The sequence below is a fragment of the Theobroma cacao genome, chromosome 2 (assembly GCF_053813885.1).
Source record: "Theobroma cacao isolate CCN51 chromosome 2, ASM5381388v1, whole genome shotgun sequence".
Classification (NCBI taxonomy): Eukaryota; Viridiplantae; Streptophyta; class Magnoliopsida; order Malvales; family Malvaceae; genus Theobroma; species Theobroma cacao.
In genome coordinates, this window is record NC_142640.1 from 15,764,605 (window position 1) to 15,836,693 (window position 72,089).

At 32.6% G+C, this 72,089-nt stretch overlaps 2 protein-coding genes and 1 pseudogene across 2 annotated transcripts; 1 reads left to right on the forward strand and 2 right to left on the reverse strand.

The window, feature by feature from the left end:
- Positions 1 to 5,474: 5,474 nt before the first annotated feature.
- On the reverse strand, positions 5,475 to 11,683 carry DPL1 (dihydrosphingosine phosphate lyase). Its single transcript, XM_007043860.3, has 15 exons — positions 11,331 to 11,683; positions 11,181 to 11,226; positions 9,921 to 10,072; positions 9,738 to 9,797; positions 9,207 to 9,431; positions 8,972 to 9,113; positions 8,834 to 8,884; positions 8,628 to 8,719; positions 7,669 to 7,795; positions 7,264 to 7,279; positions 6,767 to 6,874; positions 6,592 to 6,646; positions 6,369 to 6,515; positions 5,984 to 6,062; positions 5,475 to 5,767 (listed from the first exon to the last, which is right to left on the reverse strand). Exons 1-15 carry the CDS (start codon positions 11,537 to 11,539, stop codon positions 5,645 to 5,647), a joined length of 1,632 nt encoding a protein of 543 aa, XP_007043922.2. The 5' UTR covers positions 11,540 to 11,683; the 3' UTR covers positions 5,475 to 5,644.
- Positions 11,684 to 16,882: 5,199 nt separating this feature from the next.
- Positions 16,883 to 18,103, reverse strand: LOC148764101 (uncharacterized; annotated as a pseudogene).
- Positions 18,104 to 44,376: 26,273 nt separating this feature from the next.
- Positions 44,377 to 47,903, forward strand: LOC18608942 (putative WRKY transcription factor 75). Its single transcript, XM_007043867.3, has 2 exons — positions 44,377 to 44,882; positions 47,450 to 47,903. Exons 1-2 carry the CDS (start codon positions 44,503 to 44,505, stop codon positions 47,625 to 47,627), a joined length of 558 nt encoding a protein of 185 aa, XP_007043929.1. The 5' UTR covers positions 44,377 to 44,502; the 3' UTR covers positions 47,628 to 47,903.
- The last annotated feature ends 24,186 nt before the right edge of the window (positions 47,904 to 72,089 follow it).

Sequence of the window (72,089 nt, forward strand, 5' to 3'; positions counted from 1 at the left end):
TCTACCTTTTGCATGAAAGTATAACCAATAAAATAGTGGATTCTCAAGAAGTACAAACTTAAAACCTTTATAAAGGCTGATAGGATGTTTAGGCTCAAAAAGATGAGAGCTTTCTCTAGAGAGATGAATAATGAAAGGAAGTTTTGGCTCGAAGAATAATAGCTGAATGATAAAAATAGGATCTTAGGTTCTACTATGCTCAAAGATAGGATTTTTTTTCTGGTCTTTGCTCTTTTGCTTGTTTTCCCTCTTTTTGACATTTCAAAATCTTTCAAATAATTTCTTTCAGAGGCTTTTTCAATAGGTATTTATAGGCATTGAAGAATGTAACTATTAAAGCAAATTGGAAATGAATTCTCATACGTTCTGCCTAACTTGCATATTTCTATTGCACATGGAGAATCGATTCTTTGATCATGAGTTGTCAATTTTTCATAAAGTCTGGAACTTCTTATTTTTGGAGAATCGATTCTTTTTTCCTTAGATGCCCGTTCTTCATAAAGTCTGGAACTTTCTATATCTAAAGAATCGATTCTTCTTTCTTAAGATGTTGGTTCTTCCTCAACTTGTTTCAAAGGTGACACCTTTGCATTTTTGGAGAATCGATTCATTTTCCTCAAGATGCCGGTTCTTCATTGTTAACTAGTGCCAAAATTTGAATTTCAACTTGACTTTTAATGCTCTAATCTTATCCATTCACACCATCTCTTTTTTATTCACCAAGTTTCTGATTCTTGCTTTTGGTACTTCAAGAACCAATATCTTTTACATGTAGAATCGATTCTTTATCTCTAGACTTGTGCTCTTTAATTCATTCTTCACTCAAAACCAACTTTTGCTATATGGAGAATCAATTCTTCCTTTTTGCATTTCTGCTTTCTGCATTCTATTTTCCCAAAATAGATTCTTACTCTTTGAGGTATCAGTTTTTTTCAATTCTAATAGCTTCTGTTTTCCAAGAACCGACTTCTTCTTTTCTTAGAACCGATTCTTCCATGTTTCTATCTGCTAAGAACTACTTCTTCTTTTCTCAGAACTAATTCTTCACTATTTGTGTTTGCTAAGAACTTGCAAGACCTTGACCTTTATAGACTCGTAAAGGGAAGTATACTCGATATCTCTAATTTGGGGTAATTTCGTCATTTTCTTATCAAACTCATAAAAGTAAGATTTTAAATAATATTATGGCCTAAGTAGGCCTAAGGCATAAATGAATGATGAAAATATGGGTAAAATGACAAGGAAACAAAAATTTTGATGATTTTCACAATAGGCGCAAAATGGTCATTTTTCACCTCAGGTTAGAATTTTTAAGTTTTCATGAACCCGAGCATTTTCAGACCATTATGGACCTTGTCCCAGGGTTAAAAGAGCAAAAAGATTGCATAAAAGATTGAAGGAGAATAAGCTAATTTGTGGATGGGCATTTTCATAATTTTTAAGGGAGTGGATAAGCTTGGGCTATAAATATCTCTTTCTTCCAGCAGCTTCTTGAATTTCCAGTAGCTTCTTCTTCTTCTCCTTTTCTCATCTCACGTTGCTTCCATCCTCTATGGAAGCTTGATATGGAACTTGCATAATTTTCTCTCTCTAGCTCTAGTTTTCATACCTTTGAGCCCTTTTGACTAGAATCCTTGTATTCTTTCACTCTCTCACTTTAAAACCCTTGAAAAATCCTACTTCCATACTTTCTCTCACTAGTTGGGCATTCTAGAGAGAGAAAGAGAGAATTACATCATTTGTTTGGAAGCTATTGGAAGAGAATTCAACTACAAAGAAACCCTAGGGTGAGTGATGAACTAAGCTTGATTTTTAGCTGTGAATAATGGCTAGTAATTGGGATTATGAGCTGTTTTATTGTTGAGCATGTTCATTCATTTTATAGTGATTAAGATAGTGAACATAGATAGTCATTTAAAGTGACAATTGAAAGCTAGTTAAGAGATAGCTTTTAGGGTTTATAGTATGTGAGTTAACATAATGGTGATGTTAATGTGATGGTAGGTTTCAAGGAAGCCCCATCATCCCATTTGGACAATTAGGGGAATTAAAGTCAGCGAAAGGCTTAACAATATACCGATGAGTGGACTTGCATTTCAAACTTGTTTTGGGGAATATGAATGCTTTTATCCAACTTGTCTTTGAAAATGTACCTTGGGAACAAGCCTTTGGTGTAGTGATTTTATATTGTGAAAATGTACAATACAACATTTTATGTGTTATCACAATATGATAATATGCATGATATGCATTGGGTGCTTATTTGTATGTTGATGTGGACCCGACTATGTGCGAGTAGGAGTGCACATAAGCCGTTACTGACCCGGCTATGTGCGAGTGAGAGTGCGCATAAGCCGTTGCTGACCTGACTATGTGCGAGTGGGAGTGCGCATAAGCCATTGCATATGAGATGATGATGATGGGAGTGTGTACATGATGATTGATATATATATATACATATATGGTATATGGTTGTAATGCAAAAATGTGAACATTTGATTTGTTGAAATTTGAGAGTTTACATGTGTTACATGTTACTTTTGTTATTTGGTAGGATGGCTTTGTTTTAAGGGAAAAGGAAACCTTTTTCTTGATGTTTTGATTCTCGCTGCAGCGAGAAACTCTTGGGTTTTGAAGGGGTTGGCTGGCCAGAAATTCGCTGCAGCGAAAATCGATTCTCGCTACAACGAGAAAGGTACTGTAGCTTCTCGTTGTAGCGAGAAACTTTCTGTTTTATGACCAAAATCTCGCTGTAGCAAAAAACTTTCTGTTTTTCACCTCATTTTGATCAATTGTTGCCCTATTTTCCACTTCTTTGCTACCATATTTGAGCATGGATTTCCAACATTAAGGAATAAATGAATTAAGCTTAATATGAGGAGGTTTGGTGAGAAACCCTCGGTTAGTTGATAATTTAAATCAAGTGTCGTTGCAGCGAGAATGCCTTTCTACTGTAGCGAAGAACCGTCGTTTATTTGACCTGATTCGCATGAATGCTATTAAAGTTTTCACTCCCCAAATTCTTTGTTGAATATGGACCCTTTCATAAAGTGATTTACTTATGTGGGGTTTACATGAGGGGTTTTAATAAGAACAAAAACAAATTGCATTGTTTTGAAAAAGAATGCATCATGATTTCGTTAAACATTCCTTATGGTATGCTTGTTCCCTTTCTTGTTCACTCACTAGGTTTATACTCACTGTTTTCAACTTCATGTTTTCAGATCACAAGGCAGCTGGTAACTAGGACGAGGTGTCCTCGTAGACTTGAATCCATCTTTTGAAAGGTGTCTCGGCATTCAGTAGCTGTACATTCATCCGAGTCTCTCCGCTGGAAGTCGAGTATTCTTTTGTTTTGTATAGACAAACCTAATGTAAATTATTAAGATATATGTTGTAGATAATGTATATACACCTGTTTAGTATGCTAGTATGAGGTGGCAAATGTTTGATATTATTTTGATCCTAAGTTATGAAATGTGACTTAGCAGTTTATGATGGAATGATGAACATGTCAGATTAATAGGTTTGCTTGGGCTTAGTGGACTATGTCCATTGGGCCCATCGTCGGTCATGACCCGAAATTTGGGTCGTGACAGAATTGACTTTTCCCGTTTTCAGAATTGATTCTTCTTGTGATAAAGAAATAAATTTTGCTTTCTTCTCATTTAAAAATCAAGTCTTTACATTTGAGAATTCGATTTGTAAACTGACACTTTAAGTTTGAAAACAAAAACTCTTTGAGAAAACTTAAAAGCATATCTTTAAGTTTCAGAGCATTATCATTCACTTTCAAAACATATTCAATTAATCTCAGCATTTCAAGATATCTTTCTTTGTAAGATCGGCTTCAAAACATCCTTGAGGTTTTTTTTTTAAAATTCAAAAACATCTTCCATTCGTTTTCAAAGCATATTTAACTCAATCAATTTTGTCATTTCAAAACTAGAATAAAGCTAGCAATTATCTTCTAGGACCTTAAGCACTACCACTTCACTTAAAACCAATTGGTGATAAAGAAGGCGTATACCCTAGCCTCATAGTGTACTCAACACACACAGTGTTCGATTGTGAATCAGCCAACACTTAAACCTTCTCCACGAGACAATTGTTGCCAACACCTTGGCCAACACATTTCTTTAGATGCCAAAACACAAATTATAGGAAAGCAACATTCCCTCTATGTGCAATGGTTTAATGATGCATTTTTCACATAGTCAAGGCTTTCTTATTATTCCCATTTTTTGAAAGTAATCTCACCTTATTCTCCCCCACTATCTCGACCACTATTTTTCTCCACGTGTTGTCCAACTCATTAGCATATCTCCACAACCATTTATTAAGGAGCATCCTATTTTTAAGGCCTAAATCAATTACCCCCAAACCCCCAAAATCTATGTAGTTACACACCGATTCCCAACTAACATGGTAGAGTTTCTTTTCCAAGTTTGGACAGCCCCAAGACCCCCAAGCCCTTCGTTACTTTTATGTTTTAGATTTTCAACATTTATTCAAACTAATTATCATTATTATTACTTTTAATAATTTTAAATATTAAAATAAAAACATAGTTTATTAATAACTCTTTGGATATTGTGCTGTTGATATTTATTTTATTTATTAATCATAATCACAAAATCAAATTGCATTCACATTAATGTGAACATGTATTACACTACGAAATGGTTTTATTTTTTGTTTAAATAAAAAAATCCCTAAATTATGTCAATATATAAAATTTAGCTCAATTTTTTTAATGTATTCAAAAAGTCATTTATCTTTAGAATCATACTAAAAAAGATCTTTATTTTTTTAGGTATAACATCTAAAAAAGTTTCTAAACTATTTAAGAAAATACAAATAAATCTTTAATAGTTTATGGTGTTCATTGAAGCCCTTGAATATTTATTTTGAATCAAATAAGTTCTTATACTTTTTTTAAAATCAAATAAACCCTGACCACTAATGGTTGATATACTTCAAATATCATTTGTCATTTTATATCACTTGATATTTTTCAAAAAACAAAAACATTACCATGTGATATTTTTCACTCTCCACATGAGTAAGACGTGTAGATATAAAATAGAAAGTGACAATTTTTACTAAAAACAATTAATCAACTATTAATCATAAAAACTTATTTAACTCAAAATAAAAATACATGAACTTGATTAAACGTAATAAAAAATTTAAATAATTTAAAACATTTTTTGAACATTATACTTTTTTTTCATTATTATATGAATAGATAAGTGTACCTTATAACTATAAAAATTTAATTGATTTGCGTTTAAAAAAGAAAAAATTACCTAAAATATATAAAAACGGAAATGTTACTGAAATATTAAAAAATGATTAATTTATATGACAAATTTTGTCCCCACAATATGCTCGGGTACTGATCTAATAATTCAAAGAAAAAGGTTTCATGAGGTTCGGCAAATGCTCTTGAATATCTTTAATAAAAGTAATTATTGAAAAGGGAATCAATTCAGTGAATGAGATATATAGAACCATAAGGAACATCACTCAAATGAGCATTTATTTCCATCATAAATTAACCACAATTCTTATACAAACTAATAGCATGTGAAGAAGCAAAACAATCAGAGCTGATGAAGGGCGATGGCAATAGCATGTACTAGCATGTACCGTCCATGTAATTTACCAACAATTCTTCGACCATGCCTCTATCCGGCATCCTTCCTGCTGCCCCGTATATGGGCGCTAAACCTCCGCTTATAGGCCCGGGATTTTCTTTCACCTGAAACAAACATAGTTGAACAAACCAGCTAATTAAACAAGTACTCAGCATCGTATCAAGCGCCAATAGAACCAAAAGTTGTCCGCAAGACCAGCAAACATGCTTATGTAGCTGATGAAGTATTATAAGTTATAAACGAAACCATGGTCCAGCACACTATTGGGCAGTGAATGAATGGCAAATATAACTTGGTATTTTCAAGTGACAAAAGCTTACGGTTTGTACAGCTTCACTCAGGTCCTGGATGAAGAAATCAACAACTGGCACATGTTGAAGAGTGATGCAGATATGAATGCTGATTCAACCACATGGAAGAAAAGAATCAGTCCAAGAATACAAAACTTTACCAAGGTTAAAGTATAAAATAGATTCTAACTTTAATACAACTTGAATGAAGAATGATACACTATAACCACCCAAAAAAAAAAAAAAAGTATTTATGATGGAGGCTAAAATTCACGATCAAAGAAACATCTAATCAATCAAATCAAAGGCCAACCATTTTGTATAATTCATTTCAAATGACTAACTACTCCAATCGCTGTTGAAGGGCAAACAATCCAATGAGAAATTAAAGAAACAATTGGGCAGAAAGGCTCACCTGTTGGGTCTCTGCAATGCATTCAAATGCCACCCTTTGCAAGACATGATATCATTTACCTCAAATATGTCCAGAACAGCAGAACCAAATGCCACAATTGTCATGTCTGGCCTTCCAATTATAAACAACTCGGGAATCTCTTTTATCCTGTATTTAAAGAGGCCGTTATTCTCCTCATCTCAAAATTAGAGAATTCAGTAGAAAATGTGAAATGAATTCGAACCCATTCTGTATCATCTTTGATGCTTCCATGATATTTCTTGTATTCTCCAAATAACCTATGGGTTGTTAAGGAACAATAATCAGCCCAGAAACAGAGCACTTGAATAAATCTAACAATAACGTAGGTGACTATTTCGTAGCTTCAAGCATTGCAGACTAAAAAGGCATTTTGCTACCTTCTTGTCCCAGAGACATCATTGCAGCCCAAGCTCCTGCAATCAATCCTCCAGGCCTGCTTCCTGCTATGGTTGGAGACACATAAAGCCCTCCCGACCACTCAGTAACTGTACAACCAATAAAACGAAAACATAATTAAGCACAATCATAAGGCAGAGAACTGATGAGACATTTCTTAGATGAAACTTAAAAATAAATTCACCATCCAGAGAATCATTTCTATGCAGTATCTACTCCCTTTAAAAGTTATCCTCCCAGTGATACTAAACTAATGCCTTTCAGTCTCAAAACAGTCTCATTTTACCAAATGATCAAAATGGCCCCAGTTGATCAGAAATACTATAAATAGTGTAAAATCATTCAAGACCCCTAGAAACAATCTGGCGCCTAAATTTAAATGTTTGAAACAACCCTAAGCATTTCCCGTCCACCTTCTTTTCCACCTCAAGTTTACTTCTCTTTTTTCTTTTTCCTTTATAACAGAGATTCTACTTACCAGCAACAAATTGATGCTGTTGGAGAATAGTAGGCCAAGAAATCCAGCATAATATTTAGTAGCCACCAACCAAGATGCCATGACAAGAAAAGCATATCATAAAGAACTTGATCAGAAGTGTTAAAAAAATATATTAGACAAATATTTTAAATTAAATCTACAACTTATGCAATGTTATCAGAGTCAGAAAATTAATCTTGGCATTACACATTTAGTTTTTGAGAATGCAATATGCACAGCCAAAAGGTAAAACCAAAGCTAACAGAAAGAGACAATATGCATTATATAACTTGTACACAATATTTACAGTTGTCAGTGGAGACATACGCCTTGAAATCTCCAATTTTAGATTTTACTTCTGCAACTACTTATAATCAATGTTGTTCAAGGATAACTGATATTTACCTTTCTAATATCATGATCTCTATACAGAACTACACTTGTTCCTTTAGGAGCCAGCCCATATTTATGCACATCCACAGAAATTGAGGTTACTCCCATAACAGTGAAATCAAAAGATGGAATTGGGTACCTAACAAGATAGGGGAAAAAGTAATAATCAATTCAGTTTAGCTGACACTCCTGAGACATGGATATGGAACAGAAACAATGATTTTAAGAGCTTATACTCCCCAAAATACTTTTTGCTCCAGTTCAAATACAAAACAATAACATTTTCAAAGAAGCAATCATGTATCTGATGGTGAGAAAAAAATATCTCCAAACAGAATCTTATAGCAATTGATGAAATCACTACCTGTAATCCATGCAAGGCATATGCTAATTAAGAAAAAATTGACAAAAGGCAAATTGATGATGTCACACCGAAAAGAGGAAAAAAGAGGCAGCCCCAATCACATATAACACTTTCAGGTTCCCCAATGAAATGGCACCTGGTATCTAGTTACACAGATCATACCATCAACTCAACAGCATGAAATACTCAAGTTGATAAATTCTTCATTCAAAGGGAAAAAATGGTGTCAATCAATGTGATGACATTTTTCTGTCAGTAAGAACACCATAATGCATTCAATAACTGTGTAAGAAAGAATATAAACAAATCCCTTACAGAAAGAAAACTCACAACTTCTTCAGAATAGAGTGCATAACCTGTTATTCGTTGAAGATTAAAACTACTAAAAGCAGACTGGCATCAATTTGAATAATTTTTTTTCAAATGACCTGAATCAACAGTCACTTAATGAGAGAAAAAGGTACCAAATCAACAATACAGAACTGCATGCCTTTAAAGAACAAGAACCAAACACAACAATAACAACTGCAATTCTAATATTTTAGTCCATGCTGAAATGAAAATAAAGCATATAATCTAATATTACCAAGAGTTCAGCTGCACATACCCAAGTTTATGAGCAAAAGGCAATACAAAGCCACCAAGACAGAGGTCAACATGGAAACAAACTCCATAGCTATAAGCCAATTTACCAAGCTCCTATAAGAAAGATGCCATACTTTCTTAGTACAAACCGAAGTAAAAGGTAACATGAACGAATTACATTTACAAGCTTTTCCTCCCAGATGAAACAAGTAGTGAGTAGTGGCATACCTCAATAGGGTCAATGATGCCATGAGGAAACCCAGGTGCAGATCCAACAATCTGCATTATCATGAGATTTTGGTCAGGCTGACTTGGTAACAAAGATCGCAAGTACAAGAATGCAGGAAATAGGAAAGGCATGTGTACCAAGATTGTATTTCTGTTAATATGTTGCCTGATTGCTTTCACATCTGCTTGAAATTCCTTATCAACAGGAACACGACGCAGCTTGATGTTAAAGTATTGTGCTGCCTTGTCATACGCTGAATGTGCAGATTCAGCTATAATCCTATGCTTGGAAAATAGGATAATTCAAGTTAATAACAATAGGGTCAATAATAAATTAATGAAGTTATTGAAGTAAATATGAAGAAACACATACATTTCTGGCTTTGTAATTCCCTTCTTCATCTTCATATAATCTCGAGATGTTTTTACTGCTAACAGTATGCTCTCAGTTCCTCCTGATGTCATGTTTCCACAAACTTGTCCTCCAGAAGCCTTCTCTTTACTGCCAAGTAGAGCAGCCGTCATAGCAACCACTTCAGCCTCAAATCGTGCCACACTCTTGAACACATCCAAATGTAATGGATTGGTATGTGCAAACCTGAAAATAGTCAACAGCATCTTAAGGATGGGTAACTGAAAGAAGAGTGGGGCAGACCTGATCTCCTTGAAGTTACTATAATAGAAAGAATATCAATTTCAACAGAGGCACGAAGAAGTCTATGAGCAAACTTTCTTGGAAAAATAAGATAGTGTCAAGTGATTCAATGCAACTTCTGATTCATCTAAAATTCTCTCACCAGTAATATTTAAATCAAGTGAGTTTAAAACATTGCAAATTATAACAGATTAGAGATGATCTTCTTAGGAATAATAAACAATGATAAATTTGTGCTATCTTACTAACATTGAACATGCCTCATTGATCAAAGAAAAATGCCCTTCAGATTCACTTCCACCAATGTAGCTGGACCACAGTAAACCAAGAATTTATCAAGCTCAAGCACAATTCACAAAACAAATCCTGATAAATATATTTGATGTAGAAGAACATATACACATTGTTCTGAAGCTAAAATTATAAACATACACTGTACCAGAGCATTTTCCTTGCCAATCAACATCCTTGCTCTTTTCATCTTTCATTTCATCTATAACACCTACTCCTAAACCTGTGGTTGGCAAGTCGGTCCTCCAGTTTTCTCTAATGGATTTGCTGCCAGAATGTAACTTATCCACAACCTGCATTGTTCGGCAGACCAATACGTATGATAAATTACATTCATGGTAATTTTTGAGACAGACAGAATTTAAGATCTGATTCACTGAAATGTAAAATCCATAACAAAATTTTTTTAAAAACAAGTTGCAAGTAGAGAAAATATTAATATTCTAGCCCCAGAATGTGAACATGAGAGTGTCTACAAGTGTATAACAACAATGATAAGCCTTCTTTACTTTGGGTTAGACTGGATAATTATGCACTTCTGCGATGTTTCATCCATACGGAGGAAAACATAATGGTCAAATGAGCTTACAAAACACTTAGCTTCCACTGAAATCACTTAATAATAAACAAAACAATGCCCTTGCTGGGGTCAATCAGGCTTCAGTCATTCTACATTAATGTTCCAACATTTCAAATCTCTCTTTGCCTCTTTACATTTTTATGAAATCAGTACTGATGCTTAGTTTAAACAATGACACAGTAAGTTTCCAGTCTTGAAAAACACCAAACAAGCATACAGTTGCTGCACTATAGTTTCACAAGCCAAACTCAAGCATCTTATCTATTTATAATTTCCTTAGTAAATGCAAGAAAAGTAGGTAAAAATACTTTATCTCAAGCAGAGAGAAAATTCTAAACAGCACCTGCTACTGTAACTGTAATACCAGAAAACGTCATACAATCAATTGACACTGAGAAAGGCTAAAATGATAGTCTATGATGTCAAATAAACGCAACTGAATAAATCCAACTAACTGTATAGTAGCCATTCATATATGTGTTTAATCAATCAACAAATCAGATCAGTCAAAACTGATCCATCGAATTCTCCTGTTCAAAGGCCCACAAAGGCACCAACATAACAATATAATAACAAATGCAATAACTGCAACTCAGCAGACGCTTATTAAATGCTTCCAGGTACTCCTAATTCAATTAGTACTATATTCTTTCATTTATTGCCCAAACAAAAAAAGAAAAAACAATTTTCTAATGTTTGCAACGAATCAAAACTCACCATTATTGAATCCACAATAAGGAGAATCTATAACTACATGTATAAATGCCAAAAAAAGTCAATAGGTTTAACTTAAATTTTTTAAAAAATTAAATAAATCTAACCTTCTGCTTCTCGGCATCAACATAACTCTTAACACCAGGAATCAACCTTTTTTTTTTTTTGACAGAATGGAAAACAACGGAATTAGTTAATCAAACTGAATAACTCCTCTGAAACTATAATTAATCTAATAAATAAATGTGATAAATTACTTGATGGAGCTCATGAAAAAACCCAGGAACGTAGCTTTGAGTCCTTTCTCGTGAATAACGGAAAGAAACGACTGAAGAAAACGCGCGACGAGGAGAGTGAGGAGAGGGGCGAGAAGCAGAGCCAGAGGCTCGAATTGTGAAAGGAACGAATTGGCAGAAGCGCGGAAGTGATTCAAGAAGGAGTTGAACGAAGAAGAAAAAGAATCCATTTGTTCGTTTTTCTGAAGAATAAAATGAATAGCAGTGTGATGGAGAGAGCGAGGAAGACGCAGGAGGAAGGAAGTTTAATAATACGCCGTTGAAGTGGGGAGGATACAGCGGTCGTCGTTTATAAGACGCGACTCTTGGTAATCGCGTGCAAGAAACGTCCTATTCCATTTTGGCGGGGTGCATTGCGATATCGTTGCGTCACTTTTTTATTTAGTATCCTCACAGAATTATTGGCCTAATAAAACAATAATAATTTAGTGGAAAGGTAGAACATCAGGCTGGGCTGGGGTAGGCTCATCAAGAAGTGAATTAAACATCGCGTGTAGCAAGAGCAGCCCACGTACAACGAATAGGTTTAGCTTATTCATATGAGTGAGCTTTAGCATGATGTGGCTTAGAAACTGTGTACTCTCTCAATTTTTGTACCTTCGCTGTAAGAATTATCAGCAAGGGCACTAAACCAAACGAAAAGGAAGCAGAACACAGATTTCATGCTAGTTTCTAGTGCTTCAATTGGTTATTTACGTACTTACGGGCTTTAACAATATTATAATCCTATATGTATATATATATATGAAGAAATTTGATAATTTGAAGTTATTTTTGAGACCATAAAAAAAAAGTTTACATGGGGAAAAAGAAATTCTAATTCTAAAGTCTAAAATTTTTGAATAAAATTCGAGAACATGTACTCCTTTATAATTGTTGAAACTTACTATTGAAGTAACATATTTTGAAGAGCCCATTAATATGGAGTCGAAAGTAGTTTTTTTCTAAAATCAAAAGATTTTAGTTGTTTCATCTTTTGAGTGTTGAAAATGCGAGATCATCGAAAGTTATTTTGTTGTTTTGCTTTTTATTTTTGATAACTAATGGGAAGAAAGATTTTATAGCCATCATCTTTTTTGGTTTTTGGATGACTTGATATGTCAACAGAAGGCTCTATGGCCTTTTTTTTTCTTCTTCTTCTTTTCTTTAAAATCCACCCATCGAAGAAATTTAGACATAAACTTTTTGTATTCTTTTTTGGTTTTGACTTGAACAAAAGTGCATTTACGTTTGATTTGGCTTGTAGTAACTTTTCCAGCTTTTGGGTTGTTTCTTAATGCAAATTTGCAAAATGTTGGGTTTTTGTTAAACCAACCAAAGATATTGAGGGTTTTATCTTTTGTCAATAGACAACATTGATGCCTATATATATGCATGTTAATAAAATTAGCATATAGAAAAATCAAAATGCGGAATTAGATACTGACCTCCAGCCACTAATGTCATGGGAATGAGCTCTTTGTAAAAAGACACTTCTAAATTCTAGCAATCTCACTTAAATGGAATGTTTTTTTGAAAAATGTTGAGCTTAGGGACCCATACTCTGTTTTCTTTTATATATATATATATATATATATATCATCTTCCCATCAAAGACATAATCGAAACAAAGAAAGTGTACATGTGTCAAAGTAGTTAATAGAAGGTTAATGGAGAATGGGTGATATGCGAACCATAACTTAACGTGGGTAACTAACATTCTCCCACTTAGTCCATATATTTTACTTAATAATACCCAAAAGTCCACGAATCCTTCTTCTTAAGAAAAGAAACAAAATACATGAATCATGGCAATAAGTCCTTTAAAAATGAGCATTGTCTTCTTTGCATCACTATGCATTCTATTTCCTTAATGTCAGCCCATCATAACTTAATGAATAAACCATATGTTTATTCTAGGTGCAATAATGATTGTTATTCTCAAAATAAATGTGTACAAAATGATGAGAAAACACACAAACGAATAAGAGTTTCAATACAATTAATAAAAATCCATACAACAAAAATCAAAAGATAGAACCAAGTCCATTCGTGCTACATGATCCTTAAATTTCATTGGTGGCATGCCCTTTGTTAAAGGATCAATAATCATCAATTCAGTGCTAACGTGCTCAATGACCACTTTGTGTTCCCTAACACATTCGCTTATGGCTAAATACTTGATCTCAATGTGTTTACTTCGACTACCACTTTTGTTATTTTTAGCTAAGAAAACCAAAACTGAATTGTCATAATACATCCTCAATGGCTTAGAAATGGAATCCACAATTCTAAACCCATATATGAAACTCTTCAACCATACACTATGTGTGGTAACCTCAAAACAAGAAACCAACTCAGCCTTCATGGTAGAAGTAGTAGTTAAAGTCTGCTTTGCACGCTTCCAAGACACGGTTTCGCCAACAAACATAAAAACATATCCAAATGTTGATTTTTGTGAATCAACACACCTAACGAAATTCGAATCCAAGTAACCAATTACCTCCAGGGTGTCAATTCACTTATACATAAGCATGTAATCTTTGGTCCCTTTAAGGTACCTCATCACCTTCTTTGCAGCTCTTTAATAGTCCATACCTAGGTTACTTTGATATCTACCTAATATTCCAATAGCAAATGCAATGTCAGGTCTTGTATAAACTTGAGCATACATTAGGCTTCCAACAGTAGAAGCATACGAAATGTTTTGCATTTATTCCCTTTCAAGCTCATTTTTCGGGCATTGGTTCAAATTGAACCTGTCACCCTTCACAATGGGTGCTACACTCGATGAATAATCGTTCATTTGAAACCTCTTTAAATTCTTATTAATATAGGTTTCTTGAGATAGACCCAAAATGCTTTGAGATTTGTCCCTATGGATCTTAATTCTAATGACATAAGATTCATATCAAAATTCTTAGAGAGAAATTGTTTCACCTCATGTAACAACCCTTTATCATTGGTTGCAAGTAGAATATCATCCACATATAGAATAAGGAAACAAATTTTAGTCCCATTAACCTTCTGATATATGCATTGATTCGTGATGTTCTTTATAAAACCAAATGAAGAGATGACATCATGAAATTTCAAATATCATTGACGGGACGCTTGTTTTAATCCATATACGAATTTCTTGAGCTTGCACACCAAATGCTCACCATTATTGGAGGAGAATCCTTCTAGTTGTTCATATAAACCTCCTCCTCTAAGTCCCCATTGAGGAATGCTGTTTTCACTTCTATTTGATGTAGTTCCCAATCAAAATGGGCAACTAATGCCATAATGGCACGAAGAGAATCTTTCATAGATACAAAAGAAAAGGTCTTTGTTTAATTGATTCTTTTCTTTTAAGTGAAACCCTTAGCAACGAGTCTTGCTTTACATCTCTTAATGTTGTCTAATGAATCTTTTTTTGTTTTAAAAACCTTTTTACATCCAATGGCCTTTGCACCATTAGGCAACTCAACAAGATTTTGGACTCTGTTAGATGCCACAGAATTCATCTCATTTTTCATGACATTGTATCACAATTCAAATTCTTTGCAACTCATGGCTTGTGAAAATGTTTTAAGATCATTTTTGGCTCCAACATTATAGTCAGCTTCTTGTAGATACACAATGTAATCACTAAAGATTATTGATTTCTTTATCCTAGTTGATGTTCTTAATGTTGTATTAACATCCTCTTGAGGAGCATGTTGCACAATTGGTTGTTCAATAATCTCTGGCAATTGTTGAACAACAGGATCTACTAGATCGTCATTAGCAACTTGTGGAACTACAACAATTGGTTGTACAACACCCATTTGAATTTGAGGGGTGTTATGAATGACAATGAATCTGTCACTTGAACTAGGAGTTTGAATATCACAATGATTCTTATCAAAAATTAAGTTTTGAGATTGATCACTCCCACTGATCAAGTCATTTTCAAGAAACTTTGCATTTCTTGATTCTACAATCCTAGTGCTATGAGATGGACAATAAAATCTGTACCTTTTGGACCTTTCAACATATCCAATGAAATAGCCACTTATGGTCCTAGGGTCCAATTTCTTTTCTTGTGGATTATAAACTCTTACTTCATATAGGCATCCCCAAATGTGTATATGTCACAAACTTGGTTTCCAACCTTTCCATAATGCAAATGGTGTTTTAGGAACAACCTTGGTTAGAACTCAATTCAATATATACATTGTCGTTTTAAGAGCTTCAGTCTACAAGAATTTAAGAAGCTTGGAGTTGTTAAGCATACTCCGCACCATGTCCATCAATATTCAGTTTCTTTTTTCTGCTACACCATTCTAGTATAAAGATCCAAGCATGGTGTATTGGGCCACTATCCCATACTCCTCAAGAAACTTCACAAATGGACCAAGTGCTTGTCCATCCTTAATATATCTATCATAATATTTTCCACCTCAATCTGATCTCACGATCTTAATTTGCTTCCCGCATTGTCACACTCCTTCAGCTTTAAATACCTTAAAGGCATCTAATACTTCATTCTTAATATGAAGCAAGTAAAGATACATATATCGCGAATAGTCATTTATAAAAGAAATAAAGTATTTCTGACCATACAAGTCCATATCTAAACTACAAATATCTATATGTATGATCTCCAATATGTCCAAACTCCTCTTGGCACCTTTCTTTGTCTTGTTAGTTAGCTTTCCCTTTATGCAGTCCACACAAACATCAAAATCAATAAAATTCAGAATACTGAGTACTCCATCATTCACCAATCTTTTAATCCTCTTTATGGATATATGTCACAATCTTTAGTGTTTCAAAATAGAAGAATTTTCATTCATAACATATCGTTTAATACTAGCATTATTATAAACATGCACTGCATTATAAAAGGCATTGTCTTGCAAATTAATTCAAAAAATTTATAAATAAATTAAAGGAAGTATCTGAAAAGTTAAAGGAAAAACCAAATGGTACAAGTCTTGAAACTGAAATAAAATTTCTAAAGAAACTTGGAATATAAAATGTTATTACCAAATTCAAAACAAAACCAGAATCTAAAATCAATCTGCATGTTCCAATTGCTTCCACATGTGAGCGTATCTTGTTTCCTGAATAAATGCATTGCTCACTACCCACTAGATTCCTTTAGTATCGGAAGCCTTGCAAGGTATTTGAAATATGGATTGTAGAACTAGAATCAATCCACAAGTGTTTTGACAAACATCAACCATATTAGATTCATAACAAACAAGTGAGATTACATTACCTTTTTTCTCAAGTCAAGCCTTAAATTTAACGTAATCTTTCTTCATGTGCCTTTTCTTTTTATAGAAGAAACATTTGGATTCCTTCTTAACATTAGTTTAGATGGGTATTTTACCCTTTCCCTTTTGTTCTCCTTGCCATTTATTCTTTCCTTGTGTTGCCATATGTGCACTTTTGCCCGATTCCACAATCAGCCTACTTTCCTCTTAAACACACGTGGTCAAAAGTTCATTAATTGACCATTTTTCCTTGTGTGTGTTATAAAAGATTTTGAAAGCTCCATATTAATATGGAAGAGAATTTAGAATGAAGTGCACAAGGAAAGATTTAGACATCTCAACCTCAAGAGACTTCAGTTGAGCCTCAATGTCCCTCATTTGCATGATGTGCTCATGCACACCTCTAACACTAGTGAGCTCCATTAATGATAACTTTGTCATATGGTGTTAGTTAGGGCCTTATTTGAAGACTCAAATTGTTCATTAATAGCCTTTAGCAGTTCCTTCACATTACACGCTTTCCTATTGAACCATATGTACCAATAAAAATTTTTATCTTTATGAACATCATACTAAGACGATTGGATCACTCTCATCGTTTATAAAGAGCGATTTCATCCTGAGTGCTAGTATTAGTAGGTGTAGGTGGTTCATCCTTCCAAATAACGTAATCAATATCCATCCACCCTAATTGGAGAAGAATCCTCTCCTTCCATATTTTATAGTTATCACCATTTAAATCGAGAATATCACATTTGATATCAGAAAAATTCACAAGTTGTATAACTGTATAAAAAAAAACCAAACATACATGCTTATGTCATAGAAATTAAGGCAATTAAACGTATGTTATATTTTACCAATGTAAAACATGTAAATATTGCTTAAAAATATGAACCAAATAACAAATAAAAATTGCTTGTGGGCCAAGTTTTATTTAAAAGATTCATATACAAACTTCATGATGAAACTATCAAATAATATTCCTTTTCTTAATTCCTGTGGGTAAATTAAGAAAACTAATTTGTTATTTCATCCTAATTAATCACACAAATATAATAAAAAAATCCTGTGGGATAAAATTTATCATATTTGAATATGATTAATCACAATTGATGTCATTTTTCTACATGTGATCCAAGGATACTTAATATACAATTTAGCATAATCAAAGATGATGTGTGTCATGAACCAACCTTGTATAAGGCGATGACAATGTAGAATTACATAGGAGATTAAGTTTTTTGTATCTATAATGGAGTTTCAAATATTGTAATGATATTTGGTGACAATTCTATAAATACTTGTTAAGTTTTTAGGGGAAAACCCTTTAGGAAGAGAATGTTCCCATCTCACACATTGTAATGGTTGTTGGTGAAATACTTGTAAATCCTCATAAACTCTTTATAGGAGGTGAACAGTCAACAAATTGTTGGGATGTCTCATTGGTAAAAGTATGTTTATAGTGAATCATCTAAGGCTACCTCTATGACCTGATAATGGCATCTCTAGGTGCCATTGTACTCATTTTCATATTAATAAAACATTTTTCTTTATATGGCTTTAATGTTTGCGTATATAACATTAAGTATGCCCTATGATTTCGATGTGTGTTACCTTTAATCTAATTTGTGGGTATTGTTGATGTTTGCTCATATATAAACAAGTTATTGCCTGGCTTGCATGGAAGCGTCCACTCAAGCACTACACGAACTATCACATACTTAAGTGAATAAGCGTAGTTCGCGACAGTTGATATCAGAATATGACCGAGATGTGCTAAGTGAAAGAATAGACATGGTGACCATGTGAAATACACTAAAGGACGATCAGAAAATTGATGAGTTTGAGGTTGCAGTGGCTGCAATAAAAGCTCATACAGTCCCATGTGAAGGGATAGACGAAATTGAGACAATCTAGAAGGAATTATCTGAAATGATAGTTACTTTGAGTGATGAAACCAGGGACGCGTTAAGCACTCTCCAAGGTGAGTTTGGAGAATTAAAAGCTCCAATAAACCTCTTGATTATTGCTACAAGTAATAATAGTACAAAACAAAGAGATCGAAGGAAAAGGGCTAAAGTGATATGAAGGGGTTAGAGATTCAAAAAAGCTAGAGAACTTCCTTTTTGATATTGAGCAGTTGTTTTGGGCTGTGCGTACTGAGTCAGAGGAAGATAGAGTGACGATAGCCGTAATGTATCTTGCATGAGATGCCAAATTATGGTGGCGTTCCAAATTCATTAATGGTGAATGCCACATAAAAAGATGGGCAAACCTAAAGCGAGAATCGAAAAACTAGTTTTTCCATGACAATGTAGAGTACATAGCTCGGTGAAAGTTACGAGAGCTTACATAAACCGAGTCAGTATGAGAATTTGTACAGAACTTCTCTACCTTAATGTTAGATATTGAGGGCATAATCAAGAATGATAAGTTGTTCTATTTTCTCGAGGGTCTAAAGTGATGGGTGAAGACAGAGTTATAACTGTAAAAGGTACAAGAAGTGGCTTCAACAATGATAGTCGTTGAACATCTTACTGATTATACTGATAACTCTCATAAACAGAAGGACCCTCCATTTAGAACTAGTAGCTCTAGCTCCAATAGTGGGGCAAAATTTCCAATAGTTAGCAGACCCTCAAGTGAGGGAAGAGAAAGGAGACCACCTATTCGGGACACACCACAACCAAGAGCAACTAAGTAGTAAGGCTTCAAACCTCAAGCCCCAATATCTTGTTGTCTCTACAATAGACCTCATCAAGTAGCTGAATGCCCACATCAAGTAGCTCTTAACACGATATGTACAACTAATGTAGTAGCACCTCGAGACCAAAACTCAATTGAGGAATTTTAAGAGGAGCCGACACGTATGGGTTCTATTCTATTCCTTAGTGCATTGCAAGCATAATTAGAAAAGATTAAGAAAGATCTTCAATGAGGTCTCATGTATGTGGATGTGTTTGTTAATGATAAAAAGATCAAAGCCATGCTATACACAAAGGCTTCTAATACCTTCATCATCTCGAGAAAGGTAAAGAGATGTGGTCTTAACGTCAACTCACCAATTTTAGCTATTATGGGGAACTCCAAAGATGTAAAGGTTAAGATTGGTTCTTGATAAGGGAAAGTGAACATGACTATAGCCACCATAGAGTACTTTGATGTTGTCTTGAGCTTGGATTTTATGACAAAAGCATAAGGCATCCCATTTCCTGTTGCGAGTTATCTAATGTTTTTAGGGAACAACCATGTGTGGTATCGACTATAATTCTATCCAAGAGTGGGAAGAGGATTATATCAACTATCCAGTTCAAGAAAGAAGAACCCTCATAGATGGTCATGCTCATCTACAAAGGCGGAGATAGTACAATTCCAATATCTGAGGGAGTGAAGCTAGTTTTGGAAGAATTTCAGGATATGATGCCAGAACAACTACCTAAGGCTTTACCACCTAGACAAGCTATTGATCATGAGATAGAATTACTCCCAAATGTTAAGCCACCTGCAAAAAGGCCATACAGGATGGCTCCTCTAAGAGTGGGAAGAGGATTATATTAGCTATCTAATTCAAGAAAAGAGAACCCTCTTATATGGTCATGCCTATTTGTATAATGTTCTCAAGAAACAACCATGTGTGGTACCTACTACAATTCTACCTAATAGTAGGAAGAGGATTATATCAATTATCTAGTTCAAGAGAGGAAAACCTTTCTATGTGGTCATGCCCATTTATAAAGGTGGAGATAGTACAAATCCAATATCTGAGGGAGTGAAGCTAATTTTAGAAAATTTTCAAGATATGATGCTAGAACAACTATATAAGGTTCTACCACCTTGACAAGCTGTTGATCATGAGATAGAATTACTCCCAAGCATTAAGCCACTTGCAATAAGGCCATACAGGATGGCTCTTCTAAGAGTGGGAAGAGGATTATATTAACTATCTAGTTCAAGAAAGCATAACCCTCCTATGTGGTCATGGCCATCTACAAATATGAAAATATTACAAATCTAATATTCGAGGGAGTGAAGCTAGTTTTGGAAGAATTTCAGGATATGATGCTAGAACAACTACTTAAGGTTCTACCACCTTAACAAGCTATTGATCATGAGATAGAATTACTCTCAAGCGTTAAGCCACCTGTAAAAATGCCATACAAAATGGCTCCCTCAAAGTTAGCAAAGCTAAAGAAGCAATTAGATGAACTGATTCAAACCAGATTCATTCGACTATCAGAGGCATCATTTGGGTCCTCAGTGCTTTTTCAAAAAAAGCAAGATGGGAGTTTATGGTTATGCGTGGATTGTCGAGCTCTGAACAAAGCCACAATCAAGAATAAATATCCAATTCCCCTTATAGCAAATCTCTTTGATTAGCTAAGTCATGGAAAGTATGTCTCCAAATTAGATTTGAGATTGGGCTACCATCAAGTAAAAGCTGCCGAGGGAGATGAACCGAAAACCACCTGTATGACGCGGTATGGTGCATTTGAATTTCTTGTTATGCCTTTTAACTAACCAATGCTTCTGCCACTTTTGCACATTAATGAATCAAGTTTTCCATGATTATTTCGACAAGTTCATGGTAATTTACTTGGATGCTATCATGGTGTACAATTCAACCTTAGATGAGCATCAAAGGCATTTATGGCAAATCTTCCAAAGGTTATGCTTCTATAACAAGTTGTAAGTGAAAAAAGAGAAATGTGCATTCACGCAAACCCAGATTCAATTCCTTGGCCACCTAATCGAATAAGGGTACATACAGATGGATATGCAGAAAGTGAAGGCTATTAAAGAGTGGGTCACCTTTAAGAATACAATTGAGCTTCGTTCGTTCTTATGACTAGCCAATTATTATTGGAGATTCGTGGAGGGATATTGAAAAAAGATGGTATTACTCACATAATTGTTAAAGAAGGAATATAAATGGAGTTGGACACAGTAGTGCAAAGAAGCCTTCGAAGGCTTGAAAGACACAATGATGACGGATCCTATTTTAGAACTCCCTAATATCGAAAAACCCTTTGAGGTATAGATGAATGCATCAGACTTTGCCTTTGGAAGAGTGTTGTTATAAGAAGGACACCCCAAATGTTTTTGAAAGTCATAAATTAAACGAAGCTAAGAGGAGATACATGGCACAGGAAAAAAAACTACTGGTAGTGATTCACTGTTTACAGGCTTGGTGACATTACTTGCTAAGATTGCAATTCGTAGTTAAGACTGACAACATTGTTGTAAGTCACTTCCTCACACAACCAAAACTTACAAGCAAGTAAGAGAGATGGCATGAGTTCCTGGCCAAATTTAATTTCTCTTTCGAGCACGAAGTTAGAAAGGCAAACCGTGTGGTAGATGCCTTCAATAGGAAGCCTGAGTTCACAATTCTTAGGGTGATCATGCTAATGATAACCAGCAAAGTGACCACAGATATCCACAATCATATTGAAGTAAACTTGGATTGACTTCCCCAAGCAATCGTCGTTATGAAGTTGGTAGAGAGTGGGAAGTCCAAATACTTTTGGGTGGAAAATGGACTTCTATTAACAAAGGACCACGAATCTTTGTCCCAAGAATAGGGGACTTGAGGCACAAGTTGATGTAGGAATGCCATAATACTCCATGGGCTAGGCATCTAAGTTAGCAACAAACTGTTGCATTATTGAAACAAGGGTATCATTGGCCTTATATGCGACAGAATGTGATGGAATATACCAAGACATGTCTTTTTTGCCAACAAGTCAAAGTGGAGAGATAGAAGCCGACAAGAATGGTTGAACCGCTACCAGTATAGAGCAAGCCATTGAAAGTATCTCTCTTGACTTCATAGTAGGGCTTCCTAAAGTAAAATATATTAAAGGGGATTCGAATCATGCTAAGGTGATCATACACAATAGAATATTATTAAAATTTCAATCCCTTAAGCCATGGATCACTTTAATTAAAATTAATCTAGAAAAACCACAAAAGAAATATTTCGACATACGTAAAAGTTTGATGTCTACTTTAGTTGGTGGAGTCCTCGTCTTTTTGTTTTTTACTTTGTACACCAACTAAGGTTGATCAAACCATGGTAGTACAATTGTCCTTTCTCTAATGGCGATCCACATAGTGATTTGTCAAAATCTCTTCACTAAGAGTGTGTGAATCCTTAAGCCAATGTTTGTGCTAGCAAACTCTCAACTTTGAGCTCTCTTGTGTTTCTCTTTTTTTGGTTGTGATCCTAACTCAACACATAAGAAAATAAAATAGAGCTCTTCTATACGTTCAAGAGGCAGGTAAAGGATTCTTTTATAGAGTGAATTAATCTATTTCATATCCAACAAGAATTAGAAAATGTCTTGGGCTAATTAGGCTTTTGTTTAATACCCCATCAAATCATATTTGATTTAAACCAATATTTAATTGGATTAAGCCTCTATAAAATGAATTAAATCGCATCCAATTGAACTCAAATTAATTTTGACAATTCACCTTATCTGCGTGACACATTAAGTGCCTAACATGTTGACAATAAATATAAATTAATTCAATTAAGAATTTATATATATATATATATTTATAGATCATAAGTGGCATCAAGCAATACATCATGATCACCTAAATGTTAAGATACTCAATATAGTTTGACTAACCTTTTAGTGTACAGTATCTCAATGTAATTTGATCTTTTCATCATTGATGACTCCATTAGTTTTTTATGATAATAAAACATTCTCATTCATTTATGTCTAACTATGCTACTTGAGTGTATAGGATGAAAAATGCATGCCAACAATAAAATAATCACTAAAAAGAAAACATCAAATCCCATAAGAATGAAGAGCTACATTTGAGCCACAAAACAGAAGGCACTTAGTCAGATAATCAAAGGAGTAAGTCAACTAAACTCAAAAGTGAAGATGGCCAGTTCAGAAACAGAACCAACTTAATCTAAGAGATATTGTTAGTCAACTAAGTGCTTACTGCCAGAAGCGAAGTTCAGAAATAAAATCGACTTAATCGACTAAGAGGAATCGTTAGTCGACTAAAAGCTTACTGCTTGAAACTGAGATCAGAAGACAGAACCAACTTAATCGACTAAGAAGTATGTTAATAGACTAAGAGCTCTCTATCTGAAAATTTGAATTTAAAGCTAGAAGATAGATTAACGGCTAGAACGAACTCCAAATTGTTTCAACGGTCAGAATCTGTCAAACACCCATCAGAGTTGTTTCTTCAAGTATAAAAACCCTTCCCAACGGCTAAGAACAAGATTTGGTGCTTCCAAGATTAAAAAGAGCTCAAATATAGCAAAAATCCTCTGCATACTTTCTGCACTTCACTGCTATCCTTGTAACAAATTTAAGCACTTCACTTTGTACCATTCAGATCAAGTTAGTGATCATAGGTACACTTTTATTTCTCTTCTCTTTATATACTTAGAGTGAGCGAGTCACTCTAAGGGGTTAATTCAAGCTTGGGTTGCTTGATTGGTTGTATAGGTTCTAACTTATCCTAGTAAAAGTTAGTCTGGGTTTTGGTTAATCTCGGGAAAAACCATTGTTAAGGTTGTGGCTGAGCCTACGAAAAGCCATTGTAAAAGCTTGGTGGGAGCTTGGGAATTCCACCTAGTGATTTGATTTGAAAAATCCTTGGTTGATCAATCAAGGTAGTGGATTTAGGTATTTGATCAAACCACTATAAATTGTTGAGTATTGTCTACTCTATTTTTAATTTTCTTTTTCATTCCTTCTTAAACCATTCCCTCGTCTTGCATCGAATCAGCCATTATTGATCTTAAACTTGCCCTCAATTTAGAGTCAATTTTAGTAAGAGCCAAAAAGTGCTATTCACCCCCCCTCTAGCACATTTTCTTGGAACCAACAATCATATATCCCAAATAGATAGAAAGCTTGGCTCAGTGTTTACCATTTAACTTATCCATATTAGTCCTGCAGCTTTCATATTGACATGTCAAGATTGCCTTGGCCAAGGACTTTTAGTCAATATAAGCCAAGAGCAAATAAGATATGTCCCTTTCAAATCACTTAGGGTGATGAATCCACTATAGACTACTCATTCATTTTCGCATGCTTCATACTACACCCAAAAGCAACTTGTTTAGGCATCTGGTCATTTTCAGACCCATAAAGGTGAAATCAAAGTATGATAATTCAAATGCAAGATGACTTAGTAACACAAGTCTAAGGATTACTTACACTACTGACACATGAGAGTATTTTCATAGACACTTGAGTGAAATATCAAATGAAACTTTCATAGCGGGTCATGTTCAGTGAACTTATTTCTTAACAAGCACCCACATACTATCCCCAACTATCTCACATACTTTAACCTTAGAGATCAGGTGTTTACTTCCAAAGTAAGGTGGCTTAGCATTTACTAGCCTTTGAGCATCATTAATGTCCTTATTCTTGACAATACAATGACCAGGAACATATTTAGGAACAAGACTTTGATGCAAAAGAATCTCATAATTATAACCTTTATAATTTCTTTGCAAGGTCATTATGTTCCAAAGACTTTGTTTACATAAGTCTCTCATAACTCTTTATAAATAAACTCAGGGATAAAAAAAATACCTCATACATTATATAAAATATCCAAAATGTATTTAACATGAAATATGACTAATTAATGTTGTGTTTTACAAGCACGAAACTAATTGGCTTGCAAAGCTAACATTAACAGATATGACAACAATCTTTGTGGTAGTGGATCGTTTTTCAAAGTATGCTATGTTTATCCCCATACAGAAGTTTGGCTCTGGAGAAGAAATAGCTCGCATGATCTTCAAACATGTGGTGAAGTACTAAGGCGTACCTAAGAACATTATCAGTGACAGAGATCCCCGCTTTACTAGTTTCTTTTGGAAATAGCTTTTTAAGTTATTGGGGTCCGAACTTAACATCTCTTCTAGTTATCATCCACAAACAGATGGTCAAATAGAACATTTCAATGGACTGTTAGAGGAATATCTATGACTCTTCATGCAAGCAAGCCAAAAGAATTGGCCTAATCTATTAGATGTGGCTCAATTATGTTTCAATTTACAAAAGAGTGCTACCATGAACAAAACCCCTTTCGAGGTTGTCACGGGGCAACACTTAGACTTCCCCACACCTCGATGGAGTTTTATAGCAAGAAAAGTCCTCGAGCATTCAACTTTGCTAAAGAGTGGAGACAGAATACAGAGATTACTCGAGCTTATCTAGAAAAGGCCTCCAACTACATGAAGAAGTGGCTACAAAAGTCATAGAAAGTAACACTTTAAGGTGGAGGACCTTATACTAGTGAAGTTGGTAACCGAACAACTTTGATTCTTAATAAAGAGGGATCGACGACTTGTGAGGAAGTATGAAGGGCTCGTGCAGAGTACGGCCAAGATGGGGAAGACCCCTTATAAGATTGATCCACCTAAGTGGATGAAGGTGCATCTAGTGTTTCACGTCAACAACTTGAAGTCATTCCATATAGATCCAGCAAATGCAAACAGAAGTCAAGCCATGAAAGCTACCATCACCACCAAGCCACCATCACAACGATGAGTAGAAGAGATTCTTGCAGAGAGGATGACCACAATCAATCGAAGACCAACATAGGAGTATTTGGTGATAGGAAGGTTTAGGGACAAATGAAATCATTGGGAGAAAGAAGCCAATCTTCGTGCCTTCAAGTAGAAGATTGAAGAATTCCAAGCCAACCAATCAACGAGGACATCGACAAATTAAGTGGGAAAGGATGTGATGAGCCAAGCTTGTATAGGGTGATGATAGGGTAGAATTACATCGGAGATTAAGTCTTTTGTACTCGTAAGAGAGTTGTCCCCTTTTCAAACATTGTAATGGTATTTGGTGACAATTCTAGAAATACTTGTTAAGTCTTTAACGGGAAGACCATTTAGGAAGGGAATGTCCCAATCTCACACATTATAATGGCTGTTGGTGAAATACTTGTAAATCCTCATAAACTCTTTATATAGGGGTGAGCAGTCGACAGATTGTTGGACTGTCTCATTAGTAAAGGTATGTTTGTAGTGAATCATCTTGGATTACCCCTATGGCCCAGTGATGGCTTGTGTTGGTCCCTTTGTACTCGTTTTTATACTAATAAAATATTTTTCTTTATGTGGCTCTAGTGGTTACGTATATGGCGTTCGATATGCCCTATGATTTTGATGTATATTTCCTTTAGTCTAAGTTGTGGCTATTGTAGATGTTTTTTCAAATATAAACGAGTTATTGGTTGGCTTGCGTGGAAATGTCCACTCAAACACCTCATTGACTATCGCATACTTAAGCGAAGAAGCGTAGTTTGTGACATTGTGGCTAATCTCTATTTAAAGCCTGACCTTGTAAAATACTTGTCATAACATACATGTGATGATAGCATGATTGCATGCTAGGAGAGTCCCGAAAATTTTACAAAAGTAGGTATTGTACCTAGAGGTACAACAAAGTTGATTTAAGCCTCGAACTAGATCAAATATGAATTTTAAGGTGAAATTAAGAGCTTCACAGTCTAGGGATGACTCAAAATGGTAATTCGGAGTTTGATGATCAATTTGGAGTCAAACCAAAATTTTCACTATCCAATGACAAAATGGTCATTTGCCACCTAGGGACAAAATAAAAATTTTTAGAAAAGATTTTTGGGCCCCATTTGACTTATTGGAGTATGATTTGAGTATTGGAGTATGATTTGAGGTTGAGAAGTGAAAAAAAATTGTAATCCCGGTATTTTTTGGAGCATAGGGGTAAAATGGTAATTTTGTCACCCTAAGGGCAAAATTGTAATTTTACACACCAAACACTTGTCCAGCACATGGATTTTATCCAATATTATCATGGATAATTGAAGAAATTTATATGGTGGAGAGAGAAAGCTTAATAGTTAAGAAATGACACATGGACCAATAATATGGTGACATGTGTCAAGTTTATATCCATTTATTTTTTTAGCTTTAAAATCAGCAAAAATCAGCCTATTTTCTTCATTATGGCCGGCCAAAGCATGAAGTGAAGAAGAACAAAGAAAGAACAAAACCAAGGTGGGAAAATTGAAGAAAAAATATGGGATTTCAAGGGATTAAGCTAATAAAGGTAAAATTTTGTGATTTTATCTTGTGATTTACACTACCCATGCTATCTTTTTCATTTTCCCAGCTTAGAACTCAAGTTTTCATGATGAACCCATGCTGGCCAAATTTGAGAGGAGAGGTTTTGAGCATTCATTTTGCTAGATTTCAAGTTAATTAAGTGTTTTTGGTTGTTTAGTAATGGAAAGTATGAAAATCTAGCAAGAAATCACTTTGTTCTTCATAAACCCACAAACGGTCGAATTTTCTAGGGAGGATATTGAGGTTGAAATTGATGATATTTCATGATATTTTGGTAGTATTTAATGATTGGTGAGGCTAGAAATTTAATGGAAAATTTTGGCATGAAAATATGAATTTTTACCTAATGTATAGACATGTGCGATTTATGGTTCCAACTGATAAATTGAATTATATTCACAGTCATTGAGGTATTTTAAGTATAATTGGAGTGTAGAAAGTGAAAGAAATCGATTTGGAGTTAAATTGGAGGTTTTAGCCAATTACACCGAGAATAGTGCGAATTAGGTCGAATACCGTATTTAAACGACTATTCGGACATTTTTGCATTCCATATCATGTATTAGTAGTCTAAATTAGTTTAATTTCGATTTAGTACCAATGTAGAAGTTTCTCGATTTTGTACTATGTCTAGGTGGTGAATCCTCCGATAAAGGCAAGAAAATTGTATCCGAGGATCGGTAGTCAGAGTACTCTAGAAATTCGACTCCCAAAATAGTGAGTAACCTTATCATCATTTTAATTATCAAAAGTATGTTTTAACTCGGTTTTGGTAAAATTTTATGAAAATGAGTTAAATGGCTAATTTTAGGTTTTGCAAACAAAAATTTGTTTAAATGAAAAAATTTTATAAATTGTCTTGAAACGAAATAACGATTTTGAAAATAGAGTAATTGGAGACTACCGGTATGTTGTAAATTTATGATTGGAAATTGATGGCTTATGTTACATTGTTATTGTGTTGGCATGACTGGCTGAGCTGTGTTTTATGAATTGTATGAATTGTTTTATTTTACCCTTGCAGGCTGGGTAGTAAAATATTAGCTTTGACATGTTGTTAAAATTTTATTATATGGTGGGTTTAGCTTGCTGTAGTAGGCGAATTCTGTGAACCAACCTATTAGAGGGGCACGAAATCCTGATATATATATATATATATATGTACCTCGGTCGGAGAGACGCGTAGGGTATCTCCTGAGGTATGGACAGAGGTCAAGTCACGCTGAACCACCTCGTGATGATGGAATCCGCTAACGCCAAGGAATGGCTGTATTTTTCAAACTAAAAATATGTTTACGTGTATACGAACTTTTTAACAGCCTTGGCGGACTCGGTTAGATGACTCGGCCAAGGTATCCCCGAGAATGATTTTGGCAGGAGCCAAGCTTTTAAGATACTCATAAGCCATGTTGAATATTTAAATGACATGAATATTTATGTTATGAAATACATATTGAGATGAAATATTTTAATTGTCTCATTTTACTCGACTTTAGATATTTTGGATGATGTTTGTTTACTCACTAGGATTATCAAATCTCACCACTCTCCTTTCCACCAATTTCAGGTTCAGATTAGGCTATAGATAGCTGAGTTCATTAAGGACTACCCTTGGATTTGCATTCCTTCAAACTATAGATTCACAGTCCTCTTTACTTTTAGTTATTCGGGGGCCCACTTGTTATTGTAAACTAAATTAAATACTCTAACTTACTGTATTACAGTATGTATGAATTTATTTAGCTTTTACGCTATAAAAATTATTTACGTATAACTCTATAAATATTATTTTATAAGAAAATAGAATATTTTACTTAATATTTCTTTTTATTTTCTTATTATATCCAAATAATCGCAATTTTGTTTTAAATGAAGATTTTAGACTTTAAAACTCATTTTTGATTATGAATTATGTGTTTTGTACTCGCTTACTACATTTTTAGCGGATTTCGAGATTTTTAAGGAAAAATGACCAAAATGCCCCTGTGAGGAAAATTTTATTTTTCTATTGTTTTGAATTGGAAATAGTTTATAATCTCTTGAAACATGATTTTAGCAACTAATACTCATGGGGGAAGTGAGAAAAACTGATGTTAAGCCTTGCGAGGTTTCGATTGACATTTCAAGTAATGAATGTCTATCGAGACATCGCGGCTGTTGTCATGAGCTCGATGGAAGTTCCGGGTCATGACACTCTAATTAATTAAAATTATATTCATCACATGACATCCAACTTTATGCATAAAATAATTAAGTCACATGCATGTATCCAAATATAATAAGTAGACAATAAAAATACATACATTCATTAATTTATGCATAAAACCAAGCAACAAAAATTGCTAAAAAAAATTTTCTATTTCAAAATGGTAGATTTTTTTTTATTTAATGTTGACTTTTTATGTTTTGGGCTAAACAACTACTAGACTTTGTTAGAGTTGGCTAAATCATTTATGACTCAGTTTTTTACCAATGTATGGAGGAAGCCCATGCCCAAAACTTAATAAAAGAAAAGAAATAGGCTTATGCCTATAACTTATTAAAAGAAAAGAAACAAGCCCATGCCCAAAACTTGTTAAAAGAAAAGAAGCAGCTCAATTTTTCTTCTGTTTCTTTTTCTTTTTTATTCATCGTCTTCTACCTCCAAACAAGTCTGCCTAACCCGAAATTGGACCTCGTTTCATAAACCTAGTCATATCTCAATCTTTGGGACTCCATTTTTTATGTTTCAAAAGCTATTTTTACTCAAAATTGAATTTCCTTTAGCTTTCCAGCATCATTTTATTAAAAATTTGACTAAAAAATTTCAAGTTTATAAAACAAAACTATCAACCATTTTTGCATACAACTACAAAAACTCAAACACATCAAGATAGAGGTTGAAACTGCTCTAATACCAACTAATAGACATCATTGATGCCTATACATATGCACGTTAACAAAATTAACATATAGAAAAATTGAAATGTGGAATTAGATACTAACCTCCAACCATTGATGTCACGGGAATGAGCTTCTTTGTATAAAGACACTTCTAACTCTAGCAATCTCACTTAGATTGTGTGTTTTCTTAGGAAAATGCTAAGCTTAGAGACCCATACCCTGTTTTCTTCTATATATATATATATATATATATTCTTCCCATAAAAGACATAACCGAAACAAAGAAAGTACGAATGTTAAAGTGGTTAACAGAAGGTTAGTCGAGAGTCGATGATATACGGACCATAATTGATTGTGGGTAACTAACATTGTCATCCAACATTTTTCACTTTTGTTATTTGAGTTTCCGAATAATCAATTTGATTATTTATTAGCGCCATATGCATATTACCATGATGTTATCCAAGAAATTCATATTTTGGGAAAATTGTTTATTGAATTATGTATTTTATCTTGGTTTGGTTCATATTAAAAGTTTGAATCAAAGACTTGATATATTTGGTTAGATTCTCTTTTGATATGTTCAAATTCAAAATCAAAATCAAATATACTTAATATTACTTGTCATCTTACAAAAATTTGTTTCTAGTAATATTTTGTACATCTTTTTGTAAAACTTGTTTTACCAGTTTGTAATGAATTCTTAAAAGAAACTTTTAAATCACTTTGAATTTTGTAATACATAAAACTATTGGTAAAATTTCCTTTTCATTCGTTTTTTAATCATGATCTTCCTTTTTTTTTATTTTTGTATTTTCCTGATTTTTATTTATTATTTATTATTTTCTATTTTTTGTTTTCTTTATTCTCAATTTTTTTAATTTTTTTTCAATCCATTAACAAGACATCCTGGACAAAATATGATGCCCGCATGGACATTTGTATTTTTCTCATTATTCTATTATGCGAAATGTTCAATTTTTCTTGACAAAATCTCTTATTTAGTTTCATACTATGGGAAATTCATCAAATAATGTTTTATTAGAAACTTTCATCTCGACTTGTCCATGGGTTGAGCTGTTCGTCGAGTTTGCAGGCCTAGCTCGACTTGGTTAGAGGTCTTGAGCATATTTTTCAAACCCAAGCACCTTTTGAGGTATTATTACATTAATAAAAAATTTATTTAATTTTAATTTTTAAAATATAATTAAAAATATAAAATATTTTAATAATAAAATTAATTTAAATGGGTGAGCTTGGGTGAAGGTTCAAGCTTAGTTTAGAGGTGTCAATCTAACTCGACTCGACCTGACCTATACACACTTTTACCTATTTTTATCACAATCTCCTATGAGATATATCAATGGTTAGAATTTGAGTATTTAGTGTAAAAGAATCTTCAGGTATAGGCTTGGTCATAGAAATTCTTATGGAAGAATCTCGGGGGCTTGGTCAAAGACTCAAAGGACACCAACCATTGTGTAGGGTTAGGACATTACGTGTGGGCTCGAACTTGTTTCACTCGGCTGAAAATTTTTTACATTTTTTAATCATGACTCATGAGTCCTAACCAAAAAATTTAAATAATTATTCCTTAATTAATCCATATTAAATACTTTTTTTAGGAAAGATCTAGTTGTACGAGGGCATGCACAAGGTAGTAATCCCATATACTTGAGTTAATAATAATTAATAAAAAATTTTGATAGAAAAGACCACTTAAAATCACAAACTATATGCATTAAAAAATTGACAAATATCAATGGAAAAAGTTGGGCACACGTTGCGTTCCTATGACTAACATGTTTGACTATCTTGCTCTTCCTGGTAAATCTCGTGTCTGTATCACACGCAGCTCAACATCAATGCTGATAATCATGTATTGATCGAGTGCTAAAATCAAGTTTAAACACTTTTTTAAATATTTAACAACTCAATTAACATGTTCAAATATTCAATCTTAATTTTGAGCAACTCTAAAGGTTATAATTAATAGATAAATTAGTAACGATTATTGATTATTATTATCAAAGATTAAATTTACGAGCGATAATTATTTCTTATTATATAACTCAATATATATATATATATATATATATTCTCTTTGACATAAATATAAATTCATGTTTAGTCAAAGCAAGGGCGGAGGGAGAGACTCAATTTTTATTTTTTTTATCATTAATATAAAAAATTTAAGATATATATTTTTATCACTTCTAATTAAATTAAATAACTTCTTTTAAAATAATGGTAAGCTTTCTAGCAAATCCTTTAATTAGTTTACTTGAGCTCTAAAATTTCCCCTTCCCCCCCTATTTTTTTTTTTGTACTACTTGAGCTCAAATCCTAAAATTTCCCTCCTTTCCCTTTTTTTCTTCATCTACTTTTTTCTTTTATAAATCTTTTGGAGGTGTATCATTCATCAAATTAGAAAACCCTTTGTTTTTTTTTTCAATCAATCAAACAATTATCATTTATGAAATTAGAAAAACCTTAATCAAATTGGAAAAAACGTTTTTCCCTTTTTTTATGAATCATTTTTTTTTTTTTGTGAATCAATCAAACAATTATCATTTATGAAATAAGAAAAACCTTTGATCAAATTGTGTAATGAATATTTTTGTGAATATTCATTTATGTTATATATATCTAGATTTGGATTTAAATTAGATTGCATGAAGATTAGGATTTAATCCATCCATTTAATCCTTTAGTATTATCTTCATCTTATAAAAATCTATCTAAATAAAGGGTTATTAGCTTATAAATAGGCCTCTCACTTCATTTGTAAATACACACTTGAATAAGATCTTTTTACTCCCTTTAAATATTTTAGCTTATAGTTGTTATTTCAAGTTATATTTCATAACATGTTATCAGCACGATTCTTTAATCCTCAAGTTTTATATTATTTTGTTTGCATCATCTTCAAGTTTCAAAAAAGTTCAATAATTGAGTTTTGATTTCTAGTTTTAGCAAATCAGGTAAGTACTAGTATTATTTTGTTTTCATCCTCTCAAAGATTTCAATAATTGGTCTTTACTTTTTGGTTTTAGAAAATTAAGTAAGTGACTTAATATCTTTTTGGTATTTTCATTTCCTAAAAATCTACCTTAATATGAATTTTCCCATTATGTATTATATATTATATTTTGTCCCTTGATTGAAAAGTGATTTTGTTATTATATAGATACTAATGGAAAATCATGAATTCGTCCATTCCTCGAAGTGAATGTGACATAATTTAACAATATTGGCAATGGACATGAAATAGGTCACCATAATAATTTACATTAATCACTATTATAATTCTAAGTATAATTTTACCCACAAGAAAGCAGATGGATAACTTAACCCATCAAAAAGTGGATGAATAACTTAACCCATCAGGAAGTGGATTGATAACTTAATCCACCAAAAGTGGATAACCCACCAAAAGTAGATGGATACCTTTAACCCACCAAAAGTAGATGCATATTTTTAATCCACAAAAAGTGGATGAATAATAAAAAGACAAAAATGTTCAAAATAAAAAAAATATAAAAATATATCTTGTTATCGATGTGGCATGAAAGGCCATTGGTCATGTACTTATTGTATGTCGAAATATATTGTTAAATTTTATCAAACATCTTTAAATACTAAAAAGAAAAAAATTTTGAACTTTATCAAGTATCACTAGATGTAAAAAAAAATATTGAAGCAAATTTTGTTCAAGAGAAATTGATTTTAACCATGGCCAAGTTGATACAACACATCATCATATTGTAGATTTTCTAATCCATCCTAAAAGAGGAATTGATTATCTAATTGGTAATGGCAACATCCAAGAATGAAATTTCTTAATAGTTTGTTAGTATATTTTAGTAATACAACTCTATTATGAAAATGCTTTTATATGTTCTCATTATATTTAAATTATATATTTTTATTATGTATTTTGATTTTATGTTTAATATTTTTTTATATTAACTTGGAAATTTCTTATTGTATATATCTTTTTTTTATATTAAAAAAATATGGATATTCATCTTGTTGGATACAAGATCCATGATTTAAATTTATGTCTAATAGACATTGCTAAAATGCATACTATATTTAAAGACAAGAAATATTTTTCCCTCTTGCCAATAGAAGAAACAAATGTCAATACAATATCTAGTAGTACAAAATTAATTGAAGGCTCAGAATAACCAATATTTTACTACCTTGAGGAACAAAGTTTAAAATAGAAGATGTATTATTTTCAACGTCTCAATGAAATTTATTAAGTTTTAATGATATTATTCTGAATGGATATTATATTGGGACAATGAATGAAAGACAATTAATACCTTTATATTATATTTATTACCTCAGGTAAGACGTGTATAATGATAAAAAAAATTACCCATTTTGTTATCTGGATTGTATTATACAAATATTAAAATGATTGAAAATTATGCTATAGTAAACCAGAAATTTATTAATGATTTTAATGTTTGATATGACCGATTAGGTCATCCCAGATCAATAATGATCAGAAACATTATTGAAAATATATGTAGTCATCCATTGAAAAACCATAAGATTTTTCAATCTAATGAACTCTCATGTGTTACTTGCTTTGAAGGCAAATTAATTATAAAGCCATTACTAGCTAAAGTTGGGATTGAATCCCCTACATTTTTTAAAATATATTTAGTGCAATATATATGGATTCGTACATCCACCATATAGACTATTTAGATATTTTATAGTTTTAATCAATGCATTGACTAAATGGTCATATGTCTAGTTATTATCAACTTGCAATTTGACATTTGCAATCATTCATTTGCATGCACATTTTCCTAGTTATGCAATCAAGGCTATTCATCTTTACAATGTTGGTGAATTTATATTTTTGCCTTTAATGAATATTGTATATTAGTTAGAATACCTATTGGATAGCCTATTGCTCATGTTTATACATAAAACGGTTTAGCATAATCGTTTATTAAACATTTCCAACTAATTGTAAGGCTATTGTTTATGAAATCTAAACTCTCAATTTTTGTTTGAAGGCATACTATTTTGGGTACAACAGCACTTGTACACATCAGGCCAACAAGTTATTATAAATCTTCCCTTATACAATTGGTTTATGGTAAGAAACCAAATATCTCCCATCTCAGAATTTTTAGATGTGCGGTATATGTTCTAATTGCTCCACCACGATGCACAAAAATAGGTTCTCAAATGAGGTTAGAAGTATATGTTGGATATGAATCTCCATCTATAGTTAAATATGTAGAACCATTAACAGGAGATTTATTCACGGCAAGATTTATTAGTTGTCATTTAAATGAAACAATTTTTCTAACATTAAGGGGAGAAAATAAGCAGTTAGAAAAGGAAATATTTGGGAATACATTATCATTATTTAGTTTTGATCCTCATACAATCAATATAAACTTAAAGTTCAAAAACATACTTCATTTGCTAAATATAGTAAATCAGTTACCAGACGTATTTACTGACCTAAAGAGAATAATTAAATTTCATATACCAACTACAAAAGCTCATATTTAGAATTTATGTCCCTATAGGACAAGGCGCGCTAGAAATGTGGGAAACCAATTGGTTCCAAACATAAAATCCTCATAAAAGAAAAAGAGCAAATATTCAAGCTGGTCAGAAAGAGGAAACTTAAACTCTATGAGAGACTCTTGACATAATTTTAGAAGAAATTCAAGTACCTAAAATCAGTGAAAATGAAGAGATTTCAATAAATTATATCATGACGGGAAAAAGATGGAACTGAAATTAAATATATGTAGACAATATTTTGTATAAAATGTGCTCAGTATTACGAAAGAAAATGAGAATATTGAACCTACATCTGTTGAAGAATGTAGACATAGAAATTATTGGTCAATGTGGAAAGACGCAATTAAGCTGAAATTCACATGCAAAATATGAAATTTGTAGATTTGTAGTTCGAACATCAAATGGTGTAAAACCAATGGGATACAAATGCGCATTTATGCGAATATGAAAAGAGAAAAATGAGATTATAAGATATAAAATACGGCTTGTCACACAAGATTTCACCCAAAGACTTAGTATTGAATGTAATGAGATATATTCTCTATGGTAGATGCAATTACAATTCTATATTAACTAGTATGAAAATATATGAGAAGATTGAAATGCGTCTAATAAATGTAGCTACAGCCTATTTATATGGCTCACTTGATAACGATATCTATATAAAAATCTTAAAAGGATTCAAGTTGCCTAAAGCACAAAAATTTGAATTCTCAAAAAATTTTTTTGATTACATTAAATAAATCTTTATATAGATTAAAGCAATTCAAACACATGTGGTATAATCGCCTTAATGAATATTTGTTGAAAGAAGTTATAAAAATGATCCTATATGCTCATGTATTTTTATAAAAAGATTCATATCTGAATTTGTAATACATGCTATTTATACTGATGACCTAACATTATTGAAACTCTTGATGAATTATCAAAAGCTATGAATTACTTTGAGAACGAATTTGAGATAAAAGACTTTGAAAAAATAAATTTTTGTTTGAATCTTCAAATTAAGCACTTGACAAATGAAACTTTTGCCCATCAATCAAATTATATAGTAAATGTACTAAAATGATTTTATATGGACAAAGCACATCCATTAAGTTCACCAATGGTTGTAAGGTCACTAGATGTGAAAAAAGATTATTTCTAACCTTGTGAGAATGATGAAGAACTTTATGGTCCTAAAGTACCATATCTTAGTGTCATTGAAGTACTAATGTATCTTGCTAACAATACATGACTTGATAAATCATTTGCTATAAATTTATTAGTAAGATATAATTCTTCTCCAACTCAAAGACATTGGAATGGAATTAAACATATACTTTGATATCTTCGAGGAAAACTGGATATGAGCTTATATTATTCAAATGTATTAAAATAAGATTTAATTGATTATGCAAATGTAAGATATTTATCTAATCCACAAAAAACTCGATCTTAGATAAATTACTTATTCACATATGGAATTATGGCTATTTCATCGCTTTTTGTAAAACAAACTATAGTTGCTACTTCTTCTAACCATGCACAAATTTTAACAATTCATGAGACAAGTCGTGAATGTGTTTGATTAAAATTTATAACTCAACATATTCGAAAAACGTGTGGCTTGTCAACTAAGAAGAAAATTTCTAATAACGTTGTATAAGGATAACATTACTTGCATAGCACAGTTAAAGGAAAGTACATTAAAGGCGATAGGACAAATCATATTTCCCAAAAAAAATTTTCACTCATGATCTCCAAGAAAAAGGTGATATAAGTGTTCAACAAATTCAGTTAAGTGACAATCTAGCATATTTGTTCACCAAAACCTTTTTACTACATCATTTGAAAAGTTGGTACAAAATATTGGAATACACTATTTTAAAGATCTCAATAATGTAGTCATAAAGGGAGTAAAATACACACTGTATTCTTTTTCTTCATCAAGATTTTTCCCACTAAGTTTTTCTTAATAAGGTTTTTAATGAGGTAGTATTTTAAAAGCGTATTCTTGAAAAGAATTGTGTAATCTTTTTTTTTTCACTTGAATTTTTTCCTATGAGATTTTATCCTTGTAAGATTTTAACGAGCCATATTATTAATAAATGGATATTCAAGAGAAAGTGTTATGAATGTTTTTGTGAATATCCATTTATGTTATGTATATCTAGATTTGGATGTAAATTAGATTGGGTGAATATTAAGATTTAATCCATCCATCTAATCCCTTAGTATTATCTTCGTCTTATAAATTTTAAAGGGTTATTAGCCTATAAATACGCCTCTCACTTCATTTGTAAATACAGATTTGAATAAGATCTTCTTACCCCTTTTAAATATTTTTTCTTATAGTTATTATTTCAAGTTATATTTCATAAAAAAAAAACTCTTTTTTTTAATCAGTTAAACAATTATCATTCATTAAATTAGAAAAGTTTTTTTTTTATGATAAAATCTTGAATCTGTCACTAAATTAAAGTATGAAAATATAGTAATATTGGTGCTTGGATCAAAGTGTAGACACGCTTTCATATAATTCAACAACTTTTTCTCCAAAGAAAAGTTAAAAGCTTGAAAGCCCGGTTTCACTCCAACCGTCTTAAATAAACTAAAAACAAAAAACATGACAACATCCATTACGATGGATTGATATTAGTGTGATGCATGTTTTCAGCATTTTCCACAAAGCAGAAGCTTCTTACCATAGTTCCAAGCAAGAAGAGCAATTGTCTCACTCAACTTTGAAACAAGGGATTGGCTGGTGCTACGAAACTTTCTAATGTTGACTCAACTCAGGATTCTCGTACTTGATTGCCATCTCAAGTATAATGCAATGTTTGACTGCCAAAAACCACTACAGTTCCAGGAGACTAGATATTCATTAATTGATTTCCTACTTGTTTCAACTTCCAAACACGACATTATTCATGATTGGAAAAGGGTCTTGGCAAATATTATATTCCTATCCATGAAGCTAGCTAATAAGATTTCCAGATGAAGATGAAGCCTGAAAGTTGGGCAACCAGGGTAAAGCACTCCACCCTCGTTTTATGGCTGCCGCTAGCTGCCTAACCTCTAGTATTTTCTTATTGAAACATCCAAATATTCTATAAACCCCACCTGGTTCCCTTTAGTTCTCAACTGTGTATGGCTGCCTACCTTCAAATTAACTAATTACATCGGAGTACACAATTATTACTTTGAATCAATATTGTACAAAGTTATTAGAATACAATGACAATTGATAATGATGACAGGCCAATAATTTTTAGATTCGGATTGAAGATATGGTTAGGATCACGTTAACATCAGATGACTACAACCTGACAACTGACGAAATGATCCAATGTGCCATTCAATTAATACATCAACAAATAATATTTTAGCCTGTCTTAATTTCTCTTTCTTCTTCCTCTTATATAAATTCTCTTAATCACGTCCAAAAACGTATCTTTAAAGACCCAATTGCGTACTCACAACTCACAAGGAAGTTTAACTGTTACCCCTTTCGCTTAATATAGATATATAGAACAATATCATTTTATTGGCGAATGATATTCGTGATAATTTTTTCTCCTCTGTTTCCCTGTCAGCACCAACAAATAATCACAGCTAAAGCAAGCTTTCAGTACAAATTCTTGAGGGAAGGAAAGGTTAAACTAAAGTCTACACGTACCATGTTTCACCTAATAATTATTAATATCAAGATAATATTACTTTGCCAAGTAAGTTCTTGTTCCCTCGTGAGTGAACATATCCAAAACAATGGGCCAAAACCGAAGTAGATTTGGAAGATTTTAAACCACTTGCCTTTATGTCAACATATGAAGCAACCTTTTTCCCTGTAAGCATTTACAGCAATTTTACATCATACCATTTAGTCGCAGCAATTGTTAAACCATTTAACTCAGAAATTCCAAGATAAATTTGTTTGGTCAAACAGAGAACACAGCAGCCATGACAATGACATGAAACAATTTTCAAAATCTAAATGGATGTTTGAACACTGATTTGTCCTGGTTTTTCCAAATATTCCCTTCAACACCTCTTGGAAAATACTCAACAATCACTCATATAAGGCTGTAGACAATTCGTCAATTTCATCAAGACAAACCTTAATTGTGGCTCTTATTCACATTTGCATTATGTAAAGCAAAGCTACACACAATACACACCATGTACCAAAATGCTCAAACATGGAACACTCCGTTTCCCTATGGTAGCCACGACAACGGTTTACCCTCTCAGTTGAAAATGTATTTTGGTATATGATCAAATAAATTTTTATAATTAATTATTGATTAATTATTTTTAATTAAAATATTTTTTATTATTTTATATTCATATGATGTTTACGTATTGTCATCGTAAAATGTGAAAAATATGATATGATCGTACCATCATGTCACATTAATATGTTATTTTATCATTTATTATGACATGTTAATATATCACATCAATGATATGTTATATAAAATGATAAGTGTTATTTTGATTAAGTCAAATATTAATTATAAAAATTTATTTAATTAAAAATAAAAATATTAAAACTTTTTTTATTTAAAATAAAAATACAAAAATTTGTTTAAATATAATAAAAGTATAAGAGCTATTATATCTTTTTTATTTTCCATCACAATTACTTCAGAAGTGCATATATTTAGATATACTATTTGCATATTTAACAGCAATTGGCGGCAATTATGGATACAAATTAACATCCTGAAAGACATTAGTATTTTATATGGTCCCACGAGGCATAAACATATTGCAGGAAAAAAAAAGAAAAAGTTACATATTCGCCTTGAGTGTATATTTGGGAAGTCAAAAGGCTCGACTCTGTAGTACCGCGCTGCACATACTGCGCCACAAGGCTGGCCTGCAGCGGTGAATTGCCTAAAATTGGTAGCTAGGTGATGTTCGGTGAAAATGCAATCTGGCAGCAACTACCAAGCCACCAAGGGTCCTTCCTTGCCACCTCGCTAGAACGTTCACGGAGCATTAATAAAACCAAGTTTAACTTCGGGAAATTTTGTGAAGCATGTGTTAGGGTTAATTTTGTAGCTTCAAGCCAAGTATTGCTTGCATAATAGGGTTTTCTTTTGCTCAAGTACAAGCGTTCCAAACCACCGCTCTCTAGTAGCTAAGTTAGCTAGCTAGGCCCTACCACAAAGCCACGTCAGAAACGGCCTGCCCCTAGTGCTGGTACTTATATCCTAGCAATATAACTAGCCCCTGGCCTTGACGTAGGAATATTATACCAGTAAAGAATTTTAGATTTCCCTTATTCAAAAGTAAAAACAACAGCACAATCAGCTAGAATAATTAAATAGCATTTACAATTTTTTTTTTTAAAATCTGAACAGTTTTAATTAAGACAAAATGCATTATTTTAAGATAATATTAATTAAGTTGGAATTAATGTTATATCTTTATAAAATACAATGTTCCTTTTTTATCATTTATATATTTTTTAATTATTTTCAAAGATCCTTTTCAAAAAAAATTATTTTTCAAAAATTAGAAAAAAAAATAAAGTGTAGGCATTTGAGTTTGTTTTGACTGAGAGATACTAATTCAATTATATTTCAATTATAGTAAAATTTTTATAAATTAATATTCTTAAAATTATGAAAATTTATTAATTATTTGATATATTATTTAATCAATAAATTAATAATTTATTAATTTATATATTACTTTATAAAAATTTAAATTATCAAAGTATTGTTTAGTTCTTTTTAAAATATTAAACTTAATACATGTATTGCGTATTATAATTATACGAATATTTTCAAATTATCAAATTACGAATTATTATTATCTGTGATAAGTAAATTATTGATAACATCATGAAAAATGACAAAAAAGATGAAATTGAAAAGTACAATAGTTTTGTACTAGAGCTTATCTCATCCAAAGATGCAATTAAAGTAATAATGGTATTGTATAATTTTCTCTCACAATACAAAAATAATATATCAAAACTTCTTAATGTAGAAAGAAAAGTTAGAGATGAAATCTAAAGAGACATTAATTTAAAAAAAAAAAGTAATATTAGAATATTTTTTACAAAACCTCTTAATTAAGTCATGTATATATATAATTTTGATATATAAAGAGATTATTAATTTATAAATTAAGTAAGATCTATGTATTTTTTTAAAAATATATTATTTTATAAATTTAACGAATTATTGATTTATCACATTAATTTCAAGTCGGAATCAATAAAAATAATTATTTAATTAAAATTATTAATTTAACAAGTACTAATTTATAAAAATTTTACTATATATATATAAATTATATTATTTTAAACACAAAACTATATATATTTCTTTTTTTAAGACAAGTAGTACTTGTAAAGATGTCGTACATACCAACTATGTCAAAATTCCATGAACAACAGCTGATTTAGTGGTTTGAGAGGGCGCGCTCGCCAACTGACCTGCAAAAATTTCAAACCACGTGATGTAATGGTTTCACGACTTTTTGTTGGTTTAAAGAATATTCAAACACACATTTCCACGTGGTCTTATATATTATACCCTTTCCTTCTCTCCCTTGGAAAAACTGTGCAGTACGACAAATTGCATTAGTTGAATCCAGTATTGACCCTTGGTATTTGTACGACCATAAGTTATATGTCAATTTAGCCATGCATGATAAAGTTCTACTATCTCGTATGTTTATCTATGTATAAATGGACATATAAATATTTCTTTCGGCTCGTTATTGCATACTTAGATATGAATTTTCTCCGCTTCGGCTCCTCTCTTTTGGCCTTGTTTAAGTCAAAGAGAACGGACTAGCAATAGTTGCAGATTTCCAACTTTCTACATCCATTTGAATCCCATCAATCTTGCACTGATCATGCCTCCAAGTGTAAGGAAATAATGGAGCTTATTTATCAAATAATATTGTGGAACTAGTAGCTTAACTGTGGATTAACATCCTATATGTAACATTAAAAATGTTTAAAACATCCTAAATATATAGTTTATATATACATAAATTATAGATTAATCAAATATAAATCATATTAAAAATATGAAATTGTGTAAACTAATAACTGATATAAGTAGAATCCCTTTTACATACATACATAATATATATGTATGTATGTATGTATATTTTTTTATATAAAAATTAGGCACGGATGGATAACAAATGAGATTATCTAATGATTTTTTTTCTTGTTCTTAATTTTGAAAACTGGGTCATTATTACCGAGATTTTGAGCTTGAAATATTTTGGCTAAAAATTACATGATCTAAAAAATATATTGAATCTGTATATCTTCCCAATTAATTATTCTACAATGATAGATGCATTGATATTAATTAAAATTGTTTGGAATACAAACATTTTTCAAATTAATCAAGATGATTACTCTATATATTGGCACGTGACCACTTAAATGACTATGTTAATTTATAAATTTTATTATTTATAATCGAACAGGCACGGTGACAATCTTAGTTAAACTATTTGTGAAGTAAAAATAATAATAAAAAAAGATTATTGGGGATGTATAGAATCATTTTTCATTACTCTTTAATACGGGGATTACTGGGAAATGTGTTGTCTTTTCTCCTCAACTTCTTTTCTTGTTGGTTCGCCCACTTAAGAGGCGGAGTTTTGTCATGTTTGTCACAGTGGAAGAGGAAAGGGAACCATGTGGTTCTAGACATGCCAGAGCTGGCGTTTTGTTGCCAAGAGGATGACATACATGGAAGAACACAACTGAAATCCAGAACGCATATGCTGACCAGTAAACTGTTTGACTCTGCCCAACGCGATAAATAAATGTTTAATTAGCTCAATTTATTTTTTATATAAACCTATTAGCAATAAACAAAATGCTCAAAGAAAAGTAGTCATGGACGAAACTGAAATCTGGTCAAAACCAATTAAGATTTATTATACTGTATAGTAATTTATACTAGTATTAGATTTTATAGCAATGGCCAGCATTACTTTCTTTTCTTACCTATAATCATGAATCTCTCTAATATTTCCCTCTCTATTCCACAGAAAAGAAAATAAAAATAATACTATACTAGAAGTATCTTTGTTGTACCAGCTTCTTTTACTAATCTCCACTATAAATCGATTTTACGTGCGGTTCACGACAGCGGACATAGGATAAGGGAGATGACTGCTATAGCCGCCTTCCTGTTTTAAATTTCCTTTGCATCGTCTCACCGTACAAGCATTTTTCACACTTAATAATTCGTTTTATAATCACTATATCATCACATCTCTCTGCCTCTCTTCTCTCTATCTCTCTCTGTTCCTTCTTCTTCTTCTTCTTCTCTGTCTTTTTAACATGGAAAATTTTCAGGGATTTTCCCCTAATTCATCGACATTATCAGCATCTTCCTTGTCATTAAACATGACGAATTCGCTTGGTTATGCTGAATTTCAAGGTAGCAAGGCTAATGGGCTATTGGGATTAATGGCGGAAATGGAAGTTCCGGCCAGCTTGAATGTGCACAACATTTCTCAGAACAAAAACTTTCCTGAGATCAACAGCTTGGCTGGGACTGAAACTGAAACTGAAGTGAAATTAGGTAAGAAAAAGGGAGACAAAAAGATAAGAAAGCCGAGATATGCTTTTCAAACAAGAAGCCAAGTTGATATTCTTGATGATGGCTATAGATGGAGAAAATATGGGCAGAAAGCTGTGAAGAATAACAAATTTCCAAGGTACGCAAAAAGCTCCCCTTCCCCTTGTCGGAGTCTATTCCTTCCTGTTTGATATTTATTAAGTGAATTGTTTCGAGTCATGGATTTAGCATATCATGGATGTCTATCTTAGATGCACATATAAAAACAAAGTAGCTACTTCAGAATCTTCAGATTCGAAAAGAGTTCCGATGATTAGGATTTGACCCTTGCTGAAGATATGAACTGTATTGTATATTGCATAAAACATTTACTTAAAATCTAAGGGATAGAATTTCATCGGCTACATATCCAATGTCTCAGAGTAAAAAAATAAGGATGCCATATGAAGACTTGACTCTGATTGCTGAAAAATGAAGAACAAATTCCTTTTATAGCACTGGAAAATCCAAATTCATGACCAAAAGAATTAATTACAACTGTATGCAAATTCTTAATCGCTGTGCAAATGTTTCTACGTTTATGGGAAGGTACCGGAGATTATTCGTCCCTTCCATCCTGGAGTAAACTGATCCTTTCTTAGAAACGATAAATTGATCAGCTGATTACTTAGTATCATCTAAAGCGTCTTTCAGCAAGTGATGACTCTTTCAGAACATCTTGGTTTCCTCCCAAGGCAATATTGATCAAACAAATATTAAACCCTTTAGTGTCATTGATATATGATCGTGTCCCAACAGTTTGTCTCTGCCTACCTTTTCAATTTTAGTTCGAACCCAGCATTAAGTACTTGCTAACACACGTACTGCCTAGACAGTTTAGCGAAAGGATGAAGTTGTAAAAAAGAGAGAGAGGAGAAAAATTAAGGAAGAAAGAGGGAAAGGTTGCCAGCCTAAAACCAAAAGGCTTGCACCCTAACTTAGGGCGTTAGATTGGGCCGGGGTGACCCTGTTTGTCATGGTTTGTAACTTACGACTCCTTTCGGCCTAGATAGGCCGGTTTAACTTTAACCTTACGTACAGAAAAGTTTCATTAATTAAAGCAGAATTATAAATAGCCGGACAACAACAAAAGCAAGAAGTGGCGAAAGCTTTCAAGCTTATTGATGTTGTCATGTGGCCATATATAATCCATACACAAGTAGGCGATGGAGGCCAGACAATAATAAATGGGAACCTAAAAAAGGAGTAGTGCAGGAGGAAAATGAGTGTAATGGTGAAAATAGAGGGGAACTTATGAGGTGCTATGGATAAGTGTACTCTTATGGTAATTTGATGCAGGTCTATTTTTCACTACAAAATCAAGCTCCAGCTTGCTTTCTTCTTCATGGATTTAATGTATCATGAACCACAATCTCAGAACTCTATATGTACATTGGCTGCCTATATTCCATGCATCTTGCAAATTCCACTTGTAAGCTTCACAAGCATTAAAATTTACTGAAATTAGGCACAACTACCCTAGGAATTGAAATTACATAATCGAACTGGTTAGAAGTGAGATATATTTGAGCAGAGATTCACAGTTCTCAGTGTTGGCCTTGTTTAATTTGTTATACCAAAATATATATACAAACTGGCTAGGCATGCACTAGGCCATAGACTTGTGCCTCGGTAGTTAAGACTTGCACTTGCTTTAGCAAAGTTTTCCCTTGTTTATGCATATTGTAACCTTCTTGACCCTTGTAATTTAATAATAAAATCTTTGTAACTCTTGCTGTTTTCTTTTAACTAAGGTTGTTAATTAATGCACTATTAACGGAATTTACAACTTTCATATATAAGAAATTAATATATTTATGCTGAATCTTTTAGCTGTAAATAAGGAAATTAATATCGAATTATTGAATTAAGTTTATGGTTGGCATATTTTCTTACATATTTTTACTTTGGTCTATGGCAAATCAAGAAGTTATTTTTGCTTATTACAATGCTAAACAAAACCTTACTATATCTAGTTAGCTCTCTAAATTTACATGCTGTCCCAATGTCAAACATATATAGTACATGTATGATCTGACTTGGACAAACAAGGTCAGTAGATGTCCTGATCTGTAGAAATTTTATAAATGGCCATGACCGAAGTGACAGTAAAAAATTTTCCAATTTCTACTTGCTTCATTTGAAGTAGCCAACTCATGGAATGTCTTCATTCATTAATTATTTATGACCCTTCAAAATTATTATTTTGCTGTTAAAGTCAACTTCAATGAAATATTTAGCTCTGCCTCTATTGACTATAGCTAAATAAATGCCAATGACGAATAGGTTCACATGAATACACGTGCATGCATGACAAACACACCACTAATTTAATTATTTTAACCATGCATGCTTCTGAAGTTGTCCAATTATTTCTATGCATGTAATTGAAGTTGGAAATCAATTATTTGGAACCAAAAATCTCCCAAAACTTCAACTTGTTAGCTGAAATGATATATAAAGTTAACGTAGTTACCTTTATAAGACTAAAATTTGATCCTTAGATTAAGTTATAATAACATGCGTTTACCGTTAGACTTTTTTCCTTTCTAGAGTTTTTACGGCTTCATATATCTGTATAGATTAACATTTAAAACGTAATTGATTTAAGTAGAATTATTATTAATTTATTATCATATTATCTTTAATTCAATTATTGTTTTACAGAAGTTACTATCGATGTACACACCAAGGATGCAACGTGAAGAAACAGGTTCAAAGGTTAACCAGAGATGAAGGAATTGTCGTGACAACATACGAAGGCATGCATTCACATCCCATCCAAAAATCTAATGACAACTTTGAGCATATCTTGAGTCAGATGCAAATTTACACGTCCTTTTAAATCAACAAGGAGCAGAAATAGATATTTTCATACTCATAAATTACTTGTAAATTAAGAATTATGCATTATATATATTGAATTAAACTTCAAAATAAAATGCATGTACTGCCAATGAGAAAATGCCTTTGGGATCATTTCTTAATTCTCATGCACAATGGGAAAATGGTAGGTTTTTATTTCTCATCTAAAGATTCATAGTGATCCACAACAGAGAGAACTTGTATTGTAATGACATATAAGAATAAGAAATATGCAATTTACAATTAAAAAGGAATATTTATTTATTTTGGTTTAATATACAATGGTGTCAAACTATAAAGTACTTACGCTTAAAGCATTTGAATTTTGAAAGTTTTATTGGCATTAAATTCCAACTGTCATTTTGTTATACTTCTTTGCTGTTGTGATGTATATTCAGCTAATTTCTAATTTTGGAGAAACTGGCAATTAGCACACATACTAGTTACCTAAGTATGAAATAATGAAACATATGTAGGGTTCTTCATGTGCCCAACAGTGAGTGAAATTAATTAATATAATAACTAGTTTGGAATCAGATAATGTTCTTTGAACAGTAATTAACTCTTTTTTGAATTGTTCTAATTTTACTGTTTTAAGAACAGTAATTATAAAGCATCAAATTTTATACCATAAAAGTTTGCAATTGTTTTTTGCTAAAAAAAAAATTTTCAAGTTATAAGAGGATAAATTCGATATTCTTTAAATAAAACGGAATTATACTTGATGTTATGGGCACTAGACCTGGTAATTTTGGATACGACACGAGAAGACACGGGTTAAATAAGTTTTGGGTTTAGTCTTAACGTGTTTCGTATCTAATCGTGTTTGACACGTTAAGACATGAAAATTTTCGTGTCTTAACGTGTCAAACACGACAAACACGTTTAAAACATGTTTAAACACGTTTACTTAATCCTGTTATCGTGTTTAAACGTGTTATCGTGTTTAAACGTGTATACATGATAAGTTTATTAACCTATTAAAAAATAATAGTTAAAGATTATTTTAACTTTATATAAATAATTTTAAATAATTATTTTAATAAGTTTTTTAATTTTATAAATGTAATAATGTAATTATTACAATTGAAAATTATGAATGATTTTTTATATTACTAGTATTTGAAAGTTAGATGTTAATGATGTATTTTATCATATTATATGATAATGAATTTTACATATATTATTTATACTAAATTATTATATTTGATGTTATTATTATTTTTATTTTGTTATAATTATTTTTATAATTATAGATTTTAAATTTAAATAATAAAATTATATTTAATTGTAAATATTTTTATTTAATCATGTTAAACGTGTTAATCGTGTTAAATGTGTTATTAATCGTGTCGTGTCATATATTGACATGTTTAATAAACGTGTTAATCGTGTCGTGTCGTGTTACATGTTTGTTAAACATATACGTGTACGTGTTTTAAATTTAAGATACGAATATTAAACGTGTTGTGTTCGTATTTAACCTTAACGTGTTTCGTGTTTAATCGTGTCTGACATGTTTGTGACATAAAAACACGAATTGCTAGGTCTAATGGGCACATAAAGGAAAGACACCCCTCAGTGTTTGATAGTCGAGGTTGTAAACGATAGACACTTTGTAAGCATTGATGGATCATCATGGTTTATTAGATAGACATGCATCATGACGAATGTTTAACATGAATCTCATCAGAATTTCAATTTCAAATGAATGGGGCCACTATTTGGAGTGTCATCCACATTGGCTTATTTCCAAAACAGATAATTTCTTTATATCATTTTATCTCTATGATGATAAATCTTCTAATTTATTACTTTTTGAAAAAAAATAAAATAGAATGAAATAAAATAATTATTATGTGGAAATAGAATAAAGTGATTTGTGGAATAGAATAAATTAATTATTTTGTGGAAATAGAATAGGATATAGTAACTATTATCTAATTTGGTTCATAAAGTAAGAATTGTTATTATAATTTATTTTAATGTTTGCTTGGTAAAAATAATTAAAAAATAAATAATAAAATAATGAAACTACCTTTTATTATAATAGGATTTATTTTCATCAAAAACAAAATACCCTTTATCTAATTTACTAAACTTTATACCAAAAGACAAAATTAAGTAAACTTTTCTTTTCTAATCATTTAATTTTTATTTCCATTAAAAAATTTTAATTTTTAAATTTAAAATATTAAGTTTTTATAATTGATAATTAAAATATTAAACTTTTTATTTTAATTTTTTTCTTTTCCATTCTTTTTCTTTTGCTTAGTCATGGAGATGTGGTCGACATAATGGAATGTTGATCTGGATCACCATATGGTCAAATTTGACCACTAAGGTGCCAGATCGACGCTTTTGTTGGACCCAAATAAATGTGTTAGAGGGGGGGTGAATAGCACTTTTTGGCTTTTTCAAAGATTAACATGTAATTGGAGATAAATGCACAATAAAAGAAAGAACTTAAAGATGAATAAAAATTGAAAACAGAACAGATAAACACACGGTTATTTATAGTGGTTCGGTCCAAGACCTACATCCATTACTTTGATTGTTCAAACCAAAGATTTTCCAAACAATCCATTAAGAACCGGTGAAATTCACAAGCTTTCACCAAGCTTTATAATGGCTTTTACCAGGCTCAGCCAAAACCTTTTACAATAGTTTTTTCCAAGCTCAATTATAACTCAACACCTAACTTTTCAAGGCTAAGTTAGAACCCTTATCTAAACAAGTAATCCTAACTTGATTGAACCCCTTAGAGTGACCCTTTCACTTTAAAAACATAAAGAGAAATGAAATAGAAGTGTACCTATGATCACAAAGTTGATCTAAGTGGTACAAGTTGAAGTGCAAAACACAACTACAAAAATGGGCATTGAGTGCAGTAAAGTGCATAGAGATTTTTGCTAGTTTTTGAGCTTTTTTTACTTGGAAGCCTTTAATTCTTCTCTCTATATTTCTAGCCGTTAGAACTCTCTTTTATACTTTGAGAAACAACTCTGATGGAAGTTTGACAGTTTTCTGGTCGTTGGAAACAGTTGGGAGTTAGTTCTAACTGTTAATCTGTCTTTTAGTGCAGAGTTTAAACTTGCAGACAGAATGCTCTTAGTCAACTAACAGATATCTTAGTCGACTAAGTCGTCTCTATCTCCTGTTCCCAGTTTTTGATAGTTCTGGCAGTGTGTACTTAGTTGACTAACTCATTCCTTGGTCGACTAAGTTGGTTCTGTCTCTCAATACTCTTTAGCCCGCCAACCTTTGATTTAAATCTTAACTAACTAACTTTTCATTAATTGACTAAGGGGCTTTTGTCTTGTTGATCAATTGTTACTTCCTTATTTTTATGCTCTTTGGTATGTGCATATTAATGATTGATCATTTATTTGCATATAATTTTGTCCTGCACACTCAAGTAGAAATATTAGACACAAATGAAATGGGAATGTTTTATTATCATCAAAAACTAATGGAGCCAATAATCTCCTCATTTTTGATGATGACAAAACATTCCTTAATTAACAGCACAATGTCTTTTTATTCTTTTTAATCTTGCAGAAAATGAGGATTGCTCCCCCTAAGTGAGTGCTTATTTTGCTTATTCATTCCAGCAAATTTTATTCATGTCATATAGAAAATGACATTATACATTCAAAGTATATATGTGCAGAATATAAAGTGATTTACTGTAGGTGAATGTTGACAGATTATCATCAAAATTTCAGCAGTGTCTGTCAATCAATATATTGTTATCAGATTTTGTCTATGCCATTCATTATTCAATAGATACACTATACTTAGCATCCACATTTATTCACAAACACAATCCATTCTCAATGCTATAGTAAAAACCAATCATCAGCATACTATCCTAATATCAGTACAGCACCAGATTTTTATCAACAACAGTCAAAATACTATAGATAGTAATACATCATCAGATATTCAATTATCAACAACCAAATAGCATAAACATATTAGCATCCCATTTTACACACAAAAACATAAACAACAAAGTTAAAATCAAGTGTTCAACTGTCAGTTGGGCAAAAATAGCAGAAAACCAAAAAATAACAATTAATGTTCCCTAACTGCCCCTGGATAGTTTCTACTTCCTATCTCCCCTAAATTCTCCCCTAAAGTCCCTGCCATACTTCTCCCTCTTGTGTCATCATCAATTCCTAATCATCTTCTGAGGAGGATGAGGGAGAGGATTCATCATCAGTGTAGTATTTGACATTGAGGGGTTGAGGAGAGGATTCTGGTTGAGGAGAGGGTTGAAGTGGTGATTTTCAGGGGATTGTTCAAGGGATGAAATTTCAAGAGGGTTTTGAATAGAGGAGATTAGTGTTGGCTTGGCTTTCTTAGCCAATCTGGATGATTTCCTCCTTTTGATAACTTCATTTTAGTTGCCATTGTTTTCTTGCCCATGCCAGGTGGTTTGGACTTGACTTGGGGAGCAGTAGTGGTATTTGCTTTTCCTTTTCCAAGTTTCCCTTCTAGAGTAGAAGCTGATGCAAATGCTGCTTGTTGAGCTTTTTCCTTAGCTACCTTTTTCTCAGCTTGCTTCTCTTGAACCATTTGATGGAAAAGTCCCATGATTGAAACCTCTTTAGAATGTGGAGGAGATGGTTGAGGTTTTGCTTGAGGTTGGGGTTCAGAGGGAGGATTTTCATTAAGTGATCCAAGCTCTTCGGTTCCTTGTATTGATTTTTTCTTGTCCTGAGGCTTAGGTGAGGGGGATTTTCTCGATTGTTCCACCACAGGTTCATGACCTTCAGCTTGCACCTCAGCTTCTTGTCCTACTAGAGCCAAGCTAGAAGTTGCAGAGTTGTCTGCAGTAGCTGGTTCAGATGGCATTTTTTCTTTTTCTTTCATTTTGCTTTCCATTTTTGTTAACCTTTCTTCAATTTTCTAAATTCTTGCTCTTTGATCTATGAGCTTCCCATCAATTCTCATTAGCAGATTAAAGATTACTTCATTTGAGAATTGAGATGGTGTTGCCTCTGGTTGAGCAAGTAAGGAGAATTCTTTTCCTAGACCAGCCTTGGGGATTTTAATGTATCTTTCTCCATCGAGTTTGTACCCCATTTTAGGCAAGCTTCCTAGATAAATGGCTTGGTCTCTAGTTTTGACCTTGTCTGCCTCATATCTAGAACTCCAAATTCCTTTCTTCTGCACTAGAGAAGTGATGATATTTCCATAAGGTAGGTTTATCTTCTCCAGTCTGCATGTTCCCCTCATTTTTTCAATCATAAACCTACCCAAATGAAGTGCAATGCCACTAAATGCATGATCCCTTAGCCATAAATCTTGGAGGCTAATGTAGCTTAAGCTTCCACTCCTGCCATGAATATTGGCGGCAACAAAGTAATGCAGAATCTTTATTTGAGGACTTGTAATAAGCCTGGCATTACTCTTGGAGGAGTACTTTTCTTTCTTCCCTGTGATAACTTCCCACAGGGATGAGGGGTTGTAATTTTCAAGGAATTCAAATTCTCCCTCATTACACTTAATTTTAAGAAGTTTCGCTAAATCTGCAACAGTGACAGTGAATTCTTTCCCATTCAAAAACACATTTAGACCCTCATCAGAATAATCATCAGAATCTTTCAATTTATCCTTGTCAACAACTATACTCGAATAGAATTCTTTGACTAAACTAACACTGTATGATCAGTTTTTAAATGTGCTGAACTCTTTCAATTTAAACTCTTCAAAATAATCTGATAAACTTGTTAGGATTTCAGGCATTTCATTAAAGCTTTCCTAGTCAATATATTTTCCACAAGTGATCAGTGCATTCTCTATTTTCCTAAATCTCTCTTCATGTACTTTATTTCTGAATTTAGAAGATGAAGTAGTACCTTTCTTGTGCGATTTGCTCTTTTCTTTTTTTTTTTTAGAATTGTGGCTTTTTGATTTTCCAGAATTTTTACTTACAAGTCCCAATTCAATCCTCTTCTTTTTCTTCAGTATTTCAGCTTGCAAACTTTCTTCCATTGGTCTTTTGCCTTTCTTCTTCTCCAGAATTTCTTGAGATTTTCCTGATTTGATCATATGGTTTGGATGATTTTGGACTCAGGGTTTCGAAAGGTTGGGAGGTGAGGGTTTCAATTTCAGGCGTTGGTTTCAGCAGAGAGAAAGTGTAAAGAAAATAGGTTGAGAGTAGTTTAATTCCAAAAAACTGTCTGACTCCCCCTCTTTAAGTGCAATTGGTAACTCCCCCTTCAAAATTCAAAAATTGCCTCATAATTTTATTTTTGGTTTGGGCGATTTTCCTTCTCTATTTTAATTTCCCGGTAGGCAGTTTCTTTCCATTATTTTATTCATCCTGCCTTTACTTAACTGAGTCTTATTATTTAATGAGATAGAATGCTCTTAGTTGACTAAGACCTCTTTTAGTCGACTAAGTGCCTACTGTCTTTTGTGAAAATTTTAAGATTTTTCTTTTAATCTCCTGCATATTAATCATCCCTAAATTCCTTTTAATCTCACAAAATCCATCTTCATTTAATGGTTTGGTAAAGATGTAAGCTAATTGATGCAAAATATTCACAAACTCAATTTTAATATCACCCTTTTCTACATGGTAACTAAAAAAATGGTGCCTAATCTCAATATGCTTAGTCCTAGAATGCTGCACAGGATTTTTTGAAATGTTGATTGCACTTGTAGTATCACAATATATCGGTATGTTATTCATTGATAGAGCTACTTAGAGACACATATTCTGCTTCAGCTATAGATAGAGCTATTGAATTTTGCTTTTTGCTAGACCATGACTATCACGACCCGGAACTCTCATCGAGCCCGTGACAACAGCCGCGACGTCCCGATAAGCACTCATTACCCCGAATGCCGATCGAAACCCCGCAAGGCTTAGCATCAACTTCCGCATCTCCCCGGTGAGCGACAGTTATTAAATCTCGCATTTCAAGAAAACATAAGTTGTTTCCAATTCAAAATAATAAAATATTATTTTCTGGCTCACAGGGGCATTTTCGTCATTTTTTTTTCGAAAATATCGAAACACTAGCCAAAAACATGGTGTAAAAGCTAAATATATTCCTACGTACTTTAAATCAAATAACTGAAGAATAAAATTACTTTTTCAGTGACACGTGGGCCCTCAACTGACTAAGAAGATGTAGGGCTACGAACCCTTACTTCCTATGATGCAACTCCGAGATTAATTCTCGTCTTAATCAACTATCAACAAACTGTCCTCAGCCTGAAAAATGGATAGGAAGAGGGGTGAGATTAAATAATCCCAGTGAGTAAACAATTACCATCAAAAACATCTAAAGCCGAGTAGATGGAGATAATATAAAAACGTTATATCTCAATAATGTTCATAACACAAATTTCGTTTTAATCTATACCAAACAATTTATTTTCATCAAAATTTCTCGGCTTATGAATTTCTTAAACTTGGCCCCTACCAAAATCATTCTCGCAGGTACCTTCGTCAAGGTATCCCACTGAGACCGCCAAGGCTGTTCAATGACCCATACCCATAAACATGTTTTCACATCTGACACACAACCGTTCTTTGGCGTTGGCTGAGTCTCACTCTCACGTGGTGGCCCGAACGTGAGGTGCACTCAAATCATACCTCAGGAGATACTTCACCCAACATCTCCCCCCGGAGGTAAGTATATAATTGAGTTATCGTGCTTCTCTCATAGGTAGTCCACGGAAACCCCCACCACTGCAGTGACCGTTTAATATACCACCAGACCTATAAAAATTCCAGTAGCATAATATGGCGAATAAAATGTAATCCAGTCTATCGAGACCAATCCAAAACTATTCATATATTTCATGCCAACCTCAAAAAATTTAGCCATCATGCTACCATAGTGTCATAAGCCACAATTTCAATAACATATAAAATCATAAATTTCAACACAGTCTCCATATACTCAATTTTCCCAAAACAATATTTGATTTAAAAACCAGTATAAATCTCTTTTTTATTAAAAAAACATTTTAATTGGAAAACATAATTTTTATAATTTAAACTCACCATTCAATAAAAGCATCAAACAAGTATAATAACTCTAGATATTTAAGATGATAAGTTGTCCACTCACAGTTCTAGGAGTCGACGTACTCCTAATCCCAGTCTTCAAGCACAATTTCTGTACTTTTACCAGTGTAATTTGCTCACCACCTATCCACAATGTACAATACATAATTCACCACAGCAATGCTTGACCATTATAAAATTAATTCAGGCTCGGTATATATGCATGATATGATATACAACTTATCCGACTACCGCTTAAATGCAGTGCTGACCTAATTCGGCCTATTACCCGATTAAATCGATATACGCGTCCGTTTAAACTCCAAATTAATTTTTTTCAGTTTCTATACCTCAATTGCACCCAAATTGACTTAATGTCCCTCAGTGTAGTGCAAATTATCAGTCTTGATAGCAAATTATGAAAATACCCCTAATGGGTAAAAATTCATATTTTTGCTCCGAAAATTTCCATTATTTTTCTAGACTCATAATTCATCATTATTCATCATAATTCCTCAAATAAACATCAAGATCATCAGCTAATATTCCCCTAGAAAATTCAGCCAATAATGGTAATTGAGGAAAATGAATTCTTTTCTTGTTGTTTTGTTTCTAAATATGCTAAACTAACTTAAAACACTAACATAACTTAGAATCAAATTAATCTAACAAGTTTCTCTCTCCTAACCCATTTTTCCAGAATTGAATTCATCCTCAAATTACATGATTCAACCATGAAAAATGATGAAAAATACATGGAAATGATAAATCTTAAGCTAAGCTTGAAAAATCATGCCTTTAAACACTTGATTCCTTGAAAAATCACACTTTTTCTTTGAATTTTCTCACTCTAGGGTTTGTTCTTATTTCTCTCTCTCTCCTGCTGGTTTTGGCTGACCATCCCAATGAAGAATTCTGAAACTTTCAAGCATTTTAATAGGCTTAATAAAATATTATTATTTTATTTACTTTTTGAATATTTTATTATTTTATTTTTTTTCTAGCCATCTTTTTTTGACTTTCTTTTTCTACCACTCAATCCTCTTCACTTATCCATGTCGTCCATGAAATTTCTAGACTTTTCCAAAGTTTTGGTGGAGTAAATTTTTAAAAATTACACTTTTGCCCTCGTAAAGTGAAAAATTACATTTTTACCCCAAAAAGTGAAAAATTGCCCATAGACATATTTTTCATCCCTTATACTCATACCATTCTCCAATTTGTCAAATGTGATCTAAATTCTCTCAAAATCTCAAAATTTATCTGTGGGTGGAAAAATTACGATTTTACCCCTAGATAGTGAAAATTCCGGTTTGACTCCGAATTGATCCTCAAACTCCGAATTACCATTTTGAGTCATCCCTGAACTGTGAAACTCTAAATTTCACCTTAAAATTCCTATTTGAACTAGTTCGAGGCTTAATCAACTTAATGATACCATTAGGGGCAATATCGTCTTTTAACGATTCCTCGAACTTCCTAAATATGCAAACATTCTATTGAGCATGTAAATGATATTATAATTATTTTACAAAGCAGGGTTTGACAATGACACAAGCATGCTACCTAGAAACTGGCAAGTTCCACTAGTACTCTTTCTATCTGTTTTGCTGCCAGCAAAATCAGCATCCGAATATCTAACTAAGCTAAATGATGATTCTCTAGGGTACCATATGCTTAAAGTTTGTGTGTCTATGAGGTATTTAAAAATTCTTTTAATAGCAGTCATGTGTGATTCTTTGGGTTGAGATTGAAAACAAGCACATAAACACACACTAAATTGTATATCAGGCCTACTAGCTGTTAAATAGAGAACTGGTCCGATTATACCTCTATAGAACTTTTGATCAACATCCTTTCCTTTTTCATCTAAATCAAGTTTGGTGGATGGACTCATTGGTGTGAAAATTGATTTCAGCTTTAGCATATCAAACTTTTTGAGCATGTCTTGAGTGTATCTTTCTTGGTTGATGAAGATTCCTTTCTCACTTTGTTTGATTTGAAGGCCAAGAAAGTACTTCAGCTCACCCATCATGCTCATTTCAAATTCACCTTTCATTTCTTTCGCAAAGTTCTTGCATAAAGCCTCATTAGTTGCACCAAATACAATGTCATCCACATAAATTTGAACAACAATTAAATCCTTTAAGTATATTTTAATAAACAATGTAGTATCAATGTTGCCCCTAACATATCCCTTTTTTAATCAAAAATTTTGAAAGCCTCTCATACCAAGCTCTAAGAGCTTGTTTCAATCCAATAAGGCTTTGTGAAGTTTGAAAACATGATCTAGTTTTTCAAAGTCTTCAAATCCTGGTGGCTGCTCAACATACACTTCCTCTTGAATGAATCCATTTAAAAATGCACTCTTTACATCCATTTGGTACAATTTAAAATTCATGAAGCATGCAAAAGCAAGCAATAACCTTATGGCTTCAATCCTAGCAACCGATGCAAAGGTTTGATCATAGTCTATTCCTTCCTCTTGGTTATATCCTTAGGCTACCAACCTAGCTTTATTTCTAACAACATTTCCTTGCTCATCTACCTTATTTCTAAACACCCATTTTGTTCCAACAATAGGGTGGTTTAAAGGCCTAGAGACTAATGACCACACACGGTTTCTTTTGAATTGATCAAGTTCTTCTTGCATGGCCAATATCCAGCTTTCCTTTTTTTCTGCTTCCTCAAATGTCTTAAGCTCAATTTGAGATATGAAAGCTAAAAACTCAAAAGTCTTTCTTGTTGCTTTCCCGGTCTTAACTCCTTGAGAAATGTCTCCTATGATTTGTTCTTGTGGATGGTCTTTTGCATATCTCCAACTCTTTAGAAGATCACTATGTTGAATTTCTGTTCTTTGCAAATTTTCAAAAGGTGGATTTTCATTTTCTCTTCTAGGCGAGCTTTCTTCATTATTCTTATTGTTCTCTAAGCTCATTTCTTCCATTTGTTTTTCTAGGATCTCTACATTATCATCATCATCATGAATTTCCTTTTGTAAGGCATTGGACTCATCAAAACTACATGGATTGATTCTTCAACAGTTAAAGTTCTTTTGTTGAAAACTCTATAAGCTTTTGAGTTTAATGCATATTCTAAAAATATTGCCTAATCACTTTTTACATCAAACTTACCGAAGGATTTTTTGCTATTGTTTAACACAAAACATTTACAACCAAAACTCCTAAGGTGTGAAATATTTGGTTTCCTACCCTTGTAAAGTTCATATAGAGTTTTTGATATCATGGCTCTAATTGAGACTCTATTAAATATATATGTTGTTGTGTTCACTGCCTTAGCCCAAAAATATTTTGGTAGGTTATTCTCACCTAACATAGTTCTTACCATTTCTTTTAAGGTTCGATTTTTCCTTTCTACAACTCCATTTTGCTGGGTTGTTCTAGGTATAGAAAAATTATGTTCTAACCCCTTTTCATTGTAAAATTTCTCAAATTCATCACTTTCAAATTCTCCTCCATGATCAATCTTAATACTAACTATGGCTAGTCCTTTTTCATTCTCAACTTTCCTACAATGACTCATGAATGTTGGTAGAGCATCATTCTTATGAGCAAGAAAATAAACCCAAGTGTACCTAGAGTAGTTATCAACTATTACAAATCCATAAAATTTTCCTCTTAGACTAGTTGTACTTATTGGACCAAATAGATCAATGTGCAGCAATTCGAGAGGTCTAGAGGTAGAGACAACTCTCTTAGTCTTAAAGGATGTTCTAACTTGTTTTCTTAGTTGACAAGCATCACATATTTATTATTTTCAAATTTTATATTCGGCAGTCCAACAACTAGATTTTTCTTAATTAATTTTAACATAGTATGCATGCTCACATGTCCTAGTCTTTTATGCCATAACCAGCTATCATTTTTAGCATTTGCCACTAAACACATTTCACAATTCATTTCAAGATCTTCAAGAAATACAACATACATATTTTTTAATCTTCTTCCTATAAATGAAACTTTATTTGTGCTTATATCTATCACTTCACACTTATTTGAATCAAAGCATTCTTTAAATCTTTATCACACAATTGACTAATGCTCAATAAATTATGTTTCAAGCCTTTAACCAATAACACATGACTGATTTGAGTTTGGGAGTTCTTACCAACCGTTCCTATACCATGGATTCTACCTTTTGAATCATCACCAAATGATACGGTTCCTCCATTTGTTTTATCCAGCTTAACAAATAGCATTTCATCTCCTGTCATGTGCCTTAAGCAACCACTGTCCATATACAAAGGCTGCTTCTTCTTGAGTTGAGCTTTTGAACATGTCTCCTTTAAGTGCAGCTCAACCTACAAGACAGATTTTTAATTTTTCTTTATAGGTACCCATACCTTGATGGGTCCTTGATTGTTAGTAGCAACATAAAATCCTTTTGGAACCCATAGTTTTCTTGTTTTCTGTGGGTTACTTTTGTTAAAACAATCATATGATAAATGTCCATACTTTCCACAACTATAGCATCTAGATGAAGCATTACCAGAATTTTTCCTGTTGTAGACATTTCTTTTTGAAGTTTCATTCTTCAGACTTTTAAGAGTTGTGTTTTCATCAAGTGTTTTTTGCAAAGTTTCAAATTTATTGTCTAGCTTTAATTTTAAAACTTCAAAATCTGTTTTTGAGTGTTCTACCTTAATTTGCAGAAAATTTCTTTGCTTAAAAACAGAGTTGAACTCTTCTCTCATATTTTTCAAGTCATTTTCAAGTGATGTAGCCTTTTTCTTTAAAGTCTTGTATTTTGAAAAGAGTTTTTCAAATTCATCATAAAGGCACTCATATTCATCTTGTAAATCATCAATAGAAATATTGCAGGGGGATGAGGATACCTCGGATTCATCATTTTGTGCCATCAAACACAGATTTGCTCTTTCCTCAGCTTTTTCTTCACTTTCAGAACTTGATGTGTCACTGTCTAACCAAGCAACTGCCACCAATTGCCTTCTTTGATTTCTTGTTTTTTTTTGGAGTCTCATTTTTCAGCAATGGGCATTCAGACTTAAAATGTCCAAGCTTCTTGCATTCGAAGCAGGTTAGCTTATCCTTTTTGTTGGAGTCGTCTTTGTTTCTAGTTTTCCATGAAGGACCTTGATCTTTTCTAAACCTTCTTCTAGCTAGTCTCCGATTTCCTTTGCCCATCAGCTTTCTGAATCTCTTAGCAACCAGTGCTAGTTCTTCATCATCATCACAGGATAGCTTGTCCAATTCTTCTTCAAGAATACTGGCTTTGAGGGCGATGGTCTTCTTCTTCTTCTTCTTCCTTGAGTTCTAGCTCATGAGTGAGGAGAGAACCACAAATCTCATCAAGAGTAATAACATTTAGGTCCTTGGCTTATTCGATTGTAGTCACTTTAGGCTTCCAATTTTTTAATAGGCTTCTAAGAAGTCTTTTAACAATCTTATGTTATGGAATTGGTTTGCTTAGTTGACTTAATTTGTTTGTAATATTTGTGAATCTATCTAACATGCTGGTGATATCTTCACCAAGCTCCATCTTAAACATTTTATAATTATGGGTCAAGAGGGCTATCTTGGACTCCTTGACTTGAGAAGTCCCTTCATGGATAATTTTAAGTTTATCTCACACTTGTTTAGCTGTTATACAGCTTGATACTTTGTTGAATTTGGTGGGAGTTAAGGCACAATGCAATGTATTGATAGCCTTAAAATTTATTTGGACTCTCTAAATTTCATCCTCGGTCCATTCAGACCTTGGCTTAGGCATCATCTTATTTGTTACTACATTTAAGGTTGAGGGAATGAATGGTCTATCAGTTATGACATCCCACATCTCATAATCAATTGCTCTAATATATATTAACATCCTAGTGCTCCAATAAGGATAGTTAGAGCCATCAAACAGAGGTGGTATATTTATTGATTGTCCCTCAACAACTACTGATTTTAGTTGAGCCATTTGGATCTTCCCAAGGGTGTTAGACCTTAATAACAGGGGTTAGGCTCTGATACCACTTGTTGGTCTCAAGTAAATGTGTTAGAGGGGGGTGAATAACACTTTTTGGCTCTTTCAAAGATTGACCTCTAATTGGAGATAAATGCACAACAAAAGAAAGAACTTAAAGATGAATAAAAATTGAAAACAGAACAGACAAACACACGACTATTTATAGTAGTTCGGTCCAAGACCTACATCTACTACCTTGATTGTTCAACCGAAGATTTTTCAAACAATCCACTAAGAACTGGTGAAATTCATAAGTTTTCACCAAGCTTTACAATGACTTTTATCAGGCTCAGCCAAAACCTTTCACAATAGTTTTTTTTGGGCTCAACTATAACCCAACACCTAACTTTTTAAGGCTAAGTTAGAACCTTTATCTAAACAAGCAATCCTAGCTTCATTGAACCCCTTAGAATGACCCTTTCACTTTAAGAACATAAAGAGAAATGAAATATAAGTGTACCTATGATCACAAAGTTGATCTAAGTGGTACAAGTTGAAGTGCAAAACACAACTACGAAGATGGGCGTTAAATGCAGTAAAGTGCAGAGAGATTTTTGCTAGTTTTTGAGCTCTTTTTACTTAGAATCCTTCAATTTTTTCTCTATATTTCTAGCCGTTAGAACTCTCTTTTATACTTTAAGAAACAACTCTGATGGCAGTTTGATAGTTTTCTGGCCTAGGAAACAGTTGGGAGTTGGTTCTAGCTATTAATCTGTCTTTTAGTGCAGAGTTTAAACTTACAGGCAAAATGCTCTTAGTTGACTAACCGATATCTTAGTTGACTAAGTTCTTTGTCTTTTGTTCCCATTTTCTGCCAGTTCTGGCAGTGTGTACTTAGTCGACTAACTCATTCCTTGGTCAACTAAGTTAGTTCTGTTTCTCAATACTTTTCAGCCCGTCAACTTTTGATTAAAATCTTAGCTAACTAACTCTTCATTAATTGACTAAAGGGCTTTTGTCTTGTTGATCAATTGTGACTTCCTTATTTCTATGCTCTTTGATATATGTATATTAATGATTGATCATTTATTTGCATATAATTTTGTCCTGCACACTCAAGTAGAAATATTAGACACAAATGAAATGGGAATGTTTTATTGTCATAAAAAACTAATGGAGCCAACAGCTTCTCGAGACCAGATCAGGTCGTGGATCCCAAATTTGATTTGGTTGGAGAACAATAAATCAACACTTTTCGACCATATCCAACCTTGGAACCATTGTCACAGTCACCATTTGCCACTGTTGTCAACACCTCGATGGTGAATGGAGGTTAAAGAGAGAAAGAGAGAAGCAATAATGGGAATAGAGAGAAAGACAAAGGAAAAATGAGAAGAAAGAAAATATTTATAAGTCTAAGGTTGTAATTTTTCAAATTTATAAGGCAATTTAGTCCTTCGAATTTTGAAGGCTATTTCATCAGGTATAGATTAACAAATACCATTGAGGGGTAGGGGAGGGGTGGGATTAGTTAAACCTTAGTTTTAGGTGATTTTGGAGATTAACTATTGCAAGAGAATAGCTATTCCTTAGGACATTTGCCAACCAAATAATGGAAAAAATAATACATGGGAATAGAGAGGGAATAACTTAACTATTCTTTGTACTAAACATGCAATAAAGTTCTTATGAAGTTTAATGGTCCCGAAGATCCAAAAGACCCAAAAGGCGTAAAAGATCCAAAAGGTCCAAAAGATCTAGAAAACTTAAAAGATCCAAAAGGTCTAAAAGATCAAGATTCAAAAAGTTCAAAAGAAATTCTTGAAGCTCAATCTAACTTCGACCTACACCAACACAAATCTTTAAGCTTAGAACAAGAAGGCTCAACCTATTAATATCTAACCTACAACATGATAACATAAGACATAATCTGTCCATATTAAAATTATCTTGAGATGCATTAGTATACATGATAACATGCTTGTCGTAAGAATGTATAGTATAGACATATGCTATTATTAAGATTTCGACATTATGGTATGGCATATAAATGCATGCTATTGTTAGGATTGTCATAAAAAATAATACGTTATATAGAGATATTATACTAGGATTATCATGTCTGGTTTTAAGTATATGCCATGTAAAAATTATGATGATGTTAGGATTATTCTATTAAGCATGCATATAGTCTTAGAATAGTTTCCATAATTTATTATACCACTTTAACTCTAGGGAATTTCCATCATTTATGTTATGTAGCTTTATGGGATATTTTTGTTATTTACAGCATATAATTTTAAGAATATTTTCATCACTTTGTATGTCACGAAGAATTCAAATGCTATTAGGAACTTCAAACATCTTTTAGCTATGTAAATTTTCCTTTTATTTTCTTTCATGTTTTATCTTCCTCCACGTCTAACTTTTTTGCATCATACTAATGATAAATAGATCACCAAGGTTGCCCCTACATCTCTTTAAATGCACATGTGATAAAAAAATGAGATAAAAATGTTCATAATTGCTTGAGTTAGTAAGGGTAGAGGTGTGCTCTTTAATTTAGAGCTTTTATTAGTGAGGATGGAGGTGTGCTCTTTAATTTAGAGCTTTTATTGACTTGATTCAAAGTGGAATAGTAAAGGTTAGGTTTATTCTCTGCAAGATAAGAAACTTTGATTCCTTCCCTTGTATCTATCTTCAAACCAAGTTCTTTGATAACAACAAATCTTGCCTTAAATGGCATAAGAAGTAAGTGCTGACTCCAAATCTTGCCTTAAATGGCATAATTCTCGAGTTTAGTTAAAGTCTGGATTTGTAAAAACTAAGATTTATATCTGTGTTGTTTATAGTAATTCATAATTTTATTAATTGTTTTCCCTTTTTATTATTTGTACCATTGTAACAACAGCAACAACAACAATAATAATAATAATAAATAGCCAAAATTTTTCTCTTTTTTACTTTTTTTTTCTTTGTCATATAATAGGTTTGATGGATCAAATTTCTATATATTGGATTGCATAAGCTTTTACTTAATTCTTTGATTTTTGAGTTGCACAAGTTACAAATGCTTTTCTCCATTTTTAGATTCCAATTTTCGATTATTCCTCATTTCTTTGTATAAGTGACATGAGTATCACTTAACTCTTAGGAATCTAGACCTTAATTAGGCCAACATTGATGTCACTTAAGGCAAGATTTGAGTTATCAATCAATTTTTATATTGAAACCAAAAATTGATTATATAGGTATCAAGGATACAAGCCTTGTCATTACCAAAGCATTTGGTTAAAATATTTGAGTATGGAGTATGGAAAGAATCAAAGCTTCCAACCTTGCATAGGATAAAGCTAACCTTTAATATTTTGTTTTTTTCCACAATCAATCCATTTTATTAATAGAAAATAGCTTAACAGCTTCACAATCCTTACACAAGATTTGAAAAAAAAAAACACCTAAACATTCAAACCATGAAAGAAAAACACCCTATTAAGCTCTCTTAAATTAATAAACATTTTCTTAAGAGAAGTCCTATTATATTCACTAAACAAAAGAAATATAATGCCACAACAATTAAAACACCTATTTAACTAGCCTACATAAACCAAATTAGCTTAATCAACTCCAAATTCACTAGTGACTTAGTGATCACCACCCACCACTACCTCCTCAAACTGGTGTCAATTCCAAAACATTATCCTATAAACATTCTCCATTTGATTCTTAACAAATGCAAATCAATTTCACACTATTGGAATTCATAGAGAAAATCTCGTAGCAGCTTTTGGTTATGTAATTAAATAGTTCTTCAGTCAAATCAAAAACATAGTTTAAGATGACCACCCCACCAAACAACAAAAATGCACTAATTCGAGTCACAGTAATTAACAATCTTAATATACCCACAATTGTATAGCCTTATCTCCATTGAGCTCATTTTCTGCCTTAGTTTGCCTTTCATTTTTGTCAAGCTTCATTAAGCTTTCAATAATACTCAATCTTCACCCAAACTTGTTAAACCCAAACTCTTATAACTTTGGTGGACTTGTTTGACTAGGCTTCCTTTCTTTTTAATGTTGATAGAATCATGTCCTTTTCCTTTAAACCAGTAAGATCCAATTTCTTCCTTAAAGACCATGTAGTTTCTACTTCATCCTTAACACTTCATTTCGATTCACAAAATCTCCTTCAGAGGGAGACTCATTTACAACTTTTTCTTCTTTCTTTTGTTTCACTTCTCTTTTAAGTTTTTTTCCTCTCTTTTTAGGCATTTTCCCTTTCTTCCCAACTTTCTTCCATAACTATCTCTCTTCCAAATTCCTCATAAAACCTCAACTTACTTAGTCTACCAACTCCTCTTAATACACTACCCCTTTGTTTTTTGGTTTTCTTTTCGATCAATTGCTCACTCTTCTCGTTTACCACTAAATGCCACATTTCTTCCTTACTAAATTGGTTATTCTCCAATGTAGAGCTTTTCTTTCCCGTTACCCCTTTTACTTTTTGTTGCTTGTTTTCGATTTTCTCATTGCTAGCTTTTTGCTCAATAAGGCTAGTATCTACATATGAATTTAGGCTTTTCTTTCAACTCTTAAGCACTTACCATTTCTTTTCATTTTGTTTGTGGGCTCTCATAATTCTTCATTGACCATAGGGCTTAATTGCTCTCCTTATTGGCCCGAAATACCCCATTACTAACCGCTTTAATTAGGCTTTCTATTACCTTATCCATTTCTTCAAAATAGGTCACTATCATTTTACTTTCTCCTATTCCATGTGGTCCATCCACTATCCCATCTTCTTCCCTTAAAACCCAACTTTCCTCTTCCTTAGAAATCTTCCTTTCCATCACATCATCTTGTTTTAAGCTTTGCACCCTTGAACCATTTACTCGTTACTTTTCCTTATTGGTTACATCTATTTTTTTGTCACTTACATCAAACTTCCATTTTCATTCACTTTTCATTAACCCTTTTTATTCCCATGTGACTTGTTTTCTTTCATTTTCAAATTCTTTCCATCATTAACTTCCTGTTTTTCCTCTTTTGTTCTCCCATTTAAAAGGGTTTCTTTGTTCATGCTGTGTTCCTGCACCTTTTCTCTATTAAACCTTTTGTTTACTTAGCATCAACCTGAGGCACCTTGTCCAATAGCTCATCACTTTTGCATCCACTAGTTTCCCATTCTTCACCATTCCACCATTTTTGCATAACATTACTAATGCTTGGAGAACAACTAGTGAACTTCTTTTTCATCCCATACTCATTTGGGTTCTTTAGGTTGAAATATTGATTTTTGTAACAACATAGAAAAATAAATAAATTCAGGTTTCACCTCTTTTAGAATAACTTTAAAAAATTTTTCACCAACTTTCAAATCAACAACTTCATCAAATTTAACTAGTTTATTGTAATCACCTACACATTTCCCTAGACAAAAGATTGGAACATCAACGTGTCTCCATCCATGCAGATGAACTCTCCCACCATGTTAGCTAAATTTCTAAACGTAAACACATTCCATGAATGGAGAGGTACTCCATAGCAAGCTATCCATGTTTTCTTACTTTCCACCTTCACCTCCTCAGACCACTCTTTAATCCCATCAAACCACTCCTCCAACCATGTCCAGTTGTCTTTTTCATTGCCTCATAAAAACCTCTATCCTTAAAGGAAATAAAAAATTGTTTCCTAGAAATTCTCCTTACCTCTATTCTAGACACCCCACTCTCCTTATGTGGTCAAAAATGATTTCTGGCTCTAAAAAGCTTCTACATTCACCAACAACACCTTGTTTCAGCCATTGAAGCTTTTCCTCTTCAATAAAGCCTTCACATGTAATCCTCTCTGGCTCGCCCATATTTCCTTCCTTTCCCATCTATATATGCACTTTTCTTTCCTTCTTTTTCCCACTCAATAATGCTTGTAAGTAATTTTTTTTAGTTACCATGGTATTGTCCACTTTTATCTCATTTTTCTCTATGCTTTTCTTTTCATAAACACGGTATTGGGGATGACCATATTTTGTGATATTTGCTATCCTTTTTTCAGTAGGAACTTTTGCTCCAATCTTATAATCCATTAGCCACGTTCCATTTAACCCTTAAACCACCATGTTTGCCTTTCCCATTGTCCCATACCTCACAAAACCAATCTTCCTTCTTCTCAAGGTTTTTTTTAGGTATAAAGACGTCCAATATTAACCTATCTCTTTGCCATATTGATTCTAACCATTTTCAACCCACCTGCAAGGGTAGGTTATTAATGAAAATGGTATACAATGTTAGGAATTTAAGAATATAGTGCCTTGAAAAGCAAGTATATTCTCATATTTAATTCCTTTTATTTTATTTGTAATGAAAGTATACCTTTTCTCATAACCTTTGAACCTTTGATCTCTTGGTAGATAGAATGTTATATGTATCTTAACCATCAAGACACAAGGAAGGCTTTATTTGTAATGAAACTATATTTTGATAATAAGATAAAGAGTTTGTTTTAAATAAACATTTATTATCTAGTTTTAAAGGTACCAAAATTCAATTGAGATATTAAAATATATTTGTATGAAGAGTCATACAAAGGAGATATGTATTTTAATTAAATCTAAAATTGTTCATAATCATATAATAAAGTTGGTCGCACTCGAGTATTTAGCTCATTGGTTAGTGCATGATCCTCCTACTTAAAAAGCAAACTTTGAATCCCCTTTCCCTTAAATTCAAAAAAAAAATATATAATAAAGTTGGTTACTTTATTATGTTAAGACTATAGTGTCTAGATTGCTTCCAACGAAAAGAATGTGATTCACTTCAAGAGAATGATAAGTCTCAAAGCATCGAAATGGTTAACTTCAAGTAATGACACTATAACATGAACTAGAATTACATTAAAATCAAATTTATGTTTTATCCGTTACTTAAATCTTGATATCACATTTATGCATTTTCTTATGTTAAAACCGAAATCTTGATGGATAGTGGACTCGTGTTTTATCTCCTTATAATCTTTTATATACCATGGACATGATCATCTTAATGCATTAGACTCCGTATGTTGGGATTATAATTGAGGTGAGTATTCGGCAACATATATCCAAATAGTAGAGTTCATAGTATTAACATCACTTCTACTGATTTCAAGAAGATTGGTGATTAATTTTGACCTAGTGAATTGATGAATTAACTACTCATCACATCTTGATACTCAAAAGATTAGATCTAGAATATTAGATTATAACACCCCGTACCCTCGCATAGGAGCCAATATGACCTTATCAACAAGACGAAGGGTTGATTGATATAAATCTAAGTGTCAAAGAGCAGTGATGAGTGAAAGGAATAGTTTGGAACAAGATATTCCGCGCGTGAGGAAATAGTAATTAAACAATAATATTTTTATCGAGGATGAATTAGTAAGATAAAAGTTGATTCGGAAGTGAACCAGGGCATAATAAGACATTTTAAGTCTCGAAGAGATAAGTGGAAAATTTTAGAATAAAATAATATTTTATTAATAAAATAATATTAAAATATTAAAATTTTATTAATTATTGAAATTGATCACAAAGGAGGAGTATACGACTAATCCAAGTGGGGGAGAAGAAGTAAGAATAAATTTTGAAGAAAAAAGACGTTAGTGGGGCCCACGTGTCTTTATTAAATAAAGCTAGCGCGGGTAAGTATATATTTAAATGTTATGGTGATACCGTGGTGAAGTGCAAACTTTATATTTTATTTGTACACGTGTAAAGAAAGGAAAATAGAAGGAAATTAGAGTTTAAGAAATGTGAAAAGGACCCAATTGTAAAGGATGAAAGTTAAAGGGGTCACATGGTAAATAAGGAGAAGTTTGAGGACTCATTTGTAATTTTAATATTTGAAGTTAAAAAGGAGAATTTCCTAATCAAGGAATGCTAGAGTATGAGGAATATGAGATGTACATGTGGAAGTTACTATTACATGCAAACTATGGTGTAAAAAGGAAAAGTTAGTGGAGGACATGTGGGACCCCCACCATGTGAAGTAAAAGAAAGAATAAGATTAAAATTTGTTTGCATGAAATGTGATTAGTGCAATAGTGGTCAAATGAAGAAAGAAGAAAGTGGGTTGCATTTGATTTGGATGGGACAATGAGTGATTAAATAAAACATAAAGTAAATGTAGTGTATGGAATAAAAAAAAATGAAAAGCAAAGAATGAAAATGCAAGTGACGGGTGGAAAGGTTGCAAGCCTTTTGCCATGTGATTTTATCACATAAAATAAGAGGAAAAGATGCCAAAAAGTCATTAAATCTTGGGCAATCTGCCCATGCAAGGAGAATAAAGAGGAAATAAAAGAAAAATGATGGAAAAGGGTGGCTTTGGGCAATCCTCCCATGTGTGGGCAAAAATAAACAAAATGGAAACCATTTTCAAGGCTTGTCCTTAAGGAGTCTGCCCATAACTAAGAAGAAAAGAGAAAGGAAAGGAAAGAAAAAAGAAAAGAGAAAGGAAAGGAAAGAAAAAAAAGGAAGGCAAGGCTCGATTTTACACAAAAGTGGAAGGAAACCTTAAGAGAAACTGAGAGCTTTCCTCCCTCATCTTGAAGATTTGTGCTATTCCATCACCTAAGGAGTCTCCAATACTCAAGAGAGAAGCCGTGGAGTGTGGAAGGAAGTGTAAAGCTTGGTTTTGTGATTTAAGCAAGATAAGGTAAGAACTTTGGTTTTAGCTTGAACATTTCTTGAAAATGGGTTGGAAACTATATGAAATGTCTTGTGGCAGCAAAGATTGGCTTGAATGGAAAGGATTTAGAGACATGCAAAGCTATCAAAATCATGGGCACATGATGGATTCAAAGTGGAAAGAAATGGTAAACATAATACCATAATTTGAGGCCTACAATTGGTTATGTATTGTGAGGAAATGATTGTGTAAAATGTTGGCAGCTTGGTGAGAGGAGTATTGCAAGAACATTGAGGTTGTATGCAAGAGCAAATCCACCACAAAGGTAAGGCAAACAATGTGTAGTGTTTATGTGATGCCTTAGGTATGGTTAGAAAGCAATTATGTTGATTGAAAAGCTTGAAACATAAATGTGTGGACATGTGTTGTTGTGAAAGGCTTAAAGGGTTAAGAATGTGGTGTGTATGAATGAAAATTTATGTTGTGCTTAATGGCGGCATGTAAATATGCATAGTGTTGCACATAAGCTTAAAAATTGCTTGGTGGAAATAGGTTTATAGTTGCTACCGTATGCATGATTAATGGTTGCTAAAAGGATCTAAAATGCATGAGCTAGATGGACATGTTAAGTTGCTTGTTATGTTGTTATTTGAAAGAAATGAAAAAGGAATAATGTGAATGGTAGATTGAGAAATAAAGCATTGAAAGTTGGATAGATGATGATTACATGTAAACTTGCAAATAATTGAGTAAAATGGGAATGATTATTGTTGCCATGTATATGGTTAAAGTTGTAACAATATAAGATGGATTTGAATAAGAATTGCTTGGAAAGGTTGAAATGGGCATTTAATGATATAAATAAGTTGTTGGTACACATTACGTAAAGAATTACGCAAGTAAGAGATATGAATTCCTTTAGTGAACAATGTGTCAAGATGTATATGAATATGCAAGGTTAAGTGAGGAAGAATGGTGATTCTAGCATAGTATGAGCTATTAACATGATGGTAATGTTTGAATAAGGAAGAAAATGGGAATGATAAACATTAAGATTATTAGGTTTGGTTTATTGCTAGGAAGTGTGCAAGTGGAAAAGGGACACTATGGTGATCAACTAAAGGAGAAAACATAACCGGATAAGTGGCGAAGTGATATCTCGCCATTAAAAGGTGAGTAAGGGGTGCCCATTTTAAAATTCCCTTAATTATATATATATATATATATATATATATATATATATATATACGTGATGATTTATTTTAAATGCAAATTTGTGGACAGCATGAGCTGGTAGATATCCTAAGAAATTATGAATGCCAAAGTGTTTGAAGTTGTTTTGACCATATATATATAAGTTATATACATAAAGGATTTTAAAACTGGGAAATAAGATTTTCAATGTGATTTATTTCAAAAGGTGCCTTATTGATTATGTGATGTGCATTCATGAATGAATTTCATATTCACCATGCTGATTTGACATCTAAACCTCATGCAAAAGGTTTTACATTGCAAAGTTTTACAAAAAGGGGTTTAAGTACGCTACCATGATCGGTATTTCGAAAATGATTTGAAATGATCTTTTGAGAACCCAATTTGGCTTTTAAATGGTTTTATCAAACCGGGAGATTCAAGAGTAGGTCGGATGTCACATCAGAAAAGTGTGACCCTTGTGCACAAATGAGCTCAGCTAGAGAACCTTTGGGTCACCGACAGGCTGTTGACATGGTTGGGGCCATGGTCTGTAATATACGTGGCAATGCCATAGGTTGTTATATGTGGCTAGGCCACAAGTGATATTC

Bases quoted from the DNA above. Each gene is read 5' to 3' on its own strand.
- DPL1 (XM_007043860.3), bottom strand. From the start codon at position 11,539: ATGGATTCTTTTTCTTCTTCGTTCAACTCCTTCTTGAATCACTTCCGC. The intron at 7,796-8,627 runs GTATGTGCAGCT...CTATCTTGTTAG, and splicing joins CCTTTTGCTCATAAACTTGG to GTACCCAATTCCATCTTTTG. The intron at 5,768-5,983 runs GTAAGCTTTTGT...TGTTTGTTTCAG, and splicing joins TGAGTGAAGCTGTACAAACC to GTGAAAGAAAATCCCGGGCC.
- LOC18608942 (XM_007043867.3), top strand. From the start codon at position 44,503: ATGGAAAATTTTCAGGGATTTTCCCCTAATTCATCGACATTATCAGCA. The intron at 44,883-47,449 runs GTACGCAAAAAG...ATTGTTTTACAG, and splicing joins AAGAATAACAAATTTCCAAG to AAGTTACTATCGATGTACAC.